The sequence below is a fragment of the Neoarius graeffei genome, chromosome 17 (assembly GCF_027579695.1).
Source record: "Neoarius graeffei isolate fNeoGra1 chromosome 17, fNeoGra1.pri, whole genome shotgun sequence".
Lineage (NCBI taxonomy): Eukaryota > Metazoa > Chordata > Actinopteri > Siluriformes > Ariidae > Neoarius > Neoarius graeffei.
The window spans coordinates 49,530,110-49,602,198 of NC_083585.1; the positions used below are offsets into that span (position 1 = coordinate 49,530,110).

At 39.9% G+C, this 72,089-nt stretch overlaps 5 protein-coding genes and 1 pseudogene across 5 annotated transcripts; 3 read left to right on the forward strand and 3 right to left on the reverse strand.

Annotated features, from left to right (window-relative positions):
* Positions 1 to 9,278: 9,278 nt before the first annotated feature.
* Positions 9,279 to 10,216, reverse strand: LOC132901204 (olfactory receptor 1500-like; annotated as a pseudogene).
* A 6,404-nt stretch (positions 10,217 to 16,620) lies between these two features.
* LOC132901205 (olfactory receptor 6N1-like) lies at positions 16,621 to 17,583 on the reverse strand. Its single transcript, XM_060943540.1, has one exon. The coding sequence runs from the start codon at positions 17,581 to 17,583 to the stop codon at positions 16,621 to 16,623; it is 963 nt and encodes a 320-aa protein (XP_060799523.1).
* A 9,389-nt stretch (positions 17,584 to 26,972) lies between these two features.
* LOC132901206 (olfactory receptor 1E16-like) lies at positions 26,973 to 27,923 on the forward strand. Its single transcript, XM_060943541.1, has one exon. It carries the CDS (start codon positions 26,973 to 26,975, stop codon positions 27,921 to 27,923), a length of 951 nt encoding a protein of 316 aa, XP_060799524.1.
* A 9,814-nt stretch (positions 27,924 to 37,737) lies between these two features.
* LOC132901207 (olfactory receptor 1500-like) lies at positions 37,738 to 38,715 on the forward strand. Its single transcript, XM_060943542.1, has one exon. It carries the CDS (start codon positions 37,747 to 37,749, stop codon positions 38,713 to 38,715), a length of 969 nt encoding a protein of 322 aa, XP_060799525.1. The 5' UTR covers positions 37,738 to 37,746.
* Positions 38,716 to 49,547: 10,832 nt separating this feature from the next.
* LOC132901208 (olfactory receptor 2AT4-like) lies at positions 49,548 to 50,537 on the forward strand. Its single transcript, XM_060943543.1, has one exon. It carries the CDS (start codon positions 49,548 to 49,550, stop codon positions 50,535 to 50,537), a length of 990 nt encoding a protein of 329 aa, XP_060799526.1.
* A 12,825-nt stretch (positions 50,538 to 63,362) lies between these two features.
* LOC132901209 (olfactory receptor 6N1-like) lies at positions 63,363 to 64,307 on the reverse strand. Its single transcript, XM_060943544.1, has one exon. It carries the CDS (start codon positions 64,305 to 64,307, stop codon positions 63,363 to 63,365), a length of 945 nt encoding a protein of 314 aa, XP_060799527.1.
* Between the last annotated feature and the right edge of the window lie 7,782 nt (positions 64,308 to 72,089).

Sequence of the window (72,089 nt, forward strand, 5' to 3'; positions counted from 1 at the left end):
CAACATGGTGTCTAAATTCGATGCGTACCCAATGCCTCGTATTGATGAGTTGCTTGATCAACTAGGCACGGCTCATTTTTATTCGACACTGGATTTGACAAAGGGATATTGGCAGATCCCCTTGATTCCATTATCCTGAGAGAAAACGGCCTTTTCCACACTGTTTGGCGTACACCAGTTTGTCACACTTCCTTTTGGGCTGTTTGGGGCACCCGCTACATTCCAGCGGCTTATGGATAGGGTCCTCTGCCCCCACGCCACCTATACGGCCGCATACCTGGACAATATCATAATCTATAGTAATGACTGGCTGAGGCATTTAGAACACCTAAGGGCCGTCCTTAGGTCACTGAGGCGAGCGGGTCTCACAGCCAACCCGAAGAAGTGTGCGATTGGGCGGGTGGAAGTACGGTATCTGGGCTTCCAATTGGGCAATGGGCAGGTGCGTCCCCAAATTAATAAGACAGCAGCGATTGCGGCCTGCCCAAGACCCAAGACCAAAAAGGGGGTGAGACAGTTCCTGGGGCTGGCTGGCTACTATCGTAGCTTTATACCTAATTATTCGGACGTCACCAGCCCGCTGACTGATCTCACTAAAAAGGGGGCACCAGATCCTGTCCAGTGGATGGAGCAATGCCAGCGGGCTTTCTCTGAGGTAAAGGCTGCACTGTGTGGGGGGCCACTGTTACACTCCGCTGATTTTTCTCTCCCCTTTGTTTTGCAGACGGACACGTCGGACAGGGGGCTGGGGGCTGTTCTGTCCCAGGAGGTGGAAGGGGAGGATTGTCCAGTGCTGTACATCAACAGGAAGCTGTCTGTACATGAGGGCCACTACAGCACCATAGAGAAGGAGTGCCTGGCCATCAAGTGGGCAGTCCTCGCCATCCGCTACTACCTACTGGGACGCCCTTTCGCCCTCTGTTCGGACAATGTGCCCCTCCAGTGGCTACACCACATGAAGGATGCCAACGCGTGGATCACCCGTTGGTATCTGGCACTCCAGCTGTTTAAGTTCAAGGTGGTCCACAGGCCAGGGGTGCAGTTGGTCGTGGCGGATTTCCTCTCCCGTCAAGGGGTGGGGGAGTCGGCTGCAGGCTGGATGGCTCCCAAGCCTGAGTCGGGCAGTGGGGGTATGTGGCAGCGGGGGCGTGGTCAAGCGTCGGTCTGTGAACGGAGGGCGGAGTCAGGGAAGGTAAGTGGCAAAATCACTGCACCTGATGTTAGTTAACCTGTGTTTGTGTGTCTTCCCCAGTGACCGCGCCCTATAAAAGGAGAGAGAGCAGAGGAAGGGAGCTCTCTCCCCAACCAGAAGACTTGTGTGTGTGCATGCATGTGTGGCTGGGAGAGTGTGAAAAGCTGAAAAGCTACAAATAAAAAGTTTTTGGAACTCAGTTCTGGCCTGCCGTGCGTCTGTGCCCCACCCACCCGCTCTGATTCCTACACTATAATAGTAAGTTCTGCATCCTTTCTCTCTTCGAGACTTGTGGTGTCATTTGTTCTTGATACCAAACCTTTAAGCTCCTTGACACGTCACATCAGTCTGGCGATGGCCTTGACTAACCTCATCCAGCTGGAGAACTTTAAGAAATGATCAAGCAGTGAATTTTCTGTTGTTGAAGTTTTGTGCACAACAGCCTTATGAACTTCTGGGTCATCGACTGCAGGTTCTCCCACCTTAATATCTCCACTGGGAAGCTCATCATGCCAGAGAAAGTCTGGACCCTTGAACCAGTTAGAGACAATGAGCTCTTGCGCCTTAAGGCCCCTTGACCTGTGGTCAGCGGGATTTTCCTCAGAGGTCACGTGTCTCCATTGACTTGGATTGGTACTTTCTTTGATACGCTGAATGCGATTGGCTACAAATACATGGAATCATCTGGTGTCATTGTTGACGTATCCCAGGACGACCTTTGAGTCCATCCAGAAGAATTCCTGAGCATCTTCTATCTCTAACTCCTTTCTGAGCATGTCACTTGTACGTACTGCAGCAACAGCCGCTGACAGCTCAAGTCTTGACACCATAGTGACTTTTTTTGGGGCCACTCTCGCTTTGCCTATGACTAAAGAACAGTGGATTTGTCCTGATACACTGATTTGTCTCAGGTATGTGCATCCGTCATACCCTGTGATACTTGCATCTGAGAAGTAATGGAGCTCGTATCTTTGGACTTCCTTGAAACCTGCTGGCTAGAAACATTGCTGGATCTTGACGTCAGCTAGGTTCTGTAGATCCAAGAGCCAGGACTCCCATTGTGGAAAAAGATCATCCCATCCAATCTTGTCAAGACACATTTGTTGAAGTACTTGCTTCCCAAGTAGAATGAAAGACGCTACAAAGCCAAGAGGGTCAAAGATGGAGGCTACTGTCACCAAGACCCCTCTTCTAGAGAGTGGATGTTCATTCACAACTACTCTGAACTGAAAGTGATCTAAAGTGACACACCATTTGACACCTAAGACTCTTTCAATCTGCGGCTCACCCAAGGCTAAGTCTTGACCTCTTCCTGTTTCAGCACACTCTTCTTCAGGGAGTGATGCAAGTACTTGTCGGCTGTTGGAAACAAACTTGTGGATTCGTAGCTTACCAGTGCTGCAGAGCTGCCGTGAATCATTGACTAACTGAATTGCTTCTTCTCTTTACACACTAATCAAGCCACCATCCATGTAGAAGTTTCTTTCAATGAAGCGGATGGATGCTTCACTGAAGCGGCCTTGTCCTTGAGTGGCAATGTGCTTGAGGCCGTAGTTTGCACAGCCAGGTGATGAGGCTGCCCCGAACAGGTGCACTTTCATCCAGTAAACTGATGGTTCAGAGTGGAAATTCCCATTGTCCCATCAGAGAAATCTCAAATAGACCCTGCTCTTACATGAAACATGCATTCAATGTCACACATTATTGCTACTGGACCCTTGTGAAATTGGCAGAGGACACCTATCAAGGTATTTGTCAATTCTGGCCCAGTAAGCAGATGATCATTTAATGACACACCTTGGAACGTCGCTGAGCAGTCAAACACAACCCGTATCTTTCCAGGTTTCTGTGGGTGATACACCCCATGGTGAGGGATGTACCAGACAGGACTTTTGTCAAGTTCGTTGTCTGGAACCTTCTCAGCATCTCCACGATTTATTGTTTCACTCATGAAGGCAGTGTAGTCCTTATGGTATTGCTTGTCTTTCTCAAATCTCTTTCTCAAACACTTGAGACGGTGGTTTGCACATCTCCTGTTGTCTGGCAGACTCGGCCTGTCTTCTTTGAATGGCAATGGCATTTCACAGTGACCATTTGCATTGATCTTGATTCCTTCCTCCATTACTGATATGAAGCGTAGATCTTCTTGAGAGAAGTGAGAGTCCTCGACGGTTCTTTCATTGAAGTCGGACTCGAGCACCTTTAACACATCTGGTGGAGTGACTAATTCCTTGACTTGGGTTCGGTATATGTATCGAACTTCACTTGGCAGACGAGGAGACGACTGAAGAGAAGGTGCCACTTCTCTCACAATGATCCTGTGGCTGCTTCCAATTGTGTCGCCGTAGTCAACACAGGGATTAGCACATCCGACTATACTCCAGCCAAGATCTGTTCTTTGAGCAAATGTCTCGTTGTCTTTCCCTGACACAACTTCTCTGGGTAGCAGGGCTTGCGAACAATTGTAACCTATGAGCAAGCCAACGTCACATTCAATTAAAGGTGCAATTTCTTTGGCAAGGTGCTCTAGGTGAGGCCATGCCCTTGCTGTCTTGGGTGTAGGAATATGACTTAAATTAACAGGAATTAATTCTCTTGAATAGGTTACTGGGAGAGAGATCCTCTTTGATAAATAAAACCCTCTAACCTGCAGCCCAGTTAACTTCTGACTTTGAACAACTGTACTTTTGGATGACAATGTGGAGAGTTTCAATTGCACAAGCTCCTTCTGTGCGTCCAGAGCTTCTGCCCTTTCTTGCAAGATGAAGGTGGTATCACTTTGGTTGTCCAAAAGAGCATATACAAGGACTTCATTCTCAGGATTACTTGTTGTGGACAGCCATACTGGAATAACTGTGGATGTGTATGTACTGTTCATATCTTGCGCCACATGGTTGGATGTTGCTTCATTTGACATTTCTTTTGTCTTTTTAGAATCTGCTCTTTCCTTTGATATTTCTTTCTCTTTTCTTTCATCATCCCCTCGTTCTTTCTTTCTGTCCTGCTTCATACGGTCTTCATGTAAGCATATTGGATGCTTTCTTTTACATGTGTCACAAACGCTTTTTTTTTCGCAGTTCTTTGAATGGTGTCCTGGTTTCAAATATCCAAAACACAATTTTTTCGTTTGCATAAACTTGACTCGTTCTGCGACAGTCTTGTCCATGAACTTTTGACATGCATGAATACCATGGCTTGACTTCTCACAAAAGATACACCCTTTACTATCTGGGTTTTCTTCAGAGCTGCTTACCAGCACCTTTGCACCCACGCTTCGAGTCTTTGGTGTCTTCAGCTTTTCACCATCACTGGACTTAAGAGCATGAAGAGAAGTAACCAGATTGCAAGCTATCTTAGCTTCCTTTGAGACAAACTCAACAAACTGACTGAAGCTTGGGAATGACTTACTTTCTTCTTCAATCTCAATGACCCTTCTGTTCCATCTGGCTGCTAACCAATCAGGAAGCTTGGTGAGCATTTTTTTGGTTTTCACCACAGTCATTAAGGACCTCTAGACTCTTAATCTCTGACCTTGCTGCTTCACAGCCTTGAAGGAAGTCTGAGAATTCTCTTAGTTCAATACTGTCCTTAGTTCCTATCCTGGGCCATGAAGTGAGCTTATCCCTGAAGGCTTTAGCAATCACAAAGGAGCTTCCATACCGTTCCTCCAGGATGTCCCATGCTGCATAGTAGCCTGCATCTGTTCCTAACAGGAAGTAACTCTCAATGGCTTTCTTTGCAGGCCCACCCATATACTTGTGTAGGTAGTTGACCTTATCATTTATTGGTATGTTCTTCCTGTCTATCAATTTTTGAAAAGACATTTTCCAGTCTTTGTACTTGAATGGGTCTCCACTGAAAACAGAAGGCTCTGGTACTAGGATATGACTTGCATTAATGGACTCTGCTATTGCCCTTGCAAGTGCTATAGTGCTATCCTCCTGATGAGTGTCAGTAGGATTTTGCCCTCTGGTGACTGTGTTGTCACAGCAGGTTGTGCATATGTGGAATCTTGTGATGGTGCCGTACTGGAAGACCTTCTGAATTAGGTGCAGGTTTCTCCTGCCTGGACTTGCAGTTATGGAGCATGTCTGATATCTCTTCATCAGAGCCAACTTCTTGTTCATAGACCTGAAGTCATGCCTTTGCAGCATTCATCTTCTTGACGGTCTCTAACAGCTCTATCTGTCTGCGTTTCTCTTCTAATGTGTTTTATCTTGCAGCATTTTCCACTTCTTGTAATACAAGCTTCTGTCTGTTTTCAGCTTCAACGGTTTCAAGCTTTTGTTTCTTACAATCCATTTCTTGTAAGACTTTCAGTGTGGCTTCAGTTGCAGCTAGTTCTGCTGCTGCTTCTTGTTTCTTTGCAGATAACATGCTTGAGTGACTTGATACTTTGCTTGAGTGACTCAATCTTTTGCTTGAACTAGACTTCTGAGATGCTGCAGTTAAGAAAACAGAGCCAGTCTCAGTCCAATGTGTTGGTCCTTTATGAGAGCCTTGACCTTCATCTTTCTCTTCAAGACAATTCCATGCATATTCCACAATCTGTTCTGAGATGGCATGGCAAGTGTCTACTCAGTGATGGGTCTCTCCATCAGGAACAATTAATTTGCGCAAGTCTTCATAAACTTGTTTCACATCTGTTGAAGAACAGCGAATCTTACTCATGTGTTCTTGTAAGACTTCACTGGAGGGACTTCCACTGAGTGCTTTCTTAGCCTCCTTAACAAGCACCTTCCAGTTGTCATAAACAATTGTAAAATGATGGTAAAGCTGTTTAGATTTGTCATCATAGAGTTTTTGACCTTTTTCAGTTAGCTTTCTGGTTCTCTGGCTTCTTCGTAATCCTTGTTCTGCAGCAGCTTGGGTCTCTGTTAGTGGGTCGGTGTCAAAAGGTTCATTATCATGGTTTTTAGACTGCTGCTGTAACTCTACAGCTTCACCATTACTGTCTAGAGCCTGCTTATTAGCTTCTTGGTCAGCCATTTTCAGTATTGTTTGACTTGTTCTTGTTTAGTTGCTTAAACTTAAATTAAATTAGTTTAATTAACTAGCTTATCTTAAATGTTAGCAGTTATCTTATATTTTAAATTACAGTAATAATGAAATGAAATTAGCCTTATTAACTTGCAATGAAACAGAAAACACCTCCTTTTAACACTTAGTAAATTATAGTTAAGGGAATAGATTAGCTCTTTAAATGTTATTGACACTTCAAAAAACTAACTTAAGTAAATAGTTATGTTGAAATCAGCAAAAAAATGTAACCTAGAAACATGTAAGTCAACTAATACATTTCACCTTTAAACACGTATAGCACCTTTAAATGTCGGTGCACTTCAAAGTTGCTTATTTGTAAATTACTATGTTGGAATCAATAAAGACTTTAACTTAGAAATATGTACATAACACCAGACCACTTTGCCCTTTTAGCACTTGTAGAGTCCCTTCAAGCTGGTGAGGTTATTCCACTTCTTAACATTTAACTTGTTTTAAATGTGTTACTTCTTGTTGGCGTAACCACAAAATGCTCCTGAACTCTGTTTGCCACTTGCAAGGACTGGAGGTGTATGCACAGCCTTATCTGCTCGATGCTACAGCACGAAAAAACTTCACAAAACGATTGCAGCTCTGGCGACGCCAGACGCAGATCTCCATCTCCTGGAGCAGGCTTAGCTACACTGGCTAATCAAAGGAGTACTTTCAGTGAAAGACTCATTCCTCCAAAATGCACGACAGAGTGCCACAGGAGGTCATTCCTGACCGTGGCCTTCAAACTTTTCAACCTCTCCCTCAGAGGCTCAGATATTCAAAAGACAATGCACTATTCAATACTGCACCTGTGTAATAATTCGATCATACTACATCCATCCACACTATACCTAGGTTCAATAATTACATAATATAGCTATTCAATACCTCACTCAGTGTGCAATACTAGCGTAATAATTCTACGTATCATAGCCATTATTTACTATTTACTTATTTATGTACAATAACTGTAACATTAACTGTGCAATAACTTTCTTTATTCCATCTGCATGGCTAATTTTCCTTCCACATGGCTATTTATGTGCAGTATGTATGGTTGACATTTTAGAAAGTTCTATATGTTTTTACATGTATAATTTTTATATATTTTTACATATTCGACATGTTTTACATATCTTAGATTAGATTAGAGATTAGATTAGATAGAACTTTATTTATCTGTTTAATATTGTAATTTATTTTATCTATTTGAGTGTGAACAAGTGCAGACATTTTCAATTTTCCCTCAAGATTATTATAGTATTTCTGATTCTGATTCAGGTAATGTTGGGGGAAGGAAGGAAGGAAGGAAGGAAGGAAGGAAGGAAGGAAGGAAGATAATAAATAAATAAATAAATAAATAAATAAATAAATAAAAATTTATATACATTGCCCAGCCTTGTTGAAAAATACCGTATTGGCCCGAATATAAGACGACCCTGAATGTAAGACGACCCCCCCTTTTCCAAGTTCATCTTTGGGGAAAAAGTTTTTTGAAGACCAAATGTTCATTCATATGAAGCGTATTTATTTCAAAATTCTGTTTAAAATTAGAGGCTTTTGTTTTTCACATTTAAATAGAGGTCATTTCAGTCTCATTTCCGTGAACACTTTTCATAGAAGTAAAAAAAGAGGCTAAACTGTAGGCTACTAGACAAGCCAAATTAAAACATTTAAATTGCATTAATTCAACAAATTTGTCAGGTTTAGATTGAAAGTTCATAAACTTCAGAATGTCAATGCATTAACTTCCCATAGCCTACGGGTATATGGAATAAATTTGCAGAACAGTGCAAATGCTTTAAACAATGCATTAAACAATACATTAAGGTTTACAATAATAAACAACTGAAACAATGGAAAGGGTAGTTTGCTAAATTACAGCTACTCAGCACAGAGATCCTCAGCCTCACTTTGCTCACTCTCACTGTCCTCACTTTCACTTTCGTTTTTGGCGGCATTTTGTCTAGTCCGCGAATTTAAGACGACCCCCCTTTTTAAGAGCTATTTTTTACAACAAAAACACCGTCTTATATTCGAGCCAATACGGTAAATGGAAAAGATGTCATCCTGAAGGAAGAATATATTGCTCCAAAATCTCAATATACTTTTCTGCATTAATGTTGCCATCACAGAAGTGTAAGTTACCTTTTCCAAGAGCACTGACACAACCCCATACCATTTTAGACCTGGCTTTTGGACTTGTTGCTGGTAACAGTCTGGGTAGTCCTTTTCATTTTTGGTCCAGAGCACACAGCAGCCATTTCTTACAAAGAAAGACCTGGAATATAAGGCTTCCTTTTTGCACAGTAAAGATTTAACTGCCATTTTTGGATGTAACTCCATATTGTAGTGCTTCACAAAGATTTGCCAAAGTAACCCCAAGCCCATGTGGTTATATCACCTATAGATGAATGACAGTTCTTGATGCAGTGCCATCTGAAGGATCACAGATCATGGGTGTTCAGCTCAGGCTTGCGTCTTTGCCCAATATGTACTCAAATTCCTCCACACTCCTTGAATTATTTAATGATATTATGCACTGTAGAGGGTGATATGTACAAAATCATTTGTATTTTATTTGAGGAGCATTGTTTATAAACATTTCAATAATTTTCTCAAGTATTTGTCGAGATCTTCAGCCTACCTTTGCTACTCAAAGACTAGGCCTTTCCTGGATACTGCTTTTGTACCAGATCATGATTACAACCACCTGTTGACATCAGCTGTTTCAACTAACATCATTATTTAATTGTTTTGCTCTTTAATTGCCCTAAATTGCCCATATCCTTTTTTTTTTAATGTATTGCAGGGCTGAAATGCAGGAATGTATGCATATTCACAAATGAAATGCTATTGACCAGACAAAACATGAAATATACAGTATTGGTTTCATTCTGTCTGTAAAGAAATACAAGTGAAAGTGAACCACACACATTCCTGTTTTTTTTTTTTTTTTTTTTTTTACTGTGTATGCTTTGTGGGTCCGTGAGCCTTTACTCACTCTTAATGTAAATGTAAAATAAGTAAAAGCAGCATATTTACCCTCACATTATTCTTTGGTTGGTCCAACTTGAGACATAATTCTCAGTATTTTTTTTTCTGATCTCTTTTGTGCTAAAAGAATATATAAAAGGATTTACTAAGGATGGACCAAGAATTGTGCAAATCCTGAATCCGTTTCGTTCTTCTATTGTGAGAACTACACCAGTCCTAGTTAAAATGTTTTTAACAAAAGTAGGGCTGTAATAGCACACTACAACTATCAAATGACTAAAGCATGTATTAAACACTTTTTTCTTGCTACCCTTTGAGGTCATTTTGAAAACAACTATGAATATCATTATATAAGATCCAAAGATAAAACTGAATGTTCCAAACAGCAGAAAAAAACTTAAAATTGCCATCAGATCAAAATATGGGTTAGGATCTACACAAGTGGCCCTGACAACAGATCCATAGTCACAAAACAGGAATTTAAGTGTTGTGTAACAAACTGGTAGTGGAAGAACAGTTCCAGGCACAACAGCTATCGTCGCAGAACCAAGAATCCACAGCAAGAAAGTAAGAATAATAGAACGTACATTTGTCAGAATTGAATGGTAGCGCAGTGGCTTGATTATGGCAAGTAATCGGTCAAAAGCCATGACAGAAATAGTAAACACCTCCATTACAAAGCCTAAACCAAACACACATAACTGAGTAATGCATGATGCATAAGATATGGTTTTAAATCCAACTAAAAGGTTCCTTATCATTGTTGGACATGAGCATGTACAGTAGAGCATGTCTGCAATTGCTAAATTGCAGATAAAGAGGTACATTGGCTGGTGCAGACGTTTATCCATGATAATGAAGCATATGTTTGTCAGATTCCCAAGCATTACAAGAATGTATACAGTAAGTATGACAATTCCAAGTATCATTGGTTTTGCAAAGTGGTCAAAGTGGTCATTCACTGATTGTTTTTCTGGAAACATTTTGAGCCATGTTCACCTCTGCTTTGTTGTTATTTAAAAATAGTTATTTAAAAATATTTTCTTCAATAAAGAATTATCAATCTGTCCAGGAGTCTTTCAAATTGCTTTGTAAAGTGTCTCTGTTATTCCAAAATACTTAAAGTGACACGATAATAGGACTTCAAGTGAGACTGGAACTGAACTTCTAGTCATACAGTGCTGTGGAGTTCTTCTATACTGCCATGCTGTATAAGGCATCCAATCCACTTCTTCTGCCAAGCGGGTAAAAACTGTTTATATAATTCTATATGTTTGAGATCATTGGTTGATTCAAATAGATGATGTCTTGTCTGAACTATTCCCAGTGCACTTCACTGTGGGATATGTAAAAATATGAACATGACCATATCCTTGCAGTCATGAGGCAGTATACAGTGTCTGCGACATTTCTGAACAACATGTGTGCATCATTTCTATGTTATAAGGATAAAAGTTGGGCAATTTGAAATATATAATTCAAATAGATATTATTCAGGCTCTGTAGAGTAAATGTTGTTCACAAAATGAGCAAATGTAAATTCCACAGATCGTTTCCTTATACATCACTTTGATTTTGGTGTATTTGTGCAATCAATCTTAGCTGATTGGAATGCATTTAAATTGGAGCATAATCTAGCAACCAGAAAAATGCTTGATTTGCAGTCAAGTTATCAAAATTCTTTTTAAATCGATTTCAAACTTCAAAAGCAACATGCAAACATAATAACGGTGTGGCACGGACTTGTATCACTTATCTCTGCCAACTCACATTAAATACTTTGTTTTGAAATTGATAAAATAAATCACAGTTCCACATTACCTTTGAATAGTTTTAGACCAAACTTCGTAGCATCTTTAGTGCTTTTAGGAACAGCATTTTCATTCATAATTTGTAATTCTTCCTCACTTACGGTGACAAAGCGACTGACCTCCATTTTGCCGAGTCACTCGAGGTGATTATCGAGCATTAGTATAAATATGCAGGTGATGATAGAAAATTGTGCTCTTATTGGTTGAGAAATTCAGAATATTTCTCGACTAATCACCTCAAACGACTCAGGAAAATGGCAGCCAATCACTTTGCCCCCGTAAGTGAGGAAGAATTACAAATTATGAAAGAAAATGCTTTTCCTAAAAGCACTAAAGATGCAATGAAGTTTGGTTGAAAACTATTCAAAGGTAAGGTGGGATTGTGATTTATGATATACATTTCAAAACAAAGTATTTTATATGAGTCAGCGTAGATAAGTGACAGAAGTCTATGTACACCACACCTTTATTACAGTGGTGCTTGAAAGTTTGTAAACCCTTTAGAATTTTCTATATTTCTGCTTAAATATGAGTTAAAACATCATCAGATTTTCACACAAGTCCTAAAAGTAGATAAAGAGAACCTAGTTAAACAAATAAGACAAAAATATTATACTTGGTCATTTATTTATTGAGTAAACTGATCCAATATTACATATCTGTGAGTGGCAAAAGTATGTGAACCTTTGCTTTCAGTATCTGGTGTGACCCCCCTGTGCAGCAATAACTGCAACTAAACATTTCTAGTAACTGTTGATCAGTCCTGCACACCGGCTTGGAGGAATTTTAGCCCATTCCTCCATACAGAACAGCTTCAACTCTGGGATGTTGGTGGGTTTCCTCAAATGAACTGCTTGCTTCAGGTCCTTCCATAATATTTCGATTGGATTAAGGTCAGGACTTTGACTTGGCCATTCCAAAACATTAACTTTATTCTTCTTTAACCATTCTTTGGTAGAATGACTTGTGTGCTTCGGGTCGTTGTCTTGCTTCATGACCCACCTTCTCCTGAGATTCAGTTCATGGACAGATGTCCTGACATTTTCCTTTCAAATTCGCTGGTATAATTCAGAATTCATTGTTCCATCAATGATGGCAAGCCATCCTGGCCCAGATGCAGCAAAACAGGCCCAAACCATGATACTACCACCAACATGTTTCACAGATGGGATAAGGTTCTTATGCTGGAATGCAGTCTTTTCCTTTCTCCAAACATAACACTTCTCATATAAACCAAAAAGTTCTATTTGGTCTCATCTGTCCACAAAACATTTTTCCAATAGCCTTCTGGCTTGTCCACATGATCTTTAGCAAACTGTCGATGAGCAGCAATGTTCTTTTTGGAGAGCAGTGGCTTTCTCCTTGCAACCCTACCATGCACACCATTGTTGTTCAGTGTTCTCCTGATGGTGGATTCATGAACATTAACATTAGCCAATGTGAGTGAGGCCTTCAGTTGCTTAGAAGTTACCCTGTGGTCCTTTGTGACTTGTGTGAAAATCTGATGATGTTTTAGGTCATATTTATGCAGAAATATAGAAAATTCTAAAGGCTTCACAAACTTTCAAGCACCACTGTGTGTGTGTGTGTGTGTGTGTGTGTGTGTGTGTGTGTGTGTGTGTGTGTGTGTGTGTGTGTGTGTGAAACATTTCATATCATGAAGACCCTGGAGACACGTGTTCTGGAGCAGCTTCAGCCTATGGCCGGATCTTTCTCCAGTTCATCTACCATCCCCAACCCGGAGTTCAGGATACTAGACTGCCCCTACTCCCTGTGAGGGAATGTTCTTTGTAATGTTCTTTGACTTCTCCCGTACTTTCTATACCATACAGCCAGTGTATCTTGGTGAGAAGCTGATGGCAATTAATGTGGAGGCCCCTCTCGTGTCCTGGGTTGTCAATTACCTGACAGGTAGACCACAGTATGTACACTTACAACACTGTGTGTTGGATAATGTGGTCAGCAATACTGGGGCACCATAGGGGACAGTCCTCTCTCACTTCCTGTTCACCCTCTATACCACAGACTTCAACTATCAGATAGAATCCTGCCATCTTCAGAAGTACTCTGATGACTATGTGATAGTTGAACTTATCAGTAAGGATGATGAGGCTGAGTATTGGACAGTGGTGGAAAACTATGTTACATGGTATGAGCAGAACAATCTGCAGATCAATGTGACAAAGCCTAAAGGACTGGTTATGGACATGAGAAGGAACAAGGCACTGGTGACCCCTGTTTCCATCCATGGGGTCAGTGTGAACATTGTTGAGGACTACAAGTAAACTGGGGGTACATATTGACAATAGACTGGACTGGACTAAGAATACAGAGGCCATATACAAGAAGGGCCAAAGCCGCCTCTACTTTCTGAGAAGGCTGAGGTCCTTCAACATCTGCAGGATTATGCTGAGGCTGTTTTATTTTTCTGTGGTGGCCAGTGCTCTCCTGTATGCTGTGGTGTGCTGGGATTGGAGACTGAGTGCAGCAGATGCCAGTTGACTCAATAAACTGATCTGCAAGGCCAGTGCCGTCTTTGCCTGTTATGTACTCAAATTCCTCCAGACTCCTTGAATCATTTAATGATATTATGCACTGTAGAAGGTGATATGTACAAAATCCTTTGTATTTTACTTTGAGCAGCATTGTTTTTAAACATTTCAATAATTTTCTCAGGCATTTGTTGACAAACTGGAGAGCTTCAGCCTACCTTTGCTTCTCAAAGACTAGGCCTTTCCTGGATACTGCTTTTGTACCAGATCATGATTACAACCACCTGTTGACATTAGCTGTTTCAACTAACATCATTATTTAATTGTTTTGCTCTTTAATCGCCCTAAATTGCCCATATCCCTTTTTTTAATGTATTGCAGGGCTGAAATGCAGGAATGTATGTATATTCACAAATGAATTCTTATTGACCAGACAAAACATGAAATATATTGGTTTCATTCTGTCTCTAATGAAATACAAGTCAAAGTGAACCATACACATTCCTGTTTTTTTGTTTTTGTTTTTTACTGTGTATGCTTTGTGGGTCCGTGACCCTTTACTCACTCTTAATGTAAATGCAAAATAAGTAAAAGCAGCATATCCTCACATTATTCTTTGGTTGGTCCAACTTTAGACATAATTCTCAATATTTTGTTTCTGATCTCTTTGGTTCTAAAAGAAGATGGACCAAGAATTGTGCAAATCCTGAATCCATTTCACTCTTCTATTGTGAGAACTACACCAGTCCTAGTTAAAATGTTTATAACAAATGTAGGGCTATTATAGCATACTATTTTCTCTTATTTGCAGTGAAGAACACCTGTAACTTGTGTCATACATTGTGATAGATCCAATAAGGCCATGATTTACTACAACAAACTGGTTTCAATGAAGAGGGATTTTTGGGCAACTGGGAGTGGACAGGAACATAATATCTCATGGCAGACTAAACAGCATAGACACACACACACAGACTTAGAAAAATTGTTTGAACAATTGTCTCAATTGAATTGAATGAACCATCTCTTTTTGTATTTATTATAATAATACTTTTATATAATATCTGATGAAAAATTGAACCAGTTAATTCACTAAATAAAAAATGCAATAGCAAAATGTATTAGTTTCATTTAAGGGAACATAAATTATTCAAAATGTTGGCGCATATTACTTAAGATACATATTGTCACGTCTGCACCCGTTGGCACTCAAAACTCCATTTCCCAGAGTTCACAGCGGCCTCCTTATACAGCCACCACAGACTACAATAACCAACCTGCATCGCACCACCGTCCATCTCTGGAATACTGATTATTGCTACACCTGTTCCCTATCTCACCAAATCACTGCTGTGTATAATAAGACTCTCAGTTTACTCATGCAATTGCAGAATAAACATTCTGTGCTCCCTTCCCTGACTTTACCAAGCCTTTATACTTTTTTGACTCCCTGGCTGTTTATATTGTTCTGTATTTTGGTTTATGATCTTTGTCTCTACCTGTGATATCCAGTTTGTGTCTTGCCTGACCATTACCTGGATTTGTTTGCCAGTTTGCCTTATTAAACTCTCTGCTGCTTTTACATCCATCTGTCGTCTGCATTCCTGACACATATTGTATGGAAGTAGTGCTTCATGGCAATGCTGTGAATGGGAATTTTCCTATTGCTTTCATTTAGGGGCATGAACATCATTCAGAATATTGGCATATACAGTACAGTGTGTGTCTTAATTGGAGAGATAAAAGCTATACATTGCATTGAAGTAGTGCTTCATGACAGCATTACATCATGAAAATAAGCTTTTCATAAATTGTCTTACAGTGGTTTCTAAGGTTTATGAATGTTGTGAACTAGTGAGCATTTATCTCCACTCTTGTATGACATATTGCATAAAACCAACAATGTCACCTGACCATTTTTGACATAAGCTTTTCATAACCCATCAAACACAGCTTTCTAAAAGTTCTATGTAATGTTTATAAATGTATTATTAAAATCATATACAGGTACCCTTTAAATAAGGTATTACCACATTTTGTCATATTGAATCACTTAGGTACTAAAAAAACCTCTTAATCTCATGAAATGGGATTGCACTACTGTTCATATACACTTCATAAGCTACTCTTCTAGCACCTTCTCCATTACAGATATTGTACTGTATTTGCACTACTGCTATTTTGTACATTGTTTGATTTTAGAGTGTATTTTTATCTATATTATCTATATTTATAAATATTTATATATATTGGGGTTTTTTTTGTAATCTTTATCTGTTTTTTACAAGTAAGGTGAGAGAGAAACGGCATTTTGATTCTCCTATATGTCCTGGATATAAAGTCATTTGACAATAAAAAAATCTTTGAATCTTAAATCTTTGAAATACCTAATACATTTTATAATTCAGAAGAGAAAGACATTTTGGGGCTATTAAAACAGCATTATGATCTGGAATAAATTTTAATAAAACTTATTTGTCTGAAGGTATTTTCTAAAATCTACAACACAAGATATTTCAACTGAAGTTGTTCGTAAGCAAGATATTTTACCCTGAAATTAAAAAAAGATTTAACAATAAATACCATAGAGCATTTAGTACAGGTTTCTGTGCAGCCACATAAACATGACTTACATTCTTGCTGACCTATGGCCCATGTTTACACTCCAAAATTTAGTTTATAGTGATAATAACAGTAATATTTAATGCCATTTGATGTTACTGATATTAACCACAAGATTAGATTTCTGCTGTGCTGAAGGCTTTATAACACGTGAGAAGATTTAAATATTATAAAACCAGTGAATGCAGTCAAATTTTAATGCAACAGTTGTGTTCATTTATCTTTTAAATTTAGTATCAGGCCACTGTCCCAATTCAGGTTCATGCAACAACTGTAGTCATTCTCATAAAGTCTTCAAAATAAGGGCGAATAACCCACTGAGTAATGTCTTTCCAAAAGCTGAAATACAGTTTACCCAGTTGTTTTTATTTGTTTGTTAAAAAAACACCCTAACAGCATCCATCTAACATCCATTGTATTTTAGCATCCAGTGTTAACTATAATGGTAAAGGCAAAAGTATGCCCAATGTGTCTAAAATGATTGCATTCTTTTTACAGTTGGTTCAACTTTTGAAAATATTTTAAATATTTTACTTCTGATTTCCTTTGTTCTAAAGCAGTATATGAAAGGATTAATTAAAGATGGTAATATAATTGATCCCACCACCAACCCATTTAGTTCTTCCAGTGTTAAAACTATACCAACCCTAGTGAGGATTATTCGTATGAAAATGAGTGTATAGTAGCAGACTACAACTATAGCATGATTTAAACAAGTATGTATAGTTTTCTTCTTGTCAGTGTTTGAGGTCATTCTTGAAACAACAATAGCTATCTTTATATAAGATAGGCAAATGAAACCGAATGTTCCAAAAATTATACAAGATATCAGAATAGCTGTAGCTTTAAAATATGTCTCTGGGTCTGCACAAGTTGCCCTTGTAATAGATGCATAGTCACAAAATATGTACTTTAGAGTAACGTAACAAACTGGTAGAGGTGCAATAGAAGCAGGTAGCATGGATACAATTGAAGCGCCCACCAACCAGAGTGAAATAGTGATTAAAACAGATCGGAAATTTGTCATTAAAGAATTATATTGTAATGGCATGCTTATAGCAACAAAACGGTCAAATGCCATCACGGTAATAGTAAACATCTCCAGTCTTCCACTAAAATGGTAGATAAACATCTGAACCATGCATGCTTTATAGGATATAGTTTTATAGCCAACAAGAAGAATACCTATCATAGTTGGACATGAACTTGTACAGTAGATCATGTCTACAATTGCTAAGTGGCAGATAAAAATGTACATTGGCTGGTGCAGACGTTTATCCATTACAATAAAGCCAATGTTTGCAGTGTTAACAATCATAGTAAGTGTGGACAATATCAGCATGATCACACCAACAGCCAGTGGTCTTTCTACATTGTCAAATCCAATAAAAAACAATTCAGTAATCACTTTCTGAGAATCATTTTTAACCAACATGTTGGCTTAAACTTTCAAGCAGTTTAATCCTTAATCAAACAATTAAATTAATTGCAATTACTCCTTAAAAATCTAAATTCCTCAAAAGCCAATGTGGCATAATAATATAAAAGCAAAAAAAGAGTTATCCAGACATCTGTACAGCTTTTGTAATTCTCAAAGCATGACTGAAAAAAATAGATCATTTGTAATTGGATTGTCAGAGAAGAGGCACTAACATTTATCTTTATTATATTAAATGTATGAACTGATCTGTAAAAAGGATGAGCCTTTATTTATATGCATTGCTAAGTGTGTATGATGCATCTTATTGGCTAATCCAGCTCTATTTCCTGCCCATCTTTTGCCAGTGACATTCATGAAGTTGGTTTTGTGTCGCTTGTTTGTGCATCACATCAATGATATCATGTCACAGTGTGGGTCAAGTAACCTGTCGGAGTGGGCACCCTGATTCTGGTTTGTGAGCTAGGCAGGTTTCTCCCTGGTCTCCCACTCAGGCGTATGATATGGGGAGATAGACTGGCCTCAGCTCTCCCCACTGGAAGCCAAAGGTAGGGGGAGTGGAGGCATCTCCTACCTCTAACTTTATACAGAACAAATGTAATTAGTAAAATCAGAGGAGAAATGTGCAAAAGATAAAGGCATGCAGTTAAGTCATCTCTTTATGAGTATAATATTATGCATGTCATGAAATTATATAACACTTACATTTGTTATCCTATGTTACTATGTTGATTGTTATGCTATTACACGTAGGGCTACAATATTCGGCTTTCTAGCTTACATAACGTTGGATAGAATTTCACACAGGTTCATCATGATAATGTATGTCGTCTGCAGCAAAATAATTACAACCTAACTAGAACATTATTGATTATTAATTTCATTGAGGTGACATCAGAAAAGGTTTTCTGTGATTGTATTGACAAGGTCCTGAGATCAGTAAGAGGAATGTCTAGTGCTGTACACTAACTTAAAATACATCAATATTATTCTGAATTTGCCAAGGAGGTTGTGTGGTTCATTTGCTTCCTTTTCTGAAAGTTTGTTAAAATTGTGCATAAGAAGAAGACGCCTTTATTTGTCACATGCACACTCAAGCACATCTGAAGCAGTGAACACACACACACACACACAGAGCAGTGGGCAGTCATACTACAGCACCCAGGGAGCAGTTGGAGGTTAGGTACCTTGCTCAAGGGCACTTCAGCCCAAGGCCACCCCATGATAACCTAACTGCATGTCTTTGGACTGTGGGGGAAACCAGAGCACCCAGCGGAAACCCACACAGACGTGGGGAGAACATGCAAACTCCACACTGAAAGGACCCCCATTGGCCACTGGGCTCGAACCCAGAACCTTCTTGCTGTCAGGCGACAGTGCTAACCACTACACTACCATGCCGCCCATGTATATTTCATGTCATTGTGGTAGTCAAATCAAATCAAAGTCCTTCCTACACCATGTGGCGCATAGGGCATCGCCGATCTCTGTTTCCGTAGCCCTCGGCCTCTCACCTATTACATAGCTAGGGTTACAGTGGGGGGCTAGTCCTCTGGTAATCACAGAAGTTTGTCTCCCCACTCGCATCTGTATTGCCAGATGGCAGCAGGTACCATTTTTATAATGGTCTTTGGTATGACCCGACCATGAGTAGAACTCACGATCCCCCGATCGAGAGGTGGACACGCTAACCATTAGGCCAACTCGCGGTTATTGTGGTAGTCAGACAGACAGAAATGGGCATCCTGGTCATCCATGTTGGGGGTTGGGCATACAGAAAACCACCCTACCCCGTAAAAAAATACACAGTTACAGAAACTGGAAATGTTTGCAACAAGGCCCTATGTGCTGTTCAACACAAGGAGGATAGGTGATGGTGAAAGGTACTGAATTAGACCAAGAGATACATGGCATTTATACTGTTTTACTCAAACTAGAAATGAAATACTCAAATATTTTGAGATAGGCTTTTTTTCACCGTCAGCCAAAATTATCAAACTTAAAATAGAAAAATGCTTGAAACATCGTAATGAGTCCAGAATATATTAAAGTTTGACTTTCTTAAATAACTGATGAAATATATATATTGAAAAGGCCAATTAGATAACTGCATGAATGTGCAGGTATGCAGGTGTTTCCAAAAAAAACATGGGTAGTGAGTGTATATTTTCTGTTGTTAAGCTAATACAATACCAGCTAGCTAGAACTAGCATACCTGATGACACCCACCAAAGCCACTGAAATTTACTTTTGTCTGTTGTGTGGAGAAAAATGGCTGACTTCCATCATATGATTAGTTTCCTGTGGAGCTGATGCACTATCATAGCCATATAACAATGCACCTTTGAGAAGAAATATGTTTTGGCCTTCAATTTAAGAAGGACCTAAATCTTGGGGAAATTATTGCATTTATTTTTCAGAAACTTTGGTACAAACTGGGAACTTTGTGAGAAATTTGTGAAAATTAATAACTACAACTGGAGTGTGCTTCTTCTACAGACTGCATTATTATTATTATTATTATTATTATTATTATTATTATTATTATTATTTCAACCCTGATTCCAAAAAAGTTGGGACAAAGTACAAACTGTAAATAAAAATGGAAAGGACCCTTCTTCTACGCTGCCATGATGGTGTAATTGATGCAGTATGTAGTTTGGCATTGTCATGTTGGAAAAATGCAAGGTCTTCCCTGAAAGAGACGTCATCTGGATGGGAGCATATGTTGCTCTAGAACCTGGATATACCTTTCAGCATTGATGGTGTCTTTCCAGATGTGTAAGCTGCCCATGCCACACGCACTAATGCAACCCCATACCATCAGAGATGCAGGCTTCTGAACTGAGCGCTGATAATAACTTGGGTCGTCCTTCTCCTCTTTAGTCCGAATGACACGGCATCCCTGATTTCCATAAAGAACTTCAAATTTTGATTCGTCTGACCACAGAACAGTTTTCCACTTTGCCACAGTCCATTTTAAATGAGCCTTGGCCCAGAGAAGACATCTGCACTTCTGGATCATGTTTAGTTACAGCTTCTTCTTCGAACTATAGAGTTTTACCTGGCAACGGCGGATATCACGGTGACTTGTGTTCACAGATAATGTTCTCTGGAAATATTCCTGAGCCTATTTTGTGATTTCCAATACAGAAGCATGCCTGTATGTGATGCAGTGCCATCTAAGGGCCTGAAGATCACGGGCACCCAGTATGGTTTTCCGACCTTGACCCTTACGCACAGAGATTCTTCCAGATTCTCTGAATCTTTTGATGATACCATGCACTGTAGATGATATGTTCAAACTCTTTGCAATTTTACACTGTCGAACTCCTTTCTGATATTGCTCCACTATTTGTCGGTGCAGAATTAGGGGGATTGGTGATCCTCTTCCCATCTTTACTTCTGAGAGCTGCTGCCACTCCAAGATGCTCTTTTTATACCCAGTCATGTTAATGACCTATTGCCAATTGACCTAATGAGTTGCAATTTGGTCCTCCAGCTGTTCCTTTTTTGTACCTTTAACTTCTCCAGCCTCTTATTGCCCCTGTCCCAACTGTTTTGAGATGTGTTGCTGTCCTGAAATTTCAAATGACCCAATATTTGGCATGAAATTTCAAAATGTTTCACTTTCGACATCTGATATGTTGTCTATGTTCTATTGTGAATACAATATCAGTTTTTGAGATTTGTAAATTATTGCATTCCGTTTTTATTTACAATTTGTACTTTGTCCCAACTTTTTTGGAATCGGGGTTGTATTATTATTATTATTATTATTATTATTATTATTATTGAACCTAGATAAAGCATATAGAATGTATCATTTATAAGTTCGTCAGCTAATTCAAAACCAGTTAAACCCAGTGTAGTGTATTTCTTTTCCCTTTCAGACTGTCAGAAAAAGAAATAACGATCTCGATCTGTGTGTGTGTGTGTGTGTGTGTGTGTGTGTGTGTGTGTGTGTGTGTGTGAACAGCTCTGTTATGCTTTCTCCTAAGAGAAAGCAGTCGCACTGTTTGTGTACTGAACCTGTCAAGGGCATCCAGTTATAATGACTGGTAAACATGGAGCTAATGAAGACTACAGGGAAAGGGACTAATTAGTAAACTCTTTCTATTTGTCATAATTTCTCTATCTTGGTATATTTTCAAATTAAATCCCTTGTTTCATATCAGCTACAAGCATGTGATGCTAAAGCAAGTTTCTAAAGGGTGTCAAGTTCTGTTATGATTATAATTACAACTCCAAATCAGAAAAAGTTGGGACAGTATGCTGAAATTCAAATTAAACCTGAAAACAATCATTTGTAAATAATATTTGACCTGTATTGCACTCAAACCAATACCACAGCACATTATTTCATGTTTTACCTCATTAATTTTCTTGTTTTTACAAAATACATCTCATCTCATCTCATTATCTCTAGCCGCTTCATCCTTCTACAGGGTCGCAGGCAAGCTGGAGCCTATCCCAGCTGACTACGGGCGAAAGGCGGGGTACACCCTGAACAAGTCGCCAGGTCATCACAGGGCTGACACATAGACACAGACAACCATTCACACTCACATCCACACCTATGGTCAATTTAGAGTCACCAGTTAACCTAACCTGCATGTCTTTGGACTGTGGGGGAAACCGGAGCACCCGGAGGAAACCCACGCGGACACGGGGAGAACATGCAAACTCCGCACAGAAAGGCCCTTGCCGGCCACGGGGCTTGAACCCGGACCTTCTTGCTGTGAGGCGACAGCGCTAACCACTACACCACCGTGCCGCCAAAAATACATTTATTATTTAATTTTTTATTCTTGCAACATCTCATCTCATTATCTCTAGCCGCTTTATCCTGTTCCACAGGGTCGCAGGCAAGCTGGAGCCTATCCCAGCTGACTACGGGCGAAAGGCGGGGTACACCCTGGACAAGTCGCCAGGTCATCACAGGGCTGACACATAGACACAGACAACCATTCACACCTACGGTCAATTTAGAGTCACCAGTTAACCTAACCTGCATGTCTTTGGACTGTGGGGGAAACCGGAGCACCCGGAGGAAACCCACGCGGACACGAGGAGAACATGCAAACTCCACACAGAAAGGCCCTCACCGGGCACGGGGCTCGAACCCGGACCTTCTTGCTGTGAGGCGACAGCGCTAACCACTACACCACCGTGCCGCCCTTCTTGCAACATATATAAAAAAAAAAAAAAGAAGTTGGGATGGTAAAGCATTTCCCATTTTGTCATGTTGACGTTCCTTCACAAAACACTTAAAAGATGTTAAGGGACTGAAGACACCAAGTGATGAAGCGTTTCAGGTGTTATTTTTCCCCATTCTTCCTGCAAACAGGTCTTCAGGTGTGCAACAGTGTAAGGTCATCATTGTCATATTTTTCATTTCAAAATTCACCACACATTCTCCATTGGGGACAGAAGACCCAGGCACCCTCTTCTTCCATAGCCATGTCTTTGTAATGTGTGCAGAATGTGCTTTTGCACTGTTTTGATGAAAAATCCCTGGAAAAGACGTGACCTTGAAGGCAGCATATGTTGCTCCAAAATCCCAATGTACTTTTTTTTTTTTTTCGCATTAATGCTCCATCACAGAAGTATAAGTTACCTTTGCCAAGGGCACTGACACAACTGCATACCATGACAGACCCTGGCTTTTGGACTTGTTGCTGGTAACTTGTTGCTTCAAATCACATCATCATTTACATTAATTGTTTTACCTCATTACTAGCCCTAAATCCCAACTTTTTTTTTTTTTTTTTTTGGGGGGGGGTGTTTGTTTTTGTTTTTTTTTAATGTCTTGCAGGCCTGACATTCAGGAACGGATGTATAAGAAGAAATGAAATGAGGTTGACCAGATAAAACATGAAATATTTTGGTTTCATATTGTCTGCAGTGAAATATAAGTAAAAGTAAATTTAGAAATCACTGCTTTCTTTTTTTATGTGCATCTTTCTTACCGTCCCAACTTTCTCTAATATGGGGCTATATCATTTATTATTATTATTATTATGATTAGTAGTAGTCGTAGTAGTAGTTCTTGTTGTTGTTGTTGTTGTACAATTACAACTACAATTACAGCAAGTGTCTCGGGAGTCTCATACTATTTATAAAAGAAGAATCCCATATTTTAATTCCAAGCATGGGGAATGCATTTAATTTAATTTGATTATTAGCAGAGTTATCCTATGAATATTATCCTGTCAGGGGAATTACTCAAATCCCATTAGATAATAGCCAGACTAGTGCAGGAAACTGGGAATTTATCCATTTTAAGGCCTATTTACATGGACATGGTGAGATTTTATGAACCAAACACACACACACACACACACACACACACACACACACACACACACACACACACACAAAGTAAATGGACCCTTGCTCATTAAGAGTCACACATGCAGTAGGAAAAAAACAAGATCATCAACAAACTAATGGGGAAAAATGTCATGGGAAAAAATCAGTCTATTGTCTATATATTTTCAGCTGTTATTAATTCTTCAGACAATAAATACATTTGAATTTGTAAGTAGGCTTAAGATATGGTCAAATATTTTTCAGCATTTGTATAGTATGGTAAGAAGAATAGTACAGGTAACTAAAAATAGCAACTAACATTTACAATCACATCCAAACTTCATTTTAAAACAGGGCTGAGTGTCAACATGTAATTTGTAAATGAGTGCAGAATGTGTTATCAGAATGTGTCTGCTCAACAGTTGTTCATTTCAGTATGATACGCATTTGCAAACAAGAGGCACTGTGACGTGCAGACCTGGATGCAGAGTTTTGGAAAAATGGGATTTTCAAAGACAGTTGTTTATCATTACACATTTTTTGAGGTTAATATTAATTTCATGTCAGAACTAAAACACACCAGACATAATTCAATTTGTGTTAGCATTGTGTTTAGCCTTAAAAATTAATTAATTCATTCATTCATTCATTCATTGAAAAACTTAGCTTTAAAGACCTGTATGTAACAAGGATAGAATGTGAACTGATTATGGCCTTAAACAGATGATGATGATAATGATAATGATTATTATTATTATTATTATTATTATTATTATTATAAGTACAGTACGGCATGGTGGTGTAGTGGTTAGCACTGTCGCCTCACAGCAAGAAGGCTCTGGGTTCAAGCCCAGTGGCCGACGGGTGCCTTTCTGTGTGGAGTTTGCATGTTCTCCCTGTATCTGCGTGGGTTTCCCCCACAGTCCAAAGACATGCAGGTTAGGCTAATTGGTGGCTCAAAATTGATCGTAGGTGTGAATGGTTGTTTGTCTCTATGTGTCAGCCCTGCGATGATCTGGCGACTTGTCCAGGGTGCATCCCACCTCTCGCCCATAGTCAGCTGGGATAGGCTCCAGCCTGCCCGTGACCCTGCACAGGATAAGTGGCTACAGATAATGGATGGATGGAAAATTGAATGTATTCTAGACTCATTACACATAAACTAAAATGTTTCAAGCATTTTCTATTTTAATTTTTAGAATTATGGCCTACAGCGCAAAAAAACAATCATTTCGGGTTTGAGTGAAACAGTATAACCACTACACCACTGTGCCGCCCATCTACACATTATCTATACTTATTATTTCTCAGGGTTTTGGGGGAAGCTGGTGCCAATCCCAGCTGACTTTGGATGAGGACTGGTCCTCTCTGGCCAGGTCAACAATCTATTGTAGGGTTGGGCTTCAGGGAGTGCAAGCTCTTTGCTCTACCACTGAGCTTCAGGAAGGACAAGCTCTTTGCTTGGCTGTTGAGCTTCAGGGAGGATGTTGTAACACTGGTGTCCATGCCAAATCCAAGCCCATGTCCAAGTCCCTGTCCATGCTCAAGCCCAATGGCCTGCTTGAGGCAATACCCATCCCAATGCCTGAGTCCATGCCATATCCAAATACATGCCCCTGCTGATGCCAGGATCCATGCCCATACTCAAGCCCAGAGTCTATGCTGATGTTCAAATCCATGCCCTTGCTGACATCAGGGTCCATGCTCAAGCCCAGAGTCATGCTTGAGTCCATGCCCATGTTTGAATTCATGCCCATGCTGACAGTGGGGTCCATGCCTATGCTCAAGCCCATGTCTATGCCTGAAACCATGTCTATGACTGAATTAATGCCCATGTCTAATCCGGAGCCCAAGTCCATGTCCTGCCCAGAGCCTGAGCCCAAATCCCTGTCCTGTCCAGAGCCCAAGCCCAAGTCCATGTCCTGTCCAGAGTCTGAGCCCAAGCCCACGTCCTGTCCAGAGCCCTCAACTATGTCTAGCTCGGAGCCCTTATCTGGGCCTATGTCTGAAGTCATGTCCAGACCTGAATCCATGTCCAGGTCCACACTCAAGCCCATGTCTATGCCAGAGCCTCTGACCATCCTCATGCCCCTATTCAAAGCCCAACCCAAGCCCAAGTCCCAGCCTAAACCCAGGTTCTGATGCCACATCTGCCCAGAACCAGAGTGGAACTCTGAGGGGACGTTTTCTTGTGCCAGGCCCTTTACCCCGAGGCAGTCCAAGGAGGATTTTAGCTGCCGGAGGGAGTTATTTGGAGGTTTCTGTCATGCCTTCACATGCTTGAGCCTGGCGCAGCTTGAGCAGCTGCTCGTATCCACGTGCATGGAGCGCGTTCCGCGTGCCCTTAAGATGATTGATCATTGCACACACCTGTTGCTGATTTGGAGCACAATCAGTGCACTCATATTAAGGACGCTGCTTTCTGCCAGATGGTGTGAAGTATTATCATGAATATCACTGCTATTTCTGTCATGTTCATTTCTTGCCATGTTTAATGGCTCTAGTTGATGCTTCTGTTTATGACTCTGCTTTCAGTTTTGTTACTCTGACCTTGCTTCATATTTTTTATTTGTATATTAGCACGCTTGTAAATAAAAACCTTCCTGCAATTACATCCATCTACTGCTGCTTCCTGACAATAGTGAGCTTAATTACACTGCATTTTAAGACATAAAAATTTTGCTTCTTACACAAGTGTCAGGTGATTTACATAAGTCTCAGCTTACTTTTTTTTTTCTTGCTAGACATGTGACATGTACACAATGTGTTAGGGTTAATAAATTGCCATGTAGCATGGACACATTTTCTAATGTGCAATGACTCTGTAAAGGTATGGAGAGAATAATGTTATCATGGCTTTTGGTAATTTATATCATTAGCATTTAATTTGAAATCTAGAGTAATATCAAAATCTATCTAAAATAAAGAGAGATGTTATGCAATAATAAATAAATGTATTTTATCTTTTAACCATTTTAATTTATCAGGGAATTTTATTCATAAACACCGTGTTTATCATGCTTTATGACGCTGCATTGAATCTGAAATTTTCTCTTTAAGAACATCTGATAATGTCAGGCAGAAACGTGACATCTGTGAAGGACTTTTTCATCATTGGTTTTCCTGGACTTCAGCCTAACTACTATGCCCTTGTATCTGCAGTTATGTTCATTGTCTATGTGTGCACTTTAATAGGGAATGGAATTTTTCTGCTTTTGTTTGCAACAAACAAGAGTCTCCATAAACCCATGCATTTTATTTATATGAGTCTTGTGTTGTCTGATGTGTTATTCAGTACATGCACCTTACCAAAGATTATTGCTCGATATTGGTTCCAAGATGGGACCATTTCTTTTGCAGCTTGTTTTTTTCAGATGTACTTAGTGCATTATTTTGGTACAGTCAATGCATGGACATTAGCTGAAATGGCCATAGATCGATATATAGCAGTTTGCTACCCATTTCATTACCATACTCTTATGTCAAATAGAAATATATTAATTATGTCCATTTTAGTCTGGGTTTTTGCTCATGGTGGCAATATAATGATAGTTGTTAGAGCTTCTCCCCTCCCTTACTGTGGAGCTAACACCATTGTACACTGCTATTGTGATCATGTATCTGTTACCCTTCTTGCATGCACTGACAGGGCTCCATATGGTTTTCCAGCTTTTGTTTATGCCATGGTAGTATTGCTGGGCTCTCTTTTCATTATTGTGGTCTCATATTCCTTAATTATTTTAGCTGTCCTAAAACTATCAAGCACACAGGGGCTGCTAAAGTGTTTTTCCACATGTAGTTCTCAACTCATTATAATTGCGCTCTTCTTCTTACCAAAGTGTTTTTATTACTTAGCTGCCAATATAGGTATCAGATTTAATGCTGATTTGAAAATAGCCATCATTATGCTGTATAGCCTGCTACCCCCAATGATCAATCCTTTACTCTATAGTCTAAAAACAGAAGAAGTTAAGAAAATATTGATAAGAAAATTTAAAAAAGGCCAAGTTAACTTGACCTAAAATGCCAGATATTAAAATATATTATACGGTAATACATGTGGACTGGGGCAGCACGGTGGTGTAGTGGTTAGCGCTGTCGCCTCACAGCAAGAAGGTCCTGGGTTCGAGCCCCGGGGCCGGCGAGGGCCTTTCTGTGTGGAGTTTGCATGTTCTTCCCGTGTCCGTGTGGGTTTCCTCCAGGTGCTCCGGTTTCCCCCACAGTCCAAAGACATGCAGGTTAGGTTAACTGGTGACTCTAAATTGACCGTAGGTGTGAATGTGAGTGTGAATGGTTGTCTGTGTCTATGTGTCAGCCCTGTGATGACCTGGCGACTTGTCCAGGGTGTACCCCGCCTTTCACCCGTAGTCAGCTGGGATAGGCTCCAGCTTGCCTGCGACCCTGTGTAGAAGGATAAAGTTGCTAGAGATAATGAGATGAGATGAGACATGTGGACTGGGTTTTTGTGTTTCTCTGGTTGTACTGTAATTGGATTCACACCATCATGCCTGACTTCAGTTGACGATGATCTGAATATTGTGGAGAAAATTCAAAATCTGTGAATTGATAGCTACTTTGAAATGGTCAGGTAAAGAAACAGAGTCCCTGAATCTCAATAGTAGTGTATTTCATGCTTTAAAATACCTAATTCAGTTTACTCAAAGATTGAGAATAAGATGTACTTTTATTAAAAATCAGACTCAAAATCACAGAGAATTCAAAGGGTCTGTACCAGAGATGCAATGAAGCAATAACTTGTAGAGTTGATTTATAATAATTAGAAGAAGAAGAAAGAAACCTTTGTCACATGCACACTTCAAGCACAGTGAAATTCATTCTCTGCATTTAACCCATCTGAAGCAGTGAACACATGCACACACCCAGAGCAGTGGACAGCCACACCAGAGTGCCCGGGAAGCAGTCAGGGGTTAGGTACATTGCTCAAGGGCACCTCAGCCCAAGGCCGCCCCATGTTAACCTAACTGCATGTCTTTGGACTGTGGGGGAAACCAGAGCACCTGGAGGAAACCCACGCAGACATGGGGAGAATATGCAAACTCCACACAGAAAGGCCCTCATGGCCGCTGGGTTTGAACCCGGAACCTTCTTGCTGTGAGGCGACCGTGCTAACCACTATGGATTATTATAACATGCAGGCCCACTACCCATCCATGAATGACTCCTTATCTTGATCCAGTTCTCGCTCAGACATTACAATGCTCACACTCACCTGAATTTTAATGGAAATGCTTTCTATTTTTGTTCAATCTCTCTGTGTACTTTGACAGCTTTTTCATGTATCTCCTTTGCAAGGTTTTCACATTTATCCAGTGTGACTCTGAGCATGATTACCTCTCTGGTTTTTAGTCTTTGCTTTCTGTGTGTTGTCTTTATCCTGTTTGTCATATACTGCTCTATTTGCATAACTATTTGTCCATTGCTTGTTTTTGACCACAGTGACTTGGACCAACTTACTTGGTTAATTGCTAAATAACATTAAGTAAGCACTGCCTCTGATTTATGACAATTTTCAGTATAAATCTGGGCTGACCCATGACAAAATACTATCATGATTTATTATCAGGTGGATCACAGAAACAATTAACATATATTTTCTTCTGCCATCCAAGGCAAAATAATTCTGGATATTTTGGATAATTCTTTAATTCTTGTTTAAATGATAATAAAATATTTCTTGGTTTGGCAATATTTTTTATTGTGCAATATTGTGTAAAACAAAGTCCACAATAAAACATCCAACTGGGTCAAAAAAAAAAAAAAAACACACATGGTCAGAACACAATCAAGGCTGATCACAATCAAAAGGGCAAAATCACAGAATGTATTCACAAAGGGTTTACACAAGTTTCTATCAGGGATGTCAAATGAAACTTCCCCCAATAAAGCTTGTCAGCTGGACCACCAAATTAAATTAATCAGAACAATAAATTCAAGGCCAGTAACTCTGCTACTGACAAAATGTGCCAATTTTGTAATGTTTGATTATCAAGCTGAAAACGTGATGCTACAAACATGTCACTCTGGATAAGGGCATCTGCTAAATGTCATGTCATGTAATGTAATGTAAAGTCTTTTTTCACAGTAACAGGGCTCAATACTAATGTTTTTGCTCTACTAAATTTTATTTATTTATTTATTGATCCATCCATGGGGGGGCATGGTGGTGTAGTGGTTAGCGCTGTCACCTCACAGCAAGAAGGTCCGGGTTCAAGCCCCGTGGCCGGCGAGGGCCTTTCTGTGCAGAGTTTGCATGTTCTCCCCGTGTCCACGTGGGTTTCCGCCGGGTGCTCCGGTTTCCCCCACAGTCCAAAGACATGCAGGTTAGGTTAACTGGTGACTCTAAATTGACCGTAGGTGTGAATGTGAGTGTGAATGGTTGTCTGTCTCTATGTGTCAGCCCTGTGATGACCTGGCGACTTGTCCAGGGTGTACCCCGCCTTTCGCCCGTAGTCAGCTGGGATAGGCTCCAGCTTGCCTGCGACCCTGTAGAACAGGATAAAGCGGCTACAGATAATGAGATGAGATGAGATGAGATGAGATGAGATGAGATGAGATGAGATGAGATGAGATGAGATGAGATGAGATGAGATGATCCATCCATCCATTATCTGTCACTGCTTATCCTGTGCAGGGTCGCAGGCAAGCTGGAGCCTATCCCAGCTGACTATGGGTGAGAGGCAGGGTGCACCCTGGACAAGTCATTATCTATCTATCTATCTATCTATCTATCTATCTATCTATCTATCTATCTATCTATCTATCTATCAAATCAAGTTTATTTGTATAGCGCTTTTAACAATAAATATTGTCGCAAAGCAGCTTTACAGAATTTGAACGACTTAAAACATGAGCTAATTTTATCCCTAATCTATCCCCAATGAGCAAGCCTGTGGCGACAGTGGCAAGGAAAAACTACCTCAGACGACATGAGGAAGAAACCTTGAGAGGAACCAGACTCAAAAGGGAACCCATCCTCATTTGGGCAACAACAGACAGCCTGACTATAATATTAACAGTTTTAACAGGTATAACCCTCAACTGTCCTCATGGGGCCGTCCTTCACAGGAGCGGTGCGATAAAACTCCGACCAGACACAGGGCACCAGGATGGATCAAGCAGGTCCGAGGGGCAGAAGATCCAGCATCTCAATCCCAGGATCAACATGTAACTCAGAGGGACAGATTGGGGGGGGGGGGGGAAGAAAACATGTTGTTAGATATGCCCTAAAAATGACAAGTATTAAATCTGTGTGGTAGGCTCGCAGAGACGAGAGTCTTGACATCAGACATAATACACAACAATGGCATGTTAATATGGTTAAAAAATATCATGACCTGCTCTGGCTAGATGCTTGATTGGGTGATGGGAGCACACTCCTCAGCAATGATGAGATGCAGATGGGACCCTTAGGGCTGGCCAAGGCAATTCAGTTACATTTCACCGGGTCTGGGACATGCGACAGAATGTCTGACGGCCAATTCCCTGCAGGCTACGATAGCCAGTCGAGGTCTCCACCCTCTCCACCAAAAGATTTCCTGTTGACTCCATGCAACTCAGAGGGACGGATTTGGGGTGGGGGGGAGGGAAAGAAAACACAGGTGGTTAGGTATGCCCAATGTCACCTGAATAAGTAGGAACAGTATACATATTGCACCGAGTACAAGCAGGGACTCCGGCAACTAACTATGACAGCATAACTAAAAGGAGAGAGCCAGAAGGTAACACAGGCATGAGGGAGCCCTGGGACATAAAGCAGCCAGCCACTACACCGTCAACAAACTCGAGTGAGCAAGCGAGTGGGGACTGACAGCATCCATACATCCCAGTTTACCAAAACACTCTATGTCTGAGGACCCTCCAGATCTACTCCTTTACCTCATAAACACCATTAACAAAAGGCTTGACTAAACAGATATGTTTTCAGCCTAGACTTAAATGCTGAGACTGTGTCTGATTCCCGAACATTACTTGGAAGGCTGTTCCATAACAGTGGGGCTTTGTAAGAAAAAAAAAGATATCCATCCATCCATCCATCCATCCATCCATCCATCCATCCATCCATCCATCCATCCATCCAGTCCACTTGTCATTTGATTAAGTGTAATGTGGCCTTTTACCCAAAATGAGTTTGACACCCCTGTTCTAGGTGCAAGATAAACAAAGCTCAGGAAAAAGTTATCCAGAACTAATTGAGGCATGACTTCACAGGTTGTGTGTGTGAATGCACTGCCTGTAAAAAGTGTCCAGACCAATGACATATGAGGTGCAATCAAAAAGTTCTGGCACTGTTCCTGTTGTGAATGAACTAAGTGCGGCAAGGTCGTGTATGTGCAGCAGGAGCAAGCAATAATTTTCATGAGGCAGTATCCCTTTTGATATCCTCCTGTCAACACTGGGACATGTGTTACACATGTTTTTGACAATACATGCGCATGCGCACTGCAGTTTTACGATGGACTGGACAGTAAACATCAAATTCTGTGTCAAACTCAGAGAAATCAGCAAGAAATACCCTGGAAGTGTTTCAGCAAACCTAGTTGTATAATTACTCACTTCTAAATCTTTTGTGGTCATTTTTTGATAACTTTTGATTTGATTCATATGTTGGTTTTTCTGACTTTATGTGAATTAAAATATGCAAATTTGCCAGTTTTCTCTTTGAAAATAGGCACATCTCAAAAGAACCAATGTCCTGGTCACAAAAGCAAAGTTTGAGGGGAATAATAGCCATTTTCTATATATTTGTAGTATAAGCAATTATGGTGAGGCGGAAAAAAATGGCTAACTTACCCAGGTAGAAAATAATAATAATTATTGTTACATAGTGTAATTTTTACAGATGTAACTTAAAATGTATGTTTGGCTTGTTTTCCATTTACTTACATGGGAATGCATGGAGTTAAAATTTGTACTGCAGTCAGCTTCTACTACATCAATTATTTAGACAAATCATACATTTTAATGTTCCAAATGTAACTTTGGGATGAATAATCCTTTCAATTCTCAAAACATTGTCTCAAAATGTTTAGATACATGTGTTCAATACAACGTTTTGACTGTGACTGAATTCTGGCAAAAAGCTAGAAATTTGGTTTTGGTTTTGATCAAAATTGGATTTTTTTGCCTATAACAGACACTGGCAACTCAGCTTTAATAAATAATCAATATATTTAACCAAAATTACCTGGAATTGCTTTCTAAACTTTCCCACAATATCTTCTACAAAGATTATGTTGAGAAAGGAACCAAATAGTTATGCAAATGCAGTGGGAAACACAGCCAGTTGACCTCTCAAACCAGGCCAGAAATTCCAGTGGCCTGGACTGTCTTGTGACTGATTTGGCCTGCTCGATCTTTTTTGTTTGTTTGTCAGTTTGTTTCAAGAGATAATGTTTCACCCACGTTGTCAAATGTGATTGGTTAATGAATTATAAATAAAATATAAAAATAAATATTTAAAGCTAGATGGGGTGGCACGGTGGTGTAGTGGTTAGCGCTGTCGCCTCACAGCAAGAAGGTCCGGGTTCGAGCCCCATGGCCGACGAGGGCCTTTCTGTGCGGAGTTTGCATGTTCTCCCCGTGTCCGCGTGGGTTTCCTCCGGGTGCTCCGGTTTCCCCCACAGACCAAAGACATGCAGGTTAGATTAACTGGTGACTCTAAATTGACCGTAGGTGTGAATGTGAGTGTGAATGGTTGTCTGTGTCTATGTGTCAGCCCTGTGATGACCTGGCGACTTGTCCAGGGTTTACCCCGCCTTTCGCCCGTAGTCAGATGGGATAAGCTCCAGCTTGCCTGCGACCCTGTAGAACAGGATAAAGCAGCTAGAGATAATGAGATGAGATGAGCTAGATGGCCTTTTGATTTCATAAAATCAGTGAAATTTAGTTCCCTCTGAAATTTGGTCATTGTAATAGATGTTTAAATCTGCAGTATGCTTAAAAAAACCCAGGCCATTCTGTGGCTGGGAAGTTATTTAATTTGAGGGAATTCCCAAGCAAATAATATGCATGAAATTGCTCACTTCGCGCAGTCAAGCAGGCAGAGGAAGTACGTGTGTGCAGGCGCAGGTTTACCTCCTTCTTCTTTTGGGTTTTACAGCAGCTGGAATCCACAGAGTTGCATTCCTGCCATCTACAGATTTACCTTTGACTGTGCACTGACAGTTACATCATTCTGTCTCTAAACGAACAGCTGATCACACCGAGGTGCTTGCTGACCACCGATATTTATTAGTTTGGTCCTGCGGTTCCTTTCCTTCGCAACATAATGTCTTTTCTTCTCACGTTCCGTTATTATAGTCGGTCTTTCACATTTCATTTGCACACTCACATTTTTCTTTCCTGTTTCAAATTTGTATCCCACAATGCCTTGCGTGAACGGGGAAAGCCAACCATGTGTTGCATGACATAATATCTTGAATTGGGTCATGGTGAAGTAGGAAAAAATAGCAGAGAATTTAGGGCCATGTGGCTTTAAATTCATTAATTGTTATATTTAAAAAATACCTAATAGTGAATTCTGTGATTCAAATTCAGTAACTTTTGGTCCATGAAGCAAAAATAATTGGGTGTCAGGGATTTTTTGTTTGTTTGTTTGTTTGTTTGTTTGTTTTATGACCTACACTTGAAAAAGCTGAAAGGCCTTTAAAATGAATAAATAATTGAAATCAGCATGAAACAGAGCAATTAAGATGCACTGAAAAAAGCAGGCAGGTGGAGCAGACAACGAAAAGACGTGAAAAAACATTACCAAGGGAATATGAGAAAAATGCAGGAACTTCAAGTTCAGGTCAGTATGATGTACAAATGTAGAATTAATAATATTTAATTAAGCCATTTTTAATGTGATTTTCAGTACTTCTGTGAGCTAGCCTTTTTTAGGATCTGCATTACTTTCACTGGAAGTTTTTTTTTTTCTTATTGATTATTTGGAACTGTCTTGGAATTATTTTATGATGGTTTTATTCGTTTTATTGACACACATGCACCTTGCCATAAATTTAGAGTAAAGGCCCATAATAACCCTTGGCATATGTATGTGCATGTATATACATTTGTGGTCAGAAGTTTACATACACTCATCATGGACATGAATGTCATGGCAATATTGGGCCTTCAGTGATTTCTTTGAACTGTTCTTTTTTGGGGCAGTATGATAATACAACAAGCACCATTAAGAAGAAAAAATAATAATTTGTTTGTAAAAGATCCTCCTGAGTTTCTCAGATAGTCCAGAAATGTAGGGATCTAAGTAATTCAGAAGGATCTTCTACGAACACAACATTCCTGTACACTTCAGCCCCAGTAACACTCTGAGGCAGAAATTGTTCCACCCTAAGGACAGAATACCCAGACACAAACAGGACAACATCTCATCTCATTATCTCTAGCCGCTTTAGTCTGTTCTACAGGGTCGCAGGCAAACAGGACAACATAGTGTATGCAATTCAATGCAGTGAGGAATGCACAGACCTGTACATTGGGGAAACAAAACAACTGATTCACAAGTGCATGGCTTAACACAGGAGAGAGCCAGTTCCTCAGGCCAGGACTCTGCAGTCTATCTTCATCTCAATAACAAAGGCCACTCATTTCAGGACTGCAATGTACTCATTTTAGCCAGAGAAGACCGGTGGTTTGAAAGAGGAGTAAAATGGCCCTTTTCCATTACCCTTTTTCAGCTCACTTCAGCTCGCTTCAGCTCACTTCAGCCCGACACGGCTCGCATTTCGACTATCTAAGAACTGCACGACTCAGCTCGCTTCAGCCCTGCTCAGCCCCCAAAACTCGCACGGTTTTGGAGTGGGGCTGAAGCGAGCCAAACCGAGCTGAGTGAGGCTAGGGGCGTGAGGAGACACTCCCCTGTGCACTGATTGGTGAGGAGGCGTGTCCTCACATGCCCACACACGCCCCGCGAGCACGCTGGGATCTGTAAACACCGTAAACCCGGAAGAAGGAGAATTACGAATTACGAGAATTATGAAGCCTTATGTGCCTCACCTCATCTATACGCTCTTGCCAGTATCTGTTGGCGTTGTCGGTGACAACAAGCCACAGCACCAAGACCAGCAACACTAACGACTCCATGTTTATTGTTTATTATCCGGGTTGTGAGACTGCCGCTTAAAAGGTCACTGATGTCACTGTTTGCGCCGCCTAACGACATCACGTGACGTCCACCCACTTTCGCTAACTCCACCCAATGTGTCCACCCACTTCCAGCCAGCACGGTTCAGCGCGGTTGTAGTCGAAATGCAACTCCAACAGCCCCACTTAGCTCGACTCAGCCCGACTCAGCACGGCACGGCTCAGCCCAACTCAGCCGCGTTGGTAGTGGAAAAGCGGCAAAAGAAGCCATCTTTGTCAACCTGGAATGACCATCTCTTCACAGAGGAGGTGGTCTGAGACACCACTTATCAGCCACCTACAATGCAGTCCTTGGTACACTTCCCAGAAAACTGAATAAACATCCACACCAAAACTCAGCTGACTTCAATGACTCACATGATGGCAGAGAGAGCCAACGACCCACAGATCACCCTAATGACTCTCTAGGCTGCTAACATCATTCACACCTGTCCTCCAGTGACCCTAACACCTACAGAATAACTGACGATCCATGTGATCTCAATGACTCTCATTAGGGTTGCTTTTGGTCTACTAGAGGATAAATACCTGGAACTCCCCACTAGTCAGACAGAACTGAAGAAGCCTTTCGGATGAGAGGTGAAATGTCTTCAAGGATTTCAAGCAAGTCCAGTTGCCTTCTTTAGCACCTACAGAAGACCTCAAAAAAATTAAAAAAGCAACAAAATATGGAATAAAAGTATTTGATGGTAAGAACATATCTTTTTTATTTTTCAAGAATTATTATAGCATTTTTCACAAATTGCTACTGTCATTTCACCAGTTTGTTTACATTCTGAGCAGAAATGATTTTGTCAAACATTTTGTATAAAGTTTTTAATTTGTCAAATTTGAAAAAAATAATAATAAAAATGCTCTGCTTCTCAGAATCCAGTGAATGTGTATATAATAAATCAGGTATTCCACTCAATCTCGTCATACATGGCTTATAGGTGACTCGGTGCGATGCACCTCGTCAGCTATCAGCTCACGTATGACTCGATTTTGTGGAATAACTGTTAATTATTAAATTATATAGCTGAACATATCTTTGTTACAGTTTGTTCTGAAAGTCAGTGGATATTTTTCAAGACAGTCTCCAAGAAGCCTCATTTCAAAAAAAAAAAGCCTGTTATGTTCCCATATAGCTTAGGGTTGTCAAGCTAGTGGCTATAACTTGATTTAAACTGAACCTAGTAATAAACATTGGTAGTTAGTCAGCAGTTATTCTTTGATGTGTTACTAATGTCATTTTACCACCAGTAGATTAGTTTACAAATGTAGGTGTTGGCCATTGTTCAAATGTCCTACAGAAAACCCACATATGAGGTAATTTTACATGTGATAGAGTAAAAGGACCCCAGAGGAACAAACACTTCATTAAATAGCTGGCCTCTTGTGTGTTCGAAGAGGATTTATCAAGCTTCAATGGGCTTTGTTTAATCAAGTACTGTTCTTGTTTACAAGTTGTAACATACTTAAAAGTTGTAAGAAACTATAGCTTGCTCCAAATTGCATGAAGGTCAGAATGCATTGTTTGAAGCTTTAGTCCATTTTTGTTAGTCTATACTAATGGATACATCAATAATTTGTGATTGATATTATGTCAGAAAAAACAGCAACATAATCTTCTGTTTCCCTTTGTAAAATTGCAGTGATTAGGTGATCCTGAGATAATCCTGAAATACTTCCGAAGCTATGAACCACTATTCCAATTTCACACTTATTGAAGAATTCTACCTTCTTGGATTTCCAGGACTCACTCCAGCATATTATGCAACAGTGGGAACCTTTCTTCTCTTAATTTATCTCGTGCTTGCAGGGGGAAATATTTTAAGTGTGGTCTTTGTTTGTTATGAAAAGAACCTCAGAAAACCTACCTACCTTATATTCTGTAATCTTGCAATAGTGGAATTTGGTTTTGGAACCATCACAATGCCTAAAATGATTGCAAAGTACCTGTTTAATGATGAAACTGTAACCTATCTGGGATGCTTTGTTCAGATGTTTTTTATCCATTATTTTGGGGCTGTCACTTCTTTCATTTTGCTTTTAATGTCCTTTGATCAGTTTATTGCCATATGTAACCCTCTTAGATACCGTGCTCTTGTTACAAATCATTCTATGGCAATTGCATGTGGTATATTTTGGGTGATTCCAGTCTCATGGCTGATACTGATAATTCACCAGACTATAGACATGCCTTTCTGCGACTCTAACATCATAACCCACCTCTTTTGTGACCAAAATTCTATAAGTATATTGGCCTGTGGTGATTTAAGGAAACTGAGATTGTTGTTCCTTATTATGACGATGATTGTGATGTTGGGGCCCTTTGTTTTCATCATATTTTCTTACCTAGTGATCATTGTAACTGTCTTAAAAATACCAAATGTCCAAGCAAAGTACAAATTATTCTCTACATGTAGCCCTCAGCTTCTTATAATATCTCTTTACTATTTGCCTCGATGTGCTGTCTATATTACAGACATAAAGGTTCAAATGTCTATTAATAATCGTGTTATACTTGTCATGTGGTATAGTCTACTTCCCCCTCTTATTAACCCATTTATATTCTTCTTTCGAACTAAGGAAATCAAACAAACTATCATCATGAAACTGAGAAAAAGAAAAATAAGTAATCAACTGAATATTCCTTCAGACTGAAAAAATTCAAAAGGGTTTTAGCACACTACTGTAGTAGACATACACAGTCTGCACATAAAATGTAGTAAGAATCTTATAAAAAAAAACAATTCTTCCTCTTCAAATAATAAATTACTATCTTCCAATTTCATTGTGTTGTCCATAAACATATAAAATATCCTTCTTGTTATTTGTCAAATTATTGTTGAGTCAGTAAATCAGGATAGGAACACTAGCATTACATACAGTATATGTAATTAATCTTCCATTTAACTACTAATACTAATATGCTAATATTTCTACTGTTACGATGTTATTATTCAATAGATTATATATATATATATATATATATATATATATATATATATATATATATATATATATATATATATATATATATATTCCCTTTGGACACAAGGAAAAATGCTATGGAACTTCATGTGTACAATTATACACATTATGTCCAAAGGATGGATAGATAGATAGATAGATAGATAGATAGATAGATAGATAGATAGATAGATAGATAGATAGATAGATAGATAGATAGATAGATTAGATAAAACTGTATTTATCCCTTTCGGAGGGTTCCCTCAGGGAAATTAAGATTCCAGCAGCATCATTACAGATAAACAGAGAAAAGAAATAGAAAAAAACTTCTAGATAAATTAAAATAAATTAAGTATTTACATATACGAATATAAAAGAATAAGATATGGGGAAGAGAGGAAGGGGGAGAGGGAAAGGGGGGAGAAGTGGGGTTATTGCACATTATATATATATATATATATATATATATATATATATATATATGGGTCCGTCTCAGAAACTGGTCTCTCATTTGGGACATTATGGTCAAAAAATAAATTTTCTAATTTGACTTTTTTTTTTTTTTTTGCATTTACCTAACACTCAATGTTTCTTTTGTCATGTTTAATAAGAATAAAGATAGCATCTTGCTTTATCTGGCTTCCACTGTGGAAATTTTTTTTTTTATTACAATTCAAATGCTTTTGTAAAATTGATTTACCATATAAAATAACTCCATCATGAAGAATTAAAGCCCCTCCTTCACAGATGAGTGAAAATATTGAATACATTTCCTCTTTTTGATTGCTTGGGTTAAAAATGCCAAGTTATGATGACTGAATTGATTATTCACTTAAATATGAATAATATGATACATTTTGGGTATTTGATATGGTGAAATAGGACACAATGGAAAAATCAAGAACACACCAGAAAGATGAGAAAAACGGTGGTGGTAAAAGAACAGCGAATGTACCGGCTGAAGGTCGCGTGGGTCTCTGCTGCGGCGCACAAACAATGGACATCACTACCGCACTGGACAGAGCGGGGGTGGGGCAAAATGACTGGCCGTAGAGTCCATCAAATTATAGCTCAGAAATTCATACAAGACCAGCTACCATTGTAACATATTCTGTAAGAAACACATTTTATACCTAACTTTCAGTTTTCGTTTTAAAAAACAAAATCACAGATTTTTAACTACATTTTTATATGGCATAGTGATTTTAAGTTACTACTTTTGGTGAGGTAGTGACCTCGACCCTGAGGCTTTCCATTTAGATCAAAACACACGATCGTATTGGTTTTGGGTATGTGGAAAATGGGGTTACAACGGTGATCAAATATTTTGCATGATGTTTTATTACGGTTATGATTATTCTGTGAGCGCACCAATCCTTAGGTGTATAAAGTTACAACTTAAAATACAATTAGTGATAACTGTCAACTTTTCAGTGGACGACAACCATTTTAAGGGAATGCGATGTAGTCAACCATTTATCATGTCCCAGATCAAGCTGCCATTTTTCCACAAATTTGCAGAATTTTTGCCAAATTCTGAATATTCACATCAAAGATTTAGTTTTATCTGTATTATTTCTTTCATCATTTTATTTCAAATTAAAACCAACATCACCATTCAAAACTGTATAGTTTACTGACTGAGTATATTTAGTGGGGTACCCCCACAGTACCCAGTTTCTGAGACAGACCCATATATTCAATAAATTACTAATGAGGAAATCTTTGTGTTTGCACTGTAACTAGTTGTCAATATTTTTCCAATTAAAAATTTGTCAGCAGTCCATGATATAGTCATATATATGTAGATAACATTCCAGGGATAAAAACACAATGGATAAGAGTCTTTTTTTTTTTGGTGCTGGTGTTGTTGTTGTTGTTGTTGTTGTTGTTGTTGTTGTGGTTTTTGTTTTTCAGCAATGTAAAAAGTAGAAGCATTTGGGTTTATTTATTTATTTATTTATTTATTTTGATAATACAGAAAATATATCACTGTTGAACATGATGCTGGTGAAAACATTAAAGAAAGGAAGGTTAATAATACGGGAACTGATAATTGATAAAAATGTGAAGGTGGACTTTCTTTCAACAGTGTGACATGTCCATAGTTCATCCTTATGATTACTCCAGATTTAACCACCCAAGATGTCAAATGAATGCATCCCTTAGTCTGTTTAATCACATTTTATTGGCTACCAGCTGCCATGGGGAGAGCCATCACTGAGTTTATTTGATCACATTTGTTACCAGCCCCTATGATGACAAAAAATGAGAACCAGGATTGATTAACCAATTGGGATCAGGTACATTCTATGCGTAGGGTCATCAGTCGATGAAGTACTGATGCTTGAATACTGCAGGAGGAAAAAGATGGGTGGATCTGGTTTTTTAAGGGATGATGTTATTTTCAACATTTCAGTGGAACAATTAACTACGGTATGTCTACACTGTTAGTGTTAATATAATGGCAAAAGTGGTTAATGGCAAGCAACAGACTATAAATATAACCATTGCCTCTACTTCTGTCTTGCATCAACCCAAAATGCATGAGTGTCTTGCATATATCTTTTTTTCTTTTTTTTTTTTGTATACATAACACAGTGATTTTATTTAGCGTATTCTCTCAAAACCATGAGCAAAGATGGCAGAAATAGTATTTTTGGGTCTTTCAAATTTGAATTGATCTCTAATTAACTATCATCAATATCTTATTTCAGCTTCTTTGTCTTTTCTTTTTTTGAACTCTAGAACCTAAAAAGAAAAAAAAAAACTTTATAATGATGTACCACAGTATCTTCACAGAATATTATTAGGTAGTTATCAGGTAGTTATAACGTACTTGAACTTACTTAACATAGTATGTAAATTAACAAATTATTGGGCCATGTAACTGTAAATAATATCTTCAACAATAAAACTGAGACCAAAAATATTTAAATTCAGAAGCAGACTGCCATACATCCATTATGTATTATATGCGTCATACTCCAATAAGCTCCAAGTCTCTTCAGAAACAAGCCAGAGGGGCACATGGATCATATATTTTTAAAATACCAACTTACACTAGAATCCATATTAGCCATCTATTTACAATGGATTGCCTCTACTGCATTATAAGCTCGGGAATTGTGACACTATAATACGCTCTACATATACAGTATCACGGCTCGAAATTCACGGTGGTCCAGTCACCCGAGGCGGCTTAATTTGTCATTTGGCGCGTAATTCCTGTCACTAGTCAGCCAGGCTGGCTAGTTGAAAATAAAAAATATATATGAAGCGAAGATTCAGACTAGGGCTGTGCGATATATCTAATATATTCGATATATCTCCGAAAATTCTGTGTGAGATACATAAAATTATTATATCGTAACTATCGAGTATTTTATGGTCATCTTCCGACTTGCATTTGTTTTGTGTTTGTTGCATTTGTTTAAAACATTTTCTGATGGTTTTCTCCCTGTCCCTCAGGCAGTAATGTGAGAGGCTGCCTAAGGGTAAAAAAAACCAATAATGTCACACACTCGCCAACCAATCCCGGGCGACATCTCGTTGCTGAAAGGAACTTGCGGGAATATTTTCTAGTTTCGGTTTACAGCGCTGACTCAGTTCGTGCAACTGCTGGTGTTGCACAGGCTACCGTGTAAGCTCTGTCAATTTCAGCGACAAATTAAAAATGGAAGCAGACGAATTGGTTCCTAAAAGAACTAGTAAGGGGTAAGTCATCCAGCATTTTTTGGGATATCGCGAGGAGGACGTGGAACAGCAAATGCCAGTTTGTAAAGTGTGCAAAAAAACTGTCATCACAAAAGGCAGCAGCACTACAAATATGTTCCATCACCTGAAAACTCCCCCAGTACAGTATGAAGAGTCTCTTAAATTCCGAACTACTTGCCCACGAGCTAACCCCCCCCCACAAGCTAAACAAATGACCATAGCAGCCTCGTTCTCCAAAGCCACCCCATATGAGAAAACGAGTCAGAGATGGAGAGCTATAACGGATGCAATCACTAACGTCATTGCCGAAGACATGATCCCAATTAGTATAGTGGAAAAACCAGGCTTCCAAAAATTATTAAACACACTCGATCCCAAATATGAGTTGCCTGGCCGCAGACATTTTACAGAGAAGGCAACACCGGAATTATACACATCTGAGAGGCAGAGCCGGAAAACATTCAGTTCAAAAGTGTGCAAAGAGAAAAATTATGTTTTGCAGATCTCTCTCTTCTCTCCCTCAATCTCTCTCTCTATTGTGAATGTTCCAGTGGGTCTCAATAGTCAGGTTAATAGCTTGGAGATCTACCTCTATTTTTTAAAATAATTTAATGAAAGAGCACTTTTCTTATTTAGGCTAAATGTCTTTCTCAGTGTTGAGCTTGCACTTTATTGATTTGAGCTCTGAGCAGCTCTGTATTGTATTGCCCCTTTGTTGCAATTTTCAAGATTGTTTTTTCAGTTTGTGCCACATCTTTGTTGAATAAAAATAGTCTTATTTCAACTCAATTGTGATTAATCACGAACATGAAAATTTTAAATGTGTTGTTGAAAACCACCTGTAAAGTTAACCAAGAATGTTATTTAATCTGCAGGGATTGTAGTGAAAACAGTAAAGAGTAAAAGTTAGATTTCATGGGGTCCTTTAGAGGAGATTTCAATATATCATATATTGTGAAATGGAGAAAATGTATCGTGATATTCATTTTTTCCCATATCGCACAGCCCTAATTAAGACACACCGTCAACTAAAGCCGCCGCATATTAAGCGTGTGCCGTGTCTGTGTTAATCGATGTGTTTATCGGCAGGACGGAAAATACCGAAGAATTCCGAATCATATCGTGTATGAGTCAGGCTGTCGTTTTTTTCACTACTGCGTATGCATATAACGCATCTCGTTGAATATCGCGGTAATCACGTTATCAAATTCAATAGATGTGGCCACATTATTGCCCATTTAAACACGTGTTTTTGTTGTTGTTTACATCTACATCTGACAAAGCTACGTTGCAATGTGGAATTTTCTGAAAGGTGTACAGAAACCGCCAGAGACGGGGAGAAAGCGACCTCGGTCTGAAGAGGAGAAAAAGGCCGCCGATAAAGCGTACGAGAAGGAGAAACGACAAAGGACTTATAAGCAAACGTGGGAGCAGGGTAGGCCTTGGCTACGATACGATTTTTATGGAATACTTCATTTTTTTCAAGTTGATTCCTAGTCAATATGAAGCTCCTAATGCTTTCTCTCTCATAAATGGTTAAATACAGAAAGCATGTTGGACATATTTTGGGTGCTATAGTCATGATAGTAAGTGTATTTGTTTTCAATACTCATACACCAAGTTGCCAAGTTTTCCAATATATTATTATTTGTTGATATTATATTATGGTGCTCTGTGCTGTTCTCATTTATGTATTTAACAACAGTATCAAAATACTCGGGTCTTGAAATAAACGCACACTAGTCATGAACAGTGGTAACTACTCTCTTTTGTGTTATTTTTGACAGAAGTAAAATTCATACATGAACAAATTTTGGCTAGTTGATTTTCTGTTTGGCTAGTTACTTTGGAAGGTAACTAGTCTGGCTGGCTGGTGAAAAAATACATTAATTTCTAGGCCTGAGTATGCAATTTTAAACAAAAAATACACTATCTCTACATTGTTGGTCAGTTCTGTATCACCTGGAGTGTAAATGCAGCTATGCAGTGGCAGCTCATGTTATGAGCTGCATGTGTGCCGCCAAGGTATTAGTTGTAATTAAACTATTAAAAAATTGGAATTAATCAAATCTAATCAAAATTAGATCTAATCTAAATACTAAGAAGTGTATTGAAGCACTAGTGCTAAAAAGTAGTATAAATTAAAATACTGTAAGCAAAACACTGAAAGAAAAGTCCATAAAAGCACTTATTTAGCCTATTCTTATGCTATAACTCCAAACAAATTATTCAATTTACAGTGGGGCAAAAAAAGTATTTAGTCAGCCACCAATTGTGCAAGTTCTCCCACTTAAAAAGATGAGAGAGGCCTGTAATTTTCATCATAGGTACACTTCAACTATGAGAGACAGAATAGGGGGAAAGAATCCAGGAAATCATATTGTAGGATTTTTAATGAATTAATTGGTAAATTCCTCAATAAAATAAGTATTTGGTCACCTACAAACAAACAAGATTTCTGGCTCTCACAGACCTGTAACTTCTTCTTTAAGAGGCTCCTCTGTCCTCATTACCTGTATTAATGGCACCTGTTTGAACTCATTATCAGTGTAAAAGACACCTGTCCACAACCTCAAACAGTCACACTCCAAACTCCACTATGGCCAAGACCAAAGAGCTGTCAAAGGACACCAGAAACAAAATTGTAGACCTGCACCAGGCTGGGAAGACTGAATCTGCAATAGGTAAGCAGCTTGGTATGAAGAAATCAACTGTGGGAGCAATTATTAGAAAATGGAAGACATACAAGACCACTGATAATCTCCCTCGATCTGGGGCTCCATGCAAGATCTCACCCTGTGGGGTCAAAATGATCACAAGAACGGTGAGCAAAAATCCCAGAACCACACGAGGGGACCTAGTGAATGACCTGCAGAGAGCTGGGACCAAAGTAACAAAGGCTACCTTCAGTAACACACTACGCCACCAGGGACTCAAATCCTGCAGTGCCAGATGTGTCCCCCTGCTTAAGCCAGTACATGTCCAGGCCCGTCTGAAGTTTGCTAGAGAGCATTTGGATGATCCAGAAGAGGATTGGGAGAATGTCATATGGTCAGATGAAACCAAAATAGAACTTTTTGGTAAAAACTCAACTTGTTGTGTTTGGAGGAGAAAGAATGCTGAGTTGCATCCAAAGAACACCATACCTACTGTGAAGCATGGGGGTGGAAACATCACGCTTTGGGGCTGTTTTTCTGCAAAGGGACCAGGACGACTGATCCGTGTAAAGGAAAGAATGAATGGGGCCATGTATCGTGAGATTTTGAGTGAAAACCTCCTTCCATCAGCAAGGGCATTAAAAATGAAACGTGGCTGGGTCTTTCAGCATGACAATGATCCCAAACACACTGCCCGGGCAACGAAGGAGTGGCTTTGTAAGAAGCATTTCAAGGTCCTGGAGTGGCCTAGCCAGTCTCCAGATCTCAACCCCATAGAAAATCTTTGGAGGGAGTTGAAAGTCCGTGTTGCCCAGCGACAGCCCCAAAACATCACTGCTCTAGAGGAGATCTGCATGGAGGAATGGGCCAAAATCCCAGCAACAGTGTGTGAAAACCTTGTGAAGACTTCCAGAAAACGCTTGACCTCTGTCATTGTCAACAAAGGGTATATAACAAAGTATTGAGATGAACTTCTGTTATTGACCAAATACTTATTTTCCACCATAATTTGCAAATAAATTCTTTAAAAATCAGACAATGTGATTTTCTGGATTTTTTTTTCTCATTTTGTCTCTCATAGTTGAGGTATACCTATGATGAAAATTACAGGCCTCTCTCATCTTTTTAAGTGGGAGAACTTGCACAATTGGTGACTGACTAAATACTTTTTTGCCCCACTGTATGTTTAACTGTGAAAAAGTAAAGGTGAATTGTAAACATTACATTTATGACATTTAGCAGATGCTGTTATCCAGAGCAGTCTGGGGAGGAGTTGGGGATTGGGTGTCTTGCTCAAGGGTACTTCAGCCATTCCTTCAAGTCCAGGGAATCAAACCAGCAACCTTTTGGTCCCAAAGCAACTTCTTTAACCATTAGGCCAACACTTCCCCAGTGGTTTGCCTTTTAATGTTCATTCACATATTGTATTTATCAGATTTTCTTTTCACCTTAAGATAATTCAATAATCTCTCACTTCATGACAAGCTTTACATTAATTGTCAATTTTTACTGTCATAGATTAGCTTTTTCCTGCCCCCACTGCAGTTTCATATTTGCTTTTTTTTTTCTTCCCCACACACCATAAGTCATGAAAATGGCTCACATGGTTTAATGGTTTAACTGGCTACAAATACCCAGAGTATTCAGAACCATATTTAGATGGAGATGTACAGTATATACACACACTGTATGATGGGAGGTGGAGCAAACGCTCATAATTTGCCATTTAAAGAAACATAATAAATGATTTAATTATCCAGTGATTATTAAAAAAAGACAGTAAATGGAGCATTTCCACCATTCCAGGTTTAATGAGAGTATAGGAGGGCATAACAATATTATAGTAATAATATTATAGTATAAGAAGGAGAAGAGAAGAGAAGAGAAGAGAAGAGAAGAGAAGAGAAGAGAAGAGAAGAAGAATTTTGAGTTTTAAATTGCAGTGCTCCTATAGAAAATGCATCAAGTTTGGTAGGTCTGGTAATATACTAAACATCACTGGTTATTGTGGCAGTGTAAAATCATGTAGAGATGATTAAATCATTAGATTGCATAAATCTAACCACATGAACACTGCATGTGAAGCTGGACACCCAGAATGGGTCACCGGTCCACCACATCACATCATTCAGTTCAACATCCATCCATCCATTATCTGTAGCTGCTTATCCTGTTCTACAGGGTCACAGGCAAGCTGGAGCCTATCCCAGCTGACTATGGGCGAGAGGCGGGGTACACCCTGGACAAGTCGCCAGGTCATCGCAGGGCTGACACATAGAGACAAATAACCATTCACACTCACATTCACACCTACGGTCAATTTAGAGTCACCAGTTAGCCTAACCTGCATGTCTGGACTGTGGGGGAAACCAGAGCACCCGGAGGAAACCCACGCAGACACGGGGAGAACATGCAAACTCCACACAGAAAGGCCACCGTTGGCCACTGGACTGGGCACAAACCCAGGACTTTTTTGCTGTGAGGCGACAGTGCTAACCACTACACCACTGTGCCGCCCTCAGTTCAACATAACCAAAACAATTACAGACATGAAACTCAGCACAGGTTGTGACCTGAGCTCAGAATCAAACTAACAACCCTGTATCACTGGATTTATTTAAAGACATCTCTCTGTCCATTACAAGACAATGTAATTATTGACTTGTAGTCAAAATGTATTACAGAAAACTGGCCATTGGGTCTGTTACCAGATCAGATCCTTATGAGATTTATCACTCAGGAAGTAAATGACTTAGGATGCCCACAGCTGAAAAACTGCTTTGTTCTGGCAAAGCTGACATTTCCATATAGAAAGAGCAGTCCTCTTTGACTACATGCAATAGCACCCTGGGTTTAGATTTGATACCTTGAAACAGGCTGATAGCACTCGAGTCCAGGACTCAGACTCAAGTCCAACTCGTGCCCTTGGACTTGAGCACTGATGACTTGGACTCAGACTCGTGCATTAACTGTATTCGGACTTGTAAATTGGAGACGAGGACTTGGATTTTTTCTTCATTTTTTGGAACATGCCATAATAATTTGGCATAGGATATTTATATCTACATTAATTTTGTACTAATTTCATGCAAGAGTGTCACACCTGCACGCCCTGGCGCGTGCATCAGAGACTCTCAGCTCGGATCAATAGTGGACTCAACTCAGATGAATAGTGGACTCGACTCAGAGCAATCGTGGACTCGGACTCAACTCGAAATTTTCTTTAATGACTTGGACTTGACGCTGACTTGAACACTGGGGACTCGAGACTGGACTCTGACTCGAGGTTTAGTGACTCGACTACAACACTGCCTTGAAATATAGGGACACACTCGATTCAGAAACATGCAGAATGGGCTTGTCTTTGTGGCATGTGAAAAAAGTCTTCAGAAGCCAATGTACATTATCTTCTGTAATCTTGCAATATCAGATCCAGGACTTTTTTGATTTGAAATATAGGAACACACTGACTTTAGAAACATATGGAATGGGCAAGCAAAGAGCAAGAGCAAAATACATATCTGGACACAACCTTATAATTAAAGAAGGCCTGGAACATCATATAAGCAGCATATGTGATAAAGCATCATGAAAGAATTACTTAAAATAATTAACTTAAAGCATAAAGATATCACAAAGCTCTTGTAAAGAAGGATATTTTACTAAATGTACAATCTAAAGCAAATCACAGTAGCTATACCCTATTGCTACAGAAATTTAATCAAATTAAAACATTTGTTCTGTGTTATAATATGAAAATATAATATATTATTAAAAACACTGTATATTTATGCAAAGATAAATATCAAGCAATCATGCAGTTTAAATAATCAAAACAGGAGTGCTCATCTAAACTCCCTAAAGGTGTGATCAGATGTAAATTATATTCATTACGTCAAGCAGCGCTCGAAACCTCAACAGTTAAAAAACCCAGCCCTGACAAGTCTTCATTATTTAGTTTGTGGACAGCATTTGAAGAGCCTGGATCAAAATTTAGGCAAGGTATATTTCAAGTGTTGTGGATTTAGGGATACTGCATTTTTTATATGTATATAGTTCCAAGTCTAGTTGATATCATTGATTTCATGAAAATCACCAAGAAAGTCCCATGTAAAATATACTGTAAACAATTATGCTTTTTTTTGTCAGATGACTATCTATACTGAAATATTGTACAAAAACAGCACAACCAACATCCCTGAATTTGTCCTCCAAGGATTCCAAGCTATTCCTGCTGAGTATCATGGATTGTTAGGAACCCTTTTCTTCTTTTTTTATCTGATGCTGGCATCTGGGAACATTTTCATCCTTGTCTTTGTGGCATGTGAAAAAAGTCTTCAGAAGCCAACGTACATCATCTTCTGTAATCTTGCAATATCAGATCTTGGATTTGGAACTACAACTCTGCCCAGAATAATTGCTAAGTACTGGTTATCTGAAAATATTGTAGCATTCAGTGGTTGTTTCATACAAATGTATTTTGTCCATTATTTTGGGGCTTGCAGCTCATTTCTTATGGCATTAATGGCCCTTGATCGATTTATTGCCATATGTAACCCATTGAGATATCCAGTGCTGATTAAGAACTCCACGATTGCAATTCTTTGTTCAATGTTTTGGACAGGAAACCTCCTCCAGCTTGGTGTAATTACTGCACATGTCCTTACTATACCTTACTGTGGCCCAAATATTATACAACACTGCTACTGTGATTATCTTTCAATAACTAAACTAGCATGTGCAGACATAACAGAAATAAAAGAGACTAGTACTCCCATTGCTATGACAGTACTGTGGGGCCCTTTATTTTTTATTATATTTTCTTATGTGGCCATCATTATTTCAGTCATGAAGATCTCAAATAAAGAGGGACGATATAAAATGTTTTTAACATGTACTCCACAGCTGTTTATCATCTGTCTGTACTATCTCCCAAGAAGTTTTGTGTATATTGCATTTACTGTTGGATTTCATTTTGAAACAAATCTCCACATTGCAGTGGTAATGATGTACAGCCTTTTCCCTGCCCTCATCAATCCATTCATATACTGCTTAAGGACAAAAGAAATTAAGGATACATTAATGAAGAAATTTAAGCAAAGACAGGTGAGGATCAATGGAAAAACTATTTTCACTTAAAGAACATTATATCTTGTTCAAATATTTTTCATGCATAATTGATCAATACCATGTAACCTAAACCCATACCTACTATTTCTTATTAATTTTAGATTTACGACATGCAATATACAAGATAGATGTCATTAGTTGAAATTTATTGATCAGACAGAACAGTTGTTAATCCATTAAAACATCCTGTTTAAAATGGAAATTAAGCAAGCCTATTGCAAAATATTTTATTTATGTATGCAAGATAAACAAATTACACAAAATGCATCAGTTTGTACATGGGTTATGTTAGAGCATTGCTGTAACTTATTCAGTATTTAAGTGATTTTTTTCAAGAATTTTTTTCAATGTTTTAAGTATTTTAAATAGTATTTGTTTGTTTGTTTGTTTGTTTGTTTGTTTGTTTGTTTGTTTGTTTGTTTGTTGGCTACAACCATATTTGAGTACAATGGTACATTTGGTTGAATGTATACACTTTTATTACATTTATCTTTTAGTATTATATTACTTTTGTTATTACACTAATTTTTATCATTTAATTCTGATTTAATGACATATTACTCAAATGTATAGTTACTTTTACATCATGACATCATGTGTAATTTTTTTGCACCATGCATCTGTTTAGGAGCATTTAAAACACATATCTTTATGAGTAGCTCTGTTGTGTAATACTTTAAACGTTCCTTTTTAATTATTCTAATCCTAATGGTTAAAACTAAACTACTTTCCAAGATTGTCTTTTTGTGAAGAGATAAAAATCCATGTCTGGAATTGATTAAGCATTTTCATTATGGACATTCAGGTCATTATCAATTACAAAACAGCCCAAAATAATAATAATAATAATGATGGTACAAAGAAGTCAACCCATTCTTTGAATGAAGGGGTACTCTGACCCCATTTGATGTTAGAACTGTGCATGCTCATGGCCAGTAAATTTCTAATCTGTCAAAGATTAATTTTAATAAAATAGTCTTCAGTACATATTGCATGTCCATGATCATTAGTCAATTAGGTAAGAAATCACCGATATGCACCCCAACATTGAGACCTTGTGAAGATAGGAGCAGTATTTCATCATCAGAACCAACATATCGAATGCAGGCAACCCTCAGAGCTGTGCGTTTGGTTCACTGCTGTTTACCCTGCTGACTCATGACTGCGCTGTTAAGCAAAACTAAAAAGAATACAAATCAGATTTTTTAAAAATACAATTTTCAGATAAGCTCTCATTTCCTGCCAAAAACAAACTTAACATTAATTATAAATCTTGTCCATAAATTTTACTTGTATATATACAAAATAGGGCAGCACGGTGGTGTAGTGGTTAGCGCTGTCGCCTCACAGAAAGAAGGTCCGGGTTCGAGCCCCGTGGCCAGTGAGGGCCTTTCTGTGTGGAGTTTGCATGTTCTCCCCGTGTTCGTGTGGGTTTCCTCCAGGTGCTCCGGTTTCCCCCACAGTCCAAAGACATGCAGGTTAGGTTAACTGGTGACTCTAAATTGACTGTAGGTGTGAACGTGAGTGTGAATGGTTGTCTGTGTCTATGTGTCAGCCCTGCAATGACCTGGCGACTTGTCCAGGGTGTACCCCGCCTCTTGCCCGTAGTCAGCTGGGATAGGCTCCAGCTTGCCTGTGACCCTGTAGAACAGGATAAAGTGGCTACAGATAATGAGATGAGATATACAAAATATGTGAAGATATGAAGTTCGTTGAGTGATGAACGTATTTCATGAGAGAGTGTAGTGAATGAGTGATATATTTTTCAACATGAGAAGATAAACTTCATATCTTCACACCACAGTTCTCCTGAAAGCTCTCCCCTGCAGCACAAAATTATGCTATCAGTAAGCTTCTGGCAGTTAAATTGGCATTTGAGGAGTGGGGACACTTGCTAGAGGGTGGTGCATACCCATTTGTTGTATTCACGGACCAAAAGAACCTACAACCCCATATCAGAAAAGGTTGGGATGGTATGTAAAATGCAAATTAAAAAAAGAAAGTAGTGATTTCTAAATTCACTTCTACTTGTATTTCATTGCACACAGTATGAACCCAAGTTTTGCCATGTTTTGGCTGTTCAACTTCATTTCATTTATTAATATACATCCATTCCTGCATGCCTGCGACACATTCCAAAAAAAGTTGGGATGGGGCCAGTTTGGGGCTAGAAATGAGGGTCCACAGGCCAGGGGCGCAGATGGTCGTGGCGGATTTCCTCTCCCGTCAAGGGGTGGGGGAGTCGGCTGCAGGCTGGATGGCTCCCCGGCCTGAGTCGGGCAGTGGGGGTATGTGGCAGCGGGGGTGTGGTCAAGCGTCGGTCTGTGAACGGAGGGCGGAGTCAGGGAAGGTAAGTGGCAAAATCACTGCACCTGATGTTAGTTAACCTGTGTTTGTGTGTCTTCCCCAGTGACCGCGCCCTATAAAAGGAGAGAGAGCAGAGGAAGGGAGCTCTCTCCCCAACCAGAAGACTTGTGTGTGTGCATGCATGTGTGGCTGGGAGAGTGTGAAAAGCTGAAAAGCTACAAATAAAAAGTTTTTGGAACTCAGTTCTGGCCTGCCGTGCTTCTGTGCCCCACCCACCCGCTCTGATTCCTACACTATAATAGTAAGTTCTGCATCCTTTCTCTCTTCGAGACTTGTGGTGTCATTTGTTCTTGATACCAAACCTTTAAGCTCCTTGACACGTCACATCAGTCTGGCGATGGCCTTGACTTGTTAGGACTTGGACTGTTTTGGCCTCTAGAGGCCGCTGTTATTTCCTTTTCGTGTCTTGTTTATTTTGGCCTCTAGAGGTTGCCACTGTTCCTGTGTTTTGTGTTTTTGTTAATTGCCTGTTAGTCCTAATTATCTTCACCTTTGTCCTTAATTAGTTTGTGTATTTATACCCCTGAGTTCAGTCCTCTTGTCACGGAGTCTTTGTGCTGTTATGTTTATCTCCAGTTTCCTTTGTACTGTGTTTTGTGGATCTTCTGAGCTTTTGCATTTTTGCCTTTTTCTTTTTGAATTATACTCTTCGTTTTTGTTTTTTTTGTTTTGCCTTGGATTGTATATAGTGTACATAGTATAAATAAACCTTTTGTTACTTTTTCTACTTCCGCCTCACGCCTCTGCATTTGAGTCATTCCCCTGGTGGCCTAGTGGGGGTTTGCTGGATCATCACACCAACGAACCAGGTTCGAATCCCAGCAAAACCCTAACAGAAAGACTCCGTCATGACCGACTCAGCAGAGGCTGCTTCAACTGTCTACCCGGCCAACCTTCAGGGAATTATGGCAGCTTGGACACGCTTCGGAGCGACCATGGACGCTCATGGACGTACGCTCACCAGCCAACGTGAGGCCCTTGCTCGCCACGAGGAACTGCTTCAGCAAATTGGGAAAACCCTGGCACAGCTGACATCTCTGCCTGCATCTCCTGCTCCTGATCCTGCTCCTGCTCCAGTGCCTCCTGCCATGCTGCCTTCTTCACCTTGCGAACCCAGCCTTCCTGCACCACAGAGGTATGACGGCAAGCACAGTGAGTGCCGAGAGTTCCTTACCCAGTGTTAACTCACCTTTGAGCTTCAGCCTACCACCTACACTATGGATCGCCGCAAGATTGCCTTTGTGATCACCTTATTAGCTGGTAAGGCGCGAGCCTGGGCTACTGCTATCTGGCAAAGACAGGGACCTGAGTGCCTTGATTTCCAGCTGTTCTCTGAAGAGATGCTTCGGGTCTTCGATCAGGCGGACATCAGTACCGACGCAGCCCGAAAGCTCATGTCCATCCGGCAAGGAGGAAGCGTCGCAGATTACGCCATCTTGTTCCGAATGCTTGCAGCAGTAAGTGGATGGAACGAGACTGCCCTGGTGTCAGCCTTCCACCATGGTCTGTCTGACCCCATCAAGGATGGTCTGGCCTGGCTATGGATAACCCGACATCATGGAGCACCTGGCTGTCATGGGCAGAGTACACCCACAACACCCTGCAGTCATCGGCCACCAAGCTGTCGCCATTCCAGTGCCAATTCGGGTTCCAGCCACCTCTGTTCCCGGACCAGGAGGAGGACGCGGGGGTGCCCTCGGTCAACCAATATGTGAGACGGTGTCGCAAGACCTGGAGCAAGGTCAGGAAGACCCTCATACAGACCTCCAGAACCAACCAGACTCAGGCCAACCGCCACAGAAGACCTGCATACACTTTCCGCCCTGGGCAGCGGGTTTGGCTGTCCACTAAGGACCTTCCGCTGCGGGTGGAGAACCGCAAGCTTGCTCCTCGCTACATTGGCCCCTTCAAGGTGGTGCGCAGGGTGAACCCTGTCTCCTATCGGCTCCAGTTGCCCCGGACTCTGAGGATCAACCCCACTTTCCATGTTTCCCTGTTGCGGCCTGTACTGACATCTACGTATGCCCCTGCCCCTAGGAACCCCCCACCCCCCCGCATCTTCCAGGGGCAGACTGTGTTCACTGTGCATCGCCTGCTTGACTCCCGCCGGGTCCGCGGCGGGTTGCAATATCTGGTGGACTGGGAGGGCTATGGTCCTGAGGAGCGCTGCTGGGTTCCTGCTCGGGATGTCCTTGATAAAGAACTGTGTCGGGACTTCCATTCGGCCCATCCGGATCGCCCTGGGAACGTCAGGAGACGCTCCTAGAGGGGGGGGTCCTGTTAGGACTTGGACTGTTTTGGCCTCTAGAGGCCGCTGTTATTTCCTTTTCGTGTCTTGTTTATTTTGGCCTCTAGAGGTCGCCACTGTTCCTGTGTTTTGTGTTTTTGTTAATTGCCTGTTAGTCCTAATTATCTTCACCTGTGTCCTTAATTAGTTTGTGTATTTATACCCCTGAGTTCAGTCCTCTTGTCACGGAGTCTTTGTGCTGTTATGTTTATCTCCAGTTTCCTTTGTACTGTGTTTTGTGGATCTTCTGAGCTTTTGCATTTTTGCCTTTTTCTTTTTGAATTATACTCTTTGTTTTTGTTTTTTTTGTTTTGCCTTGGATTGTATATAGTGTACATAGTATGAATAAACCTTTTGTTACTTTTTCTACTTCCGCCTCACGCCTCTGCATTTGAGTCATTCCCCTGGTGGCCTAGTGGGGGTTTGCTGGATCATCACACCAACGAACCAGGTTTGAATCCCAGCAAAACCCTAACATGACTAACCTCATCCAGCTGGAGAACTTTAAGAAATGATCAAGCAGTGAATTTTCTGTTGTTGAAGTTTTGTGCACAACAGCCTTATGAACTTCTGGGTCATCGACTGCAGGTTCTCCCACCTTAATATCTCCACTGGGAAGCTCATCATGCCAGAGAAAGTCTGGACCCTTGAATCAGTTAGAGACAATGAGCTCTTGCGCCTTAAGGACCCTTGACCTGTGGTCAGCGGGATTTTCCTCAGAGGTCACGTGTCTCCATTGACTTGGATTGGTACTTTCTTTGATACGCTGAATGCGATTGGCTACAAATACATGGAATCATCTGGTGTCATAGTTGACGTATCCCAGGACGACCTTTGAGTCCACCCAGAAGAATTCCTGAGCATCTTCTATCTCTAACTCCTTTCTGAGCATGTCACTTGTACGTACTGCAGCAACAGCCGCTGACAGCTCAAGTCTTGATACCATAGTGACTTTTGTTGGGGCCACTCTCGCTTTGCCTATGACTAAAGAACAGTGGATTTGTCCTGATACACTGATTTGTCTCAGGTATGTGCATCCGCCATACCCTGTGATACTTGCATCTGAGAAGTAATGGAGCTCGTATCTTTGGACTTCCTTGAAACCTGATGGCTAGAAACATCGCTGGATCTTGACGTCAGCTAGCTTCTGTAGATCCAAGAGCCAGGACTCCCACTGTGGAAAAAGGTCATCCCATCCAATCTTGTCAAGACACATTTTTTGAAGTACTTGCTTCCCAAGTAGAATGAAAGATGCTACAAAGCCAAGAGGGTCAAAGATGGAGGCTACTGTCACCAAGACCCCTCTTCTAGAGAGTGGATGTTCATTCACAACTACTCTGAACTGAAAGTGATCTAAAGTGACACACCATTTGACACCATTTGACTCTTTCAATCTGCGGCTCACCCAAGGCTAAGTCTTGACCTCTTCCTGTTTCAGCACACTCTTCTTCGGGGAGTGATGCAAGTACTTGTCGGCTGTTGGAAACAAACTTGTGGATTCGTAGCTTACCAGTGCTGCAGAGCTGCCGTGAATCATTGACTAACTGAATTGCTTCTTCTTCTCTTTACACACTAATCAAGCCACCATCCATGTAGAAGTTTCTTTCAATGAAGCGGATGGATGCTTCACTGAAGGGACCTTGTCCTTGAGTGGCAATGTGCTTGAGGCCGTAGTTTGCACAGCCAGGTGATGAGGCTGCCCCGAACAGGTGCACTTTCATCCAGTAAACTGATGGTTCAGAGTGGAAATTCCCATTGTCCCACCAGAGAAATCTCAAATAGACCCTGCTCTTACATGAAACATGCATTCAATGTCACACATTATTGCTACTGGACCCTTGTGAAATTGGCAGAGGACACCTATCAAGGTATTTGTCAATTCTGGCCCAGTAAGCAGATGATCATTTAATGACACACCTTGGAACTTCGCTGAGCAGTCGAACACAACCCGTATCTTTCCGGGTTTCTGTGGGTGATGCACCCCATGGTGAGGGATGTACCAGACAGGACTTTTGTCAAGTTCGTTGTCTGGAACCTTCTCAGCATCTCCACGATTTATTGTTTAACTCATGAAGGCAGTGTAGTCCTTATGGTATTGCTTGTCTTTCTCAAATCTCTTTCTCAAACACTTGAGACGGTGGTTTGCACATCTCCTGTTGTCTGGCAGACTCGGCTTGTCTTCCTTGAATGGCAATGGCATTTCACAGTGACCATTTGCATTGATCTTGATTCCTTCCTCCATTACTGATATGAAGCGTAGATCTTCTTGAGAGAAGTGAGAGTCCTCGACGGTTCTTTCATTGAAGTCGGACTCGAGCACCTTTAACACATCTGGTGGAGTGACTAATTCCTTGACTTGGGTTCGGTATATGTATCGAACTTCACTTGGCAGACGAGGAGACGACTGAAGAGAAGGTGCCACTTCTCTCACAATGATCCTGTGGCTGCTTCCAATTGTGTCGCCGTAGTCAACACAGGGATTAGCACATCCGACTATACTCCAGCCAAGATCTGTTCTTTGAGCGAATGTCTCATTGTCTTTCCCTGACACAACTTCTCTGGGTAGCAGGGCTTGCAAACAATTGTAACCTATGAGCAAGCCAACGTCACATTCGATTAAAGGTGCAATTTCTTCGGCAAGGTGCTCTAGGTGAGGCCATGCCCTTGCTGTCTTGGGTGTAGGAATATGACTTAACAGGAATGAATTCTCTTGAATAGGTTACTGGGAGAGAGATCCTCTTTGATAAATAAAACCCTCTAACCTGCAGCCCAGTTAACTTCTGACTTTGAACAACTGTACTTTTGGATGACAATGTGGAGAGTTTCAATTGCACAAGCTCCTTCTGTGCGTCCAGAGCTTCTGCCCTTTCTTGCAAGATGAAGGTGGTATCACTTTGGTTGTCCAAAAGAGCGTATACAAGGACTTCATTCTCAGGATTACTTGTTGTGGACAGCCATACTGGAATAACTGTGGATGTGGATGTACTGTTCATATCTTGCGCCACATGGTTGGATGTTGCTTCATTTGACATTTCTTTTGTCTGTTTAGAATCTGCTCTTTCCTTTGATATTTCTTTCTCTTTTCTTTCATCATCCCCTCGTTCTTTCTTTCTGTCCTGCTTCATACGGTCTTCATGTAAGCATATTGGATGCTTTCTTTTACATGTGTCACAAACGCTTTTTTTTTCGCAGTTCTTTGAATGGTGTCCTGGTTTCAAATATCCAAAACACAATTTTTTCGTTTGCATAAACTTGACTCGTTCTGCGACAGTCTTGTCCATGAACTTTCGACATGCATGAATACCATGGCTTGACTTCTCACAAAAGATACACCCTTTACTATCTGGGTTTTCTTCAGAGCTGCTTACCAGCATCTTTGCACCCACGCTTCGAGTCTTTGGTGTCTTCAGCTTTTCACCATCACTGGACTTAAGAGCATGAAGAGAAGTAACCAGATTGCAAGCTATCTTAGCTTCCTTTGAGACAAACTCAACAAACTGACTGAAGCTTGGGAATGACTTACTTTATTCTTCAATCTCAATGACCCTTCTGTTCCATCTGGCTGCTAACCAATCAGGAAGCTTGGTGAGCATTTTTTTGGTTTTCACCACAGTCATTAAGGACTTCTAGACTCTTAATCTCTGACCTTGCTGCTTCACAGCCTTGAAGGAAGTCTGAGAATTCTCTTAGTTCAATACTGTCCTTAGTTCCTATCCTGGGCCATGAAGTGAGCTTATCCCTGAAGGCTTTAGCAATCACAAAGGAGCTTCCATACCGTTCCTCCAGGATGTCCCATGCTGCATAGTAGCCTGCATCTGTTCCTAACAGGAAGTAACTCTCGATGGCTTTCTTTGCAGGCCCACCCATATACTTGTGTAGGTAGTAGATCTTCTCATTTATTGGTATGTTCTTCCTGTCTATCAATTTTTGAAAAGACATTTTCCAGTCTTTGTACTTGAATGGGTCTCCACTGAAAACAGAAGGCTCTGGTACTAGGATATGACTTGCATTAATGGACTCTGCTATTGCCCTTGCAAGTGCTATAGTGCTATCCTCCTGATGAGTGTCAGTAGGATTTTGCCCTCTGGTGACTGTTTGTGTTGTCACAGCAGGTTGTGCATATGTGGAATCTTGTGATGGTGCCGTACTGGAAGACCTTCTAAATTAGGTGCAGGTTTCTCCTGCCTGGACTTGCAGTTATGGAGCATGTCTGATATCTCTTCATCAGAGCCAACTTCTTGTTCATAGACCTGAAGTCATGCCTTTGCAGCATTCATCTTCTTGACGGTCTCTAACAGCTCTATCTGTCTGCATTTCTCTTCTAATGTGTTTTATCTTGCAGCATTTTCCACTTCTTGTAATACAAGCTTCTGTCTGTTTTCAGCTTGAAGGGTTTCAAGCTTTTGTTTCTTACATTCCATTTCTTGTAAGACTTTCAGTGTGGCTTCAGTTGCAGCTAGTTCTGCTGCTGCTTCTTGTTTCTTTGCAGATAACCTGCTTGAGTGACTTGATACTTTGCTTGAGTGACTTGATCTTTTGCTTGAACTAGACTTCTGAGATGCTGCAGTTAAGAAAACAGAGCCAGTCTCAGTCCAATGTGTTGGTCCTTTATGAGAGCCTTGACCTTCATCTTTCTCTTCGAGACAATTCCATGCATATTCCACAATCTGTTCTGAGATGGCATGGCAAGTGTTTACTCGGTGATGGGTCTCTCCATCAGGAACAATTAATTTGCGCAAGTCTTCATAAACTTGTTTCACATCTGTTGAAGAACAGCGAATCTTACTCATGTGTTCTTGTAAGACTTCACTGGAGGGACTTCCACTGAGTGCTTTCTTAGCCTCCTTAACAAGCACCTTCCAGTTGTCATAAACAATTGTAAAAATGATGGTAAAGCTGTTTAGATTTGTCATCATAGAGTTTTTGACCTTTTTCAGTAAGCTTTCTGGTTCTCTGGCTTCTTCGTAATCCTTGTTCTGCAGCAGCTTGGGTCTCTGTTAGTGGGTCGGTGTCTAAAGGTTCATTATCAGGGTTTTTAGACTGCTGCTGTAACTCTACAGCTTCACCATTACTGTCTAGATCCTGCTTATTAGCTTCTTGGTCAGCCATTTTCAGTATTGTTTGACTTGTTCTTGTTTAGTTGCTTAAACTTAAATTAAATTAGTTTAATTAACTAGCTTATCTTAAATGTTAGCAGTTATCTTATATTTTAAATTACAGTAATAATGAAATGAAGTTAGCCTTATTAACTTGCAATGAAACAGAAAACGCCTCCTTTTAACACTTAGTAAATTATAGTTAAGGGAATAGATTAGCTCTTTAAATGTTATTGACACTTCAAAAAACTAACTTAAGTAAATAGTTATGTTGAAATCAGCAAAAAAATGTAACCTAGAAACATGTAAGTCAACTAATACATTTCACCTTTAAACACGTATAGCACCTTTAAATGTCGGTGCACTTCAAAATTGCTTATTTGTAAATTACTATGTTGGAATCAATAAAGACTTTAACTTAGAAATATGTACATAACACCAGACCACTTTGCCCTTTTAGCACTTGTAGAGTCCCTTCAAGCTGGTGAGGTTATTCCACTTCTTAACATTTAACTTGTTTTAAATGTGTTACTTCTTGTTGGCGTAACCACAAAATGCTCCTGAACTCTGTTTGCCACTTGCAAGGACTGGAGGTGTATGCACAGCCTTATCTGCTCGATGCTACAGCACGAAAAAACTTCACAAAACGATTGCAGCTCCGGCGACGCCAGACGCAGATCTCCATCTCCTGGAGCAGGCTTAGCTACACTGGCTAATCAAAGGAGTACTTTCAGTGAAAGACTCATTCCTCCAAAATGCATGACAGAGTGCCACAGGAGGTCATTCCTGACCGTGGCCTTCAAACTTTTCAACCTCTCCCTCAGAGGCTCAGATATTCAAAAGACAATGCACTATTCAATACTGCACCTGTGTAATAATTCGATCATACTACATCCATCCACACTATACCTAGGTTCAATAATTACATAATATAGCTATTCAATACCTCACTCAGTGTGCAATACTAGTGTAATAATTCTACGTATCATAGCCATTATTTACTATTTACTTATTTATGTACAATAACTGTAACATTAACTGTGCAATAACTTTCTTTATTCCATCTGCATGGCTAATTTTCCTTCCACATGGCTATTTATGTGCAGTATGTATGGTTGACATTTTAGAAAGTTCTATATGTTTTTACATGTATAATTTTTATATATTTTTACATATTCGACATGTTTTACATATCTTAGATTAGATTAGAGATTAGATTAGATAGAACTTTATTGATCTGTTTAATATTGTAATTTATTTTATCTATTTGAGTGTGAACAAGTGCAGACATTTTCAATTTTCCCTCAAGATTATTATAGTATTTCTGATTCTGATTCAGGTAATGTTGGGGGAAGGAAGGAAGGAAGGAAGGAAGATAATAAATAAATAAATAAATAAATAAATAAAAATTTATATACATTGCCCAGCCTTGTTGAAAAATACCGTATTGGCCCGAATATAAGACGACCCTGAATGTAAGACGACCCCCCCTTTTCCAAGTTCATCTTTGGGGAAAAAGTTTTTTGAAGACCAAATGTTCATTCATATGAAGCGTATTTATTTCAAAATTCTGTTTAAAATTAGAGGCTTTTGTTTTTCACATTTAAATAGAGGTCATTTCAGTCTCATTTCCGTGAACACTTTTCATAGAAGTAAAAAAAGAGGCTAAACTGCAGGCTACTAGACAAGCCAAATTAAAACATTTAAATTGCATTAATTCAACAAATTTGTCAGGTTTAGATTGAAAGTTCATCAACTTCAGAATGTCAATGCATTAACTTCCCACAGCCTACGGGTATATGGAATAAATTTGCAGACCAGTGCAAATGCTTTAAACAATGCATTAAACAATACATTAAGGTTTACAATAATAAACAACTGAAACAATGGAAAGGGTAGTTTGCTAAATTACAGCTACTCAGCACAGAGATCCTCAGCCTCACTTTGCTCACTCTCACTGTCCTCACTTTCACTTTCGTTTTTGGCGGCATTTTGTCTAGTCCGCGAATTTAAGACGACCCCCCTTTTTAAGAGCTATTTTTTACAACAAAAACACCGTCTTATATTCGAGCCAATACGGTAAATGGAAAAGATGTCATCCTGAAGGAAGAATATATTGCTCCAAAATCTCAATATACTTTTCTGCATTAATGTTGCCATCACAGAAGTGTAAGTTACCTTTTCCAAGAGCACTGACACAACCCCATACCATTTTAGACCTGGCTTTTGGACTTGTTGCTGGTAACAGTCTGGGTAGTCCTTTTCATTTTTGGTCCAGAGCACACAGCAGCCATTTCTTACAAAGAAAGACCTGGAATATAAGGCTTCCTTTTTGCACAGTAAAGATTTAACTGCCATTTTTGGATGTAACTCCATATTGTAGTGCTTCACAAAGATTTGCCAAAGTAACCCCAAGCCCATGTGGTTATATCACCTATAGATGAATGACAGTTCTTGATGCAGTGCCATCTGAAGGATCACAGATCATGGGTGTTCAGCTCAGGCTTGCGTCTTTGCCCAATATGTACTCAAATTCCTCCACACTCCTTGAATTATTTAATGATATTATGCACTGTAGAGGGTGATATGTACAAAATCATTTGTATTTTATTTGAGGAGCATTGTTTATAAACATTTCAATAATTTTCTCAAGCATTTGTCAAGATTTTCAGCCTACCTTTGCTCCTCAAAGACTAGGCCTTTCCTGGATACTGCTTTTGTACCAGATCATGATTACAACCACCTGTTGACATCAGCTGTTTCAACTAACATCATTATTTAATTGTTTTGCTCTTTAATTGCCCTAAATTGCCCATATCCTTTTTTTTTAATGTATTGCAGGGCTGAAATGCAGGAATGTATGCATATTCACAAATGAAATGCTATTGACCAGACAAAACATGAAATATACAGTATTGGTTTCATTCTGTCTGTAAAGAAATACAAGTGAAAGTGAACCACACACATTCCTGTTTTTTTTTTGTTTGTTTTTTGTTTTACTGTGTATGCTTTGTGGGTCCGTGAGCCTTTACTCACTCTTAATGTAAATGTAAAATAAGTAAAAGCAGCATATTTACCCTCACATTATTCTTTGGTTGGTCCAACTTGAGACATAATTCTCAGTATTTTTTTTCTGATCTCTTTGGTGCTAAAAGAATATATAAAAGGATTTACTAAGGATGGACCAAGAATTGTGCAAATCCTGAATCCGTTTCGTTCTTCTATTGTGAGAACTACACCAGTCCTAGTTAAAATGTTTATAACAAAAGTCGGGCTATAATAGCACACTACAACTATCAAATGACTAAAGCATGTATTAAACACTTTTTTCTTGCTACCCTTTGAGGTCATTTTGAAAACAACTATGAATATCATTATATAAGATCCAAAGATAAAACTGAATGTTCCAAACAGCAGAAAAAAACTTAAAATTGCCATCAGATCAAAATATGGGTTAGGATCTACACAAGTGGCCCTGACAACAGATCCATAGTCACAAAACAGGAATTTAAGTGTTGTGTAACAAACTGGTAGTGGAAGAACAGTTCCAGGCACAACAGCTATTGTCGCAGAACCAAGAATCCACAGCAAGAAAGTGAGAATAATAGAACGTACATTTGTCAGAATTGAATGGTAGCGCAGTGGCTTGATTATGGCAAGTAATCGGTCAAAAGCCATGACAGAAATAGTAAACACCTCCATTACAAAGCCTAAACCAAACACACATAACTGAGTCATGCATGATGCATAAGATATGGTTTTAAATCCAGCTAAAAGGTTCCTTATCATTGTTGGACATGAGCATGTACAGTAGAGCATGTCTGCAATTGCTAAATTGCAGATAAAGAGGTACATTGGCTGGTGCAGACGTTTATCCATGATAATGAAGCATATGTTTGTCAGATTCCCAAGCATTACAAGAATGTATACAGTAAGTATGACAATTCCAAGTATCATTGGTTTTGCAAAGTGGTCAAATCCTGTGATAACAAATTCACTGATTGTTTTTCTGGAAACATTTTGAGCCATGTTCACCTCTGCTTAGTTGTTATTTAAAAATAGTTATTTAAAAATATTTTCTTCAATAAAGAATTATCAATCTGTCCAGGAGTCTTTCAAATTGCTTTGTAAAGTATCTCTGTTATTCCAAAATACTTAAAGTGACACAATAATAGGACTTCAAGTGAGACTGGAACTGAACTTCCAGTCATACAGTGCTATGGAGTTCTTCTATGCTACCATGCTGTATAAGGCATCCAATCCACTTCTTCTGCCAAGTGGGTAAAAACTGGCTTGAGGAAAGGTTTCATGGTGTTTATATAATTCTATATGTTTGAGATCATTGGTTGATTCAAATAGATGACGTCTTTTCTGACTATTCCCAGTGCACTTCACTGTGGGATATGTAAAAATATGAACATGACCATATCCTTGCAGTCATGAGGCAGTATACAGTGTCTGCGACATTTCTGAACAACATGTGTGCATCATTTCTATGTTATAAGGATAAAAGTTGTGCAATTTGAAATATATAATTCAAATAGATATTATTCAGGTTCTGTAGAGTAAATGCTGTTCACAAAATGAGCAAATGCAAATTCCACAGATCGTTTCCTTATACATCACTTTGATTTTGGTGTATTTGTACAATCAATCTTAGCTGATTGGAATGCATTTAAATTGGAGCATAATCTAACAACCAGAAAAATGCTTGATTTGCAGTCAAGTTATCAAAATTATTTTTAAATTGATTTCAAACTTCAAAAGCGGCATGCAAATGTAATAACGGCGCATCACAGACTTGTATCACTTATCTCCGCCGACTCACATAAAATACTTTGTTTTGAAATTGATAAAATTAATCACAGTTCCCAATTACCTTTGAATAGTTTTAGACCAAACTTCGTAGCATCTTTAGTGCTTTTAGGAAAATCATTTTCATTCATTCATAATTTGTAATTCTTCCTCACTTACTGTGACAAAGCTACTGACCTCAATTTTGCCTAGTCGCTCGAGGTGATTATCGAAAATTAGTATAAATACGCAGGTGATGACAGAAAATTGTGCTCTTATTGGTCAAGAAATTCAGAATATTTCTCGACGAATCACCTCAAAGGACTCAGCAAAATGGCAGCCAATCACTTTGCCCCATATAACGGAGGATGATGAGGGATAAATAGAATAGGGTTGATTGTTATATTAGAACTAACTTAGTATATGGTATATATGGTATATATTTATTTATGGGGATAGATATCTTCATATTTACAGGGATTGGTATGTAGTAGATATTTATTTTTGTAATTATATATTTATATAGATATTTATGAAGTGTATATATGGTATATAATATATATATATTTTTGTAATTAGGGCCCGAGCCCGAAAGGGCGAAGGCCCTATTGATCTTGTTCGGTTTTTTATTAGGGCCCGAGCCCTATAGGGCGAAGGCCCTATTGATCTTGTTCGGTTTTTTATTAGGGCCCGAGCCCTATAGGGCGAAGGCCCTATTGATCTTGTTCGGTTTTTTATTATTATTATTATTATTATTATTATTATTATTATTATTATTATTCCTTAGTCGCGGTCGCTGTTCGGCCTTTTTTGGGGCACTTCCTGTGGACGAAAACGCGCATATTTTGGATCATTTTATCGGCATCCCCTACGCTACTCAGATCCAAAACCCCAGATCTGGGCGGGGCTCTGGGCCTCTATAGCGCCCCCTAACGCCTTGAAAATTTTGCCTTTTTTCGAAGGCTCCTGGTTGCCATATAGTTTGTCGTAGAGGAACGAAATTTGGTTCACATATGTATCTTACTGACACGAACAAAAAAAGTTCTATGAATGCATAGCCACGCCCAACAGGAAGTGAGGTAATTTTACTTTTGTGCGAAATGCATGGCCACGAAGACGGCGCAACTCCTCCTAGACCGTTCATGGGAATGTCACCAAAATTGATACACATCATCTACAGACATGGCTGACAAAAGTTACTAAATACGTTTCACGTAGGATAAAACGTTCAGAAGTTATACGTCAATCAATTTTCACTTCAAAATTTTACATGCTAAAAAATTCATAACAAATCTTCTAATTGCTCAAAACTGCTCATACTTCACAGGCAAATCACTCATTGGGCTTCTGACATGTTACCCAATTTCTGTGCTATTTCGCCACTGGGGGCGCTATTTTTGGGCAAAAAATCCAATCTTTCCTCAAATTTGGTCAAACTTCACGGCCACCCTCTTACTACCTCCCATGTCATGTATCCCGCATTTTGGGAATTTTCGTCCATGGGGGGCGCTGTTTTTGGCCGACGCAATTGCTCCAAAACGGGTTTTTGGTAAATAATTCCATAATGCTTTTCCTTCACACCACTACCTTGTGATCGTGCGTTCCTGTTGTAGACACTTATTTTTCCAACTCATAATCGCTCATGTACAGCATAGCGCCACCTTCTGACATGGGAAAAACCAAAAACTTTATTCTTCAAAAATCTATCTCTCATCTTCTATTTACTCAATTGTCATCAAACTTCATACGCAAACTCTTCATAGCTCTCCTGACATATCCGCCAAATTTTGTGCACTTTCACCCCTGGGGGTGCTGGTTATGGCACAAATGATATTGCAGCTTCTGATTGGTCAAACTTGGCAAGCAGACTCTTTACGGTATTTCGCGGGGACGCATGCCCCCGCCCCCCCTGGCCGCTGGCGCGAGGGCCCGTCAAGGCCGCTTGCGGCTTTAATTAGGGCCCGAGCCCTATAGGGCGAAGGCCCTATTGATCTTGTTCGGTTTTTTATTATTATTATTATTATTATTATTATTATTATTATTATTATTATTATTCCTTAGTCGCGGTTTGGTCAAACTTCACGGCCACCCTCTTACTACCTCCCATGTCATGTATACCGCATTTTGGGAATTTTCGTCCATGGGGGGCGCTGTTTTTGGCCGACGCAATTTCTCCAAAACGGGTTTTTGGTAAATAATTCCATAATGCTTTTCCTTCACACCACTACCTTGTGATAGTGCGTTCCTGTTGTAGACACTTATTTTTCCAACTCATAATCGCTCATGTACAGCATAGCGCCACCTTCTGACATGGGAAAAACCAAAAAATTTATTCTTCAAAAATCTATATCTCATCTTCTATTTACTCAATTGTCATCAAACTTCATACGCAAACTCTTCATAGCTCACCTGACATGTCCGCCAAATTTTGTGCACTTTCGCCCCTGGGGGTGCTGGTTATGGCGGAAATGATATTGCAGCTTCTGATTTGTCAAACTTGGCAAGCAAACTCTTTTCAAGACCCTTATTGGGGCGCTTGCCATGGTCGACAACGCACGAAATTTGGCTCCTTTTTCTTAGACTGCCACCGCTACTGAGAACCAAAAGCCCAGATCCAGCCGGGCCTCAGGGCCTCTATAGCGCCCCCTAACTCGTTGTGATTTTGGCCTCCCGCTTTAAGGTGCCTGGTTGCCATGTAGTTTGTAGGAGTGGCATGCCATTTGGTACGCATATGTATCTCACTAAGCCGGACAAAAATGTAATGCCAATGCATTAGCCACGCCCAACAGGAAGTGAGGTAATTTCACTTTTGTGCGAAATGCATGGCCACGAAGACGGCGCAACTCCTCCTAGACTGTTCATAGGAATGTCACCAAAATTGATACACATCATCTACAGACATGGCTGACAAAAGTTACTAAATAAGTTTCACGTAGCTTAAACCGCTCAGAAGTTATACGTCAATCAATTTTTAATGCAAAATTTTACATGCTTAAAAATTCATAACAAATCTTCTAATTGCTCAAAACTGCTCATACTTCACACGCAAATCCCTCATTGGGCTTCTGACATGTTCCCCATTTTCTGTGATATTTCGCCACTGGGGGCGCTATTTTTGGGCAAACAATCCAATCTTTCCTCAAATTTGGTCAAACTTCACGGCCACCCTCTTACTACCGCCCATGTCATGTATACCACATTTTGGGAATTTTCGTCCATGGGGGGCGCTGTTTTTGGCCGACGCAATTTCTCCAAAACGGGTTTTTGGTAAATAATTCCATAATGCTTTTCCTTCACACCACTACCTTGTGATAGTGCGTTGCTGTTGTAGACACTTATTTCTCCAACTCATAATCGCTCATGTACAGCATAGCGCCACCTTCTGACATGGGAAAAACCAAAAAATTTATTCTTCAAAAATCTATCTCTCATCTTCTATTTACTCAATTGTCATCAAACTTCATACGCAAACTCTTCATAGCTCTCCTGACATATCCGCCAAATTTTGTGCACTTTCACCCCTGGGGGTGCTGGTTATGGCACAAATGATATTGCAGCTTCTGATTGGTCAAACTTGGCAAGCAGACTCTTTACGGTATTTCGCGGGGACGCATGCCCCCGCCCCCCCTGGCCGCTGGCGCGAGGGCCCGTCAAGGCCGCTTGCGGCTTTAATTATTATTATTAGGGCCCGAGCCCTATAGGGCGAAGGCCCTATTGATCTTGTTCGGTTTTTTATTATTATTATTATTATTATTATTCTTATTATTATTCCTTAGTCGCGGTCGCTGTTCGGCCTTTTTTGGGGCACTTCCTGTGGACGAAAACGCGCATATTTTGGATCATTTTATCGGCATCCCCTACGCTTCTCAGATCCAAAACCCCAGATCTGGGCGGGGCTCTGGGCCTCTATAGCGCCCCCTAACGCCTTGAAAATTTTGCCTTTTTTCGAAGGCTCCTGGTTGCCATATAGTTTGTCGTAGAGGAACGAAATTTGGTTCACATATGTATCTTACTGAGACGAACAAAAAAAGTTCTATTAATGCATAGCCACGCCCAACAGGAAGTGAGGTAATTTTACTTTTGTGCGAAATGCATGGCCACGAAGACGGCGCAACTCCTCCTAGACCGTTCATGGGAATGTCACCAAAATTGATACACATCATCTACAGACATGGCTGACAAAAGTTACTAAATACGTTTCACGTAGGATAAAACGTTCAGAAGTTATACGTCAATCAATTTTCACTTCAAAATTTTACATGCTAAAAAATTCATAACAAATCTTCTAATTGCTCAAAACTGCTCATACTTCACTCGCAAATCACTCATTGGGCTTCTGACATGTTACCCAATTTCTGTGATATTTCGCCACTGGGGGCGCTATTTTTGGGCAAAAAATCCAATCTTTCCTCAAATTTGGTCAAACTTCACGGCCACCCTCTTACTACCTCCCATGTCATGTATACCGCATTTTGGGAATTTTCGTCCATGGGGGGCGCTGTTTTTGGCCGACGCAATTGCTCCAAAACGGGTTTTTGGTAAATAATTCCATAATGCTTTTCCTTCACACCACTACCTTGTGATAGTGCGTTCCTGTTGTAGACACTTATTTTTCCAACTCATAATCGCTCATGTACAGCATAGCGCCACCTTCTGACATGGGAAAAACCAAAAAATTTATTCTTCAAAAATCTATATCTCATCTTCTATTTACTCAATTGTCATCAAACTTCATACGCAAACTCTTCATAGCTCACCTGACATGTCCGCCAAATTTTGTGCACTTTCGCCCCTGGGGGTGCTGGTTATGGCGGAAATGATATTGCAGCTTCTGATTTGTCAAACTTGGCAAGCAAACTCTTTTCAAGACCCTTATTGGGGCGCTTGCCATGGTCGACAACGCACGAAATTTGGCTCCTTTTTCTTAGACTGCCACCGCTACTGAGAACCAAAAGCCCAGATCCAGCCGGGCCTCAGGGCCTCTATAGCGCCCCCTAACTCGTTGTGATTTTGGCCTCCCGCTTTAAGGTGCCTGGTTGCCATGTAGTTTGTAGGAGTGGCATGCCATTTGGTACGCATATGTATCTCACTAAGCCGGTCAAAAATGTAATGCCAATGCATTAGCCACGCCCAACAGGAAGTGAGGTAATTTCACTTTTGTGCGAAATGCATGGCCACGAAGACGGCGCAACTCCTCCTAGACTGTTCATAGGAATGTCACCAAAATTGATACACATCATCTACAGACATGGCTGACAAAAGTTACTAAATAAGTTTCACGTAGCTTAAACCGCTCAGAAGTTATACGTCAATCAATTTTTAATGCAAAATTTTACATGCTTAAAAATTCATAACAAATCTTCTAATTGCTCAAAACTGCTCATACTTCACACGCAAATCCCTCATTGGGCTTCTGACATGTTCCCCATTTTCTGTGATATTTCGCCACTGGGGGCGCTATTTTTGGGCAAACAATCCAATCTTTCCTCAAATTTGGTCAAACTTCACGGCCACCCTCTTACTACCGCCCATGTCATGTATACCACATTTTGGGAATTTTCGTCCATGGGGGGCGCTGTTTTTGGCCGACGCAATTTCTCCAAAACGGGTTTTTGGTAAATAATTCCATAATGCTTTTCCTTCACACCACTACCTTGTGATAGTGCGTTGCTGTTGTAGACACTTATTTCTCCATCTCATAATCGCTCATGTACAGCATAGCGCCACCTTCTGACATGGGAACAACCAAAAAATTTATTCTTCAAAAATCTATCTCTCATCTTCTATTTTCTCAATTGTCATCAAACTTCATACGCAAACTCTTCATAGCTCTCCTGACATATCCGCCAAATTTTGTGCACTTTCACCCCTGTGGGTGCTGGTTATGGCACAAATGATATTGCAGCTTCTGATTGGTCAAACTTGGCAAGCAGACTCTTTACGGTATTTCGCGGGGACGCTTGCCCCCGCCCCCCCTGGCCGCTGGCGCGAGGGCCCGTCAAGGCCGCTTGCGGCTTTAATTCTTATTATTATTATTATTATTATTATTATTAGGGCCCGAGCCCGAAAGGGCGAAGGCCCTATTGATCTTGTTCGGTTTTTTATTATTATTATTCTTATTCTTCTTCTTCTTATTATTAGGGCCCGAGCCCTATAGGGCGAAGGCCCTATTGATCTTGTTCGGTTTTTTATTATTATTATTATTAGGGCCCGAGCCCTATAGGGCGAAGGCCCTATTGATCTTGTTCGGTTTTTTATTATTATTATTATTATTATTATTATTATTATTATTATTATTATTATTCCTTAGTCGCGGTCGCTGTTCGGCCTTTTTTGGGGCACTTCCTGTGGACGAAAACGCGCATATTTTGGATCATTTTATCGGCATCCCCTACGCTACTCAGATCCAAAACCCCAGATCTGGGCGGGGCTCTGGGCCTCTATAGCGCCCCCTAACGCCTTGAAAATTTTGCCTTTTTTCGAAGGCTCCTGGTTGCCATATAGTTTGTCGTAGAGGAACGAAATTTGGTTCACATATGTATCTTACTGACACGAACAAAAAAAGTTCTATGAATGCATAGCCACGCCCAACAGGAAGTGAGGTAATTTTACTTTTGTGCGAAATGCATGGCCACGAAGACGGCGCAACTCCTCCTAGACCGTTCATGGGAATGTCACCAAAATTGATACACATCATCTACAGACATGGCTGACAAAAGTTACTAAATACGTTTCACGTAGGATAAAACGTTCAGAAGTTATACGTCAATCAATTTTCACTTCAAAATTTTACATGCTAAAAAATTCATAACAAATCTTCTAATTGCTCAAAACTGCTCATACTTCACAGGCAAATCACTCATTGGGCTTCTGACATGTTACCCAATTTCTGTGATATTTCGCCACTGGGGGCGCTATTTTTGGGCAAAAAATCCAATCTTTCCTCAAATTTGGTCAAACTTCACGGCCACCCTCTTACTACCTCCCATGTCATGTATCCCGCATTTTGGGAATTTT

Excerpts from the sequence above, each read along its gene's own strand:
- LOC132901208 (XM_060943543.1), top strand. The coding sequence starts at position 49,548 with ATGACTATCTATACTGAAATATTGTACAAAAACAGCACAACCAACATC.
- LOC132901207 (XM_060943542.1), top strand. The coding sequence starts at position 37,747 with ATGAACCACTATTCCAATTTCACACTTATTGAAGAATTCTACCTTCTT.
- LOC132901205 (XM_060943540.1), bottom strand. The coding sequence starts at position 17,583 with ATGTTGGTTAAAAATGATTCTCAGAAAGTGATTACTGAATTGTTTTTT.
- LOC132901209 (XM_060943544.1), bottom strand. The coding sequence starts at position 64,307 with ATGGCTCAAAATGTTTCCAGAAAAACAATCAGTGAATTTGTTATCACA.
- LOC132901206 (XM_060943541.1), top strand. The coding sequence starts at position 26,973 with ATGTCAGGCAGAAACGTGACATCTGTGAAGGACTTTTTCATCATTGGT.